The 72,089-nt window shown below is 41.9% G+C and overlaps 4 protein-coding genes and 1 pseudogene across 4 annotated transcripts; 1 reads left to right on the plus strand and 4 right to left on the minus strand.

The window, feature by feature from the left end:
* Positions 1-5,409: 5,409 nt before the first annotated feature.
* On the minus strand, positions 5,410-20,381 carry LOC139782806 (uncharacterized). The gene is made up of 4 exons (XM_071721887.1): positions 19,550-20,381; positions 6,597-6,674; positions 6,514-6,534; positions 5,410-5,442 (listed from the first exon to the last, which is right to left on the minus strand). The coding sequence occupies exons 1-4, from the start codon at positions 20,159-20,161 to the stop codon at positions 5,410-5,412; spliced, it is 744 nt and encodes a 247-aa protein (XP_071577988.1). The 5' UTR covers positions 20,162-20,381.
* Positions 20,382-23,840: 3,459 nt separating this feature from the next.
* Positions 23,841-34,801, plus strand: LOC139782807 (uncharacterized). Its single transcript, XM_071721889.1, has 3 exons — positions 23,841-24,059; positions 31,054-33,165; positions 34,505-34,801. The coding sequence occupies exons 1-3, from the start codon at positions 23,841-23,843 to the stop codon at positions 34,799-34,801; spliced, it is 2,628 nt and encodes an 875-aa protein (XP_071577990.1).
* A 13,707-nt stretch (positions 34,802-48,508) lies between these two features.
* On the minus strand, positions 48,509-49,384 carry LOC139782808 (uncharacterized). The gene is made up of 3 exons (XM_071721890.1): positions 49,295-49,384; positions 48,839-49,175; positions 48,509-48,759 (listed from the first exon to the last, which is right to left on the minus strand). Exons 1-3 carry the CDS (start codon positions 49,382-49,384, stop codon positions 48,509-48,511), a joined length of 678 nt encoding a protein of 225 aa, XP_071577991.1.
* Positions 49,385-56,398: 7,014 nt separating this feature from the next.
* LOC139782811 (uncharacterized) lies at positions 56,399-58,788 on the minus strand. The gene is made up of 5 exons (XM_071721891.1): positions 58,674-58,788; positions 58,424-58,591; positions 56,887-57,101; positions 56,636-56,798; positions 56,399-56,537 (listed from the first exon to the last, which is right to left on the minus strand). Exons 1-5 carry the CDS (start codon positions 58,786-58,788, stop codon positions 56,440-56,442), a joined length of 759 nt encoding a protein of 252 aa, XP_071577992.1. The 3' UTR covers positions 56,399-56,439.
* Positions 58,789-63,245: 4,457 nt separating this feature from the next.
* On the minus strand, positions 63,246-63,846 carry LOC139782802 (uncharacterized; annotated as a pseudogene).
* Positions 63,847-72,089: the final 8,243 nt, after the last annotated feature.

Raw genomic sequence — 72,089 nt, forward strand, 5'->3', positions numbered from 1 at the left:
GGAAGTTTGCGAACGGACTTGCCGCGGCAACCGCCTCGACGCGCCGAGCGGTGCCGACCGCGACCGAAGACCGCCGAACGCGATCGCGGCGTCGGGACGCCGTATTTTCCGACCGTTCCGCCGCACCATCCCGGCGCTCGCGATCGCCGTCGCTATCCCCGCCACTGCGTAACACCGCCGCGACGGGTATAAAAGACGAGCGTTTTTAATGCTAAATGCGATTTCCTGATCAACGTTCCGACCGACCGCACCGATCCTGAATTCCCGCATCTCTCTAGCAAGTCAGAACGAGGGTAGAGCGCCTCCGGCATTCTCTGTCTTCGCCGAGTGATTCTCGATAGACGACCAGCTTTCTTCCACCACGCGCCCGCTAGTCAAAACGAAGGTAGAGCGCCTCCGGCACTCTCTGTCTTCGCCGAGCGATTCTCGATAGACGACCAGCTTTCTTACACCACGCACCCGCTAGTCAGAACGAAGGTAGAGAGCCGCTGGCATACTCTATCTTCACCGAGCGCTTCTCGATACACGACCGGCTTCCCTGCACACGGAGTTATCCGAACGGGGGCAGAGCGCTTCTCTGCCTCCACCGAGCGCTTCTCACCGGATACCGCCCCGTCTCTAGACGCTTGTAGCCTGCCTCGGGGGTAGAGCCCCGTACTCTGCCTCCACCGAGTGCTTCTCGGTGGCCGGACCCGCGCCAGAATTATCCTGCCGCCTAACGCGCCGAATTACAGCGATCTCGTTGCCGCATCCGCGCCCGTGCGCACCGCGCTTTACCTCGCGCCGCCCGCCACAAGCCGATCGCCCGTCACGATCGCAACACACGTGCATTCTCGCGCGCACCGCGTGCGCCCTGACCCTGTGTCCTGCGCTCATCGCACCGTTGTACATACCGCGACTGTTAAACTGTATTCTCAACCCGTTGTAAATATCGCGCCCGTTCATTATAGAATAAACTCTGTTACGTTATTACTAACCACGATACACTTCATTTTGCCAAACCTCGCCTCGCGTCCGTTCCTCCGCACCTCCTTCGAACCCAGCCCAGCCGCGAGCTAGATCCGCGTTTCGAAGCAAGGTTGTTTTAACGTTAATGTTTTATTTACTGTTTTTTAGAATTAAGAAACTGTAACAATATCTCAGATGTAAAAGAGGCAATTTTATCAGCCCTGGAAGGAGAGTCTAGGAGAAATCCAAACGCCATCGATGGATTTTTTCTTCAAATAGGAGATAGAGTACGAGCCCTTCCAGCACGCGAGAGGGCTCAGTTTGAAATGAAAGTCCTATCGCTACTATTTGAGTTTGAACAAAAATTATCTCTTCTTTAAAGTCTTATTTTTTGTCAAGAAAATTCTTTTTTATTTACTATTATGTAGTATTATTATGTTTGCAAAAATAAAACGTAATTTTTTGGGTTATATGTAAGGTACATGTAAGGTATATATAAAGAAAATGTAATATTAAGTAGAAAATCCTTTTTTATTTACTATTATGTAGTACTATTATGCTTGCAAAAATGAAACGTCATTTTTTGGGTTATATGTAAGGTACATGTAAGGTATATATAAAGAAAATTTAATATCAAGTAGCACATTAAAAATCATTATTTATTGCCCTCTCCCACTGAAATGGTAATGCACCAGTACCTATAAAGAAATTTGAATAAGCATTTCGAATTTCGATGCCATTGTTCATTTGTCTGCCTCTAGTAACTGGCAACGAGCTAAATTCTTGAGAAATTATATTGCGATCTTCAGGAGTTATATGCACATATGTACTCTTGGAAAGTAATTTTTCCTCATTACTGATAATAAAGTTATGAAGTGCTACTGTTGCTTGAACAATTTTTTTCGGATTTGCAACACTTGCAATTATGGGTCTTCTATAAATCCTCCATCTTGCTGCTAGAATCCCGAAAGCGCTCTCTACAACACGTCTTGCTCGACTGAGCCTGTAATTAAAAACTTTCTTCCTGAGATCTAGCTTGCCACTTCGCGGATACGGTCTCATCATGTACGTTGTCAGTGGAAAAGCCTCATCCGCTAGCAACACATAAGGTAGTGCTGGTACCTTCTTCGAAACGTTTTCCCATTTCACCATTTTTAAAAACTCCTCCATCACTATGTCTACCTTCCGCACCGATATCGACCATAGCAAAGCGATATTTCGCATCGCTAATCGCTAACAGATTGATGCTGTGGTGTCCTTTGTAATTGAAATGTGTCGAGCCACTATTTGCCGGAGCCTGTAAGACAAATTACATATATTTTATTACTCGTCGAACATTAATAATAAGAGATAGTCCACAATAAGTACCCACATTCTTCGACTAACATTTGTTATGACAAATTGGTCATATGATAAATGTGTAGTATTGAAGTTTCTGTACCATAATTCATAATAAAAAAACATCTTTCTATGTACCTGCAATGTAACGTGCTTTCTATCAATACATCCTATACAGTTTGGATAGTTCCAAAGTCGCTGAAATTAGTTGGCAATTTCTTGCCAACTCTCTGGACTGTTATCAATAAAAACTGTCTCCTTCAAAGCATTCCATATTGCCTTGCAGGTCTCTGATATTATCTTTGATACAGTATTATGGCCAATTCGATAGGGATATGAGATCGATGTCATGCTGTCTCCTGATGCTAAATATCGAAGCGTAATATGCAGACGTGTTTCAGGAGGAATTGGCTCTCGAACAACATGTTGTTTAACAATGGATGGGCCGACTAATTTGAGTAATTCTTGAATTCTATAAGATAGGATCCATTCGGAAATAATTAACAAATTTTTTTTGTCTTCAGTCTCCATTTCTATTACGAGATTATCACTCGCTCCTTGTAATAATCGCCGTTGTACGGTAAATATAGGACGCACCCAATATTGTCGTTCTTTTTTATATTATTCGTTTACCGCAATTACGTACAGTGCATACTATAGAAATATTTTACGTCGCAATTCTTGTCGACGAAAACTACTGTAACTTTGTTTAAATTTATTTACAAAACAGAAAATGGCTAGTAACACTGTTTCGGAATCCATTTTTTCTGCAACAAAGAAAGAATAATCTTATTTTTATAATATTAATGTGATAACGTGGATAATTGAACCATAGGCAAGGATTGCTGGATAATAAAATATGTATTCTCCTCAAGTTACAATGAATGTTACCTCTCGTCCGTTATTACATAGACTGACTCGGCGGAAGTTTTCTACCGCCCTCTGCCTAACCGATACGCCCGTAGAGGGGAGGGACCGCGCTTAATTTAAAAGTAGTTACGATATTACAATACCCTCCTCCTAAGTCTTTGAAGTAAAAAGTAAGCTTAAACTACTCAGGGCAATAACGGTCAGGTTTCTTGCGCACCCTGCTACTCCTGATATTTCCGGAGGTTACCGTTGGCACCTCACTAGCATGTTCATTAGAACTACCAGGTGGCAGGTTGTCAAAGTTCTGCTTAGGTTTTTCAACATTATTTGATCTGGCAGGAGAGGCAGGTTGCGGCAGATTATCGTCCTTATAACTAATTACAGTAGGAATTCGTTTATCAACATTGTTGCTTATATCTAAATCATTATGCGAATTGTGAGTGCAATCATCATTGGGAGTAGCGGATATTAACTGATCCAAGTGCCCTTTCCATACCTCACCGGTTTTCAATTTGACCAGATATGTACGAGAGCCTAGTACTTCTGTGACCACCGCGGGAGCCCAGTTCTTCTTGTTGATGACTCGATAATCACGTGCCATCACAGGATCATCTTCCTTGAATACGATGTCGCGGGTTCCTCTATGCTGTTCTTGCTGACGTTCAAGTTGCTTCTTTTTAAAAGATGGCTTTATCAGGTCCATTAAGGTTCTGACATTGCGGTTGAACATTAGTTTGCCTGGCGTTTCTCCAGTCACACAATGAGGCGTTGTTCTATAGGCGAATAAGAATCTGTTGAGAAGAGTTCTCAAGGATGTTAGTCGATTCTTGGGATCCTTCATTGCCTTGGCTAAAGCAGTCTTGAACGTTCTGACAAAGTTTTCAGCAGCACCATTTGTCGACGGGTGAAATGGTGGCGAAGTGCTGTGCTTGATCTTATTTTTTGTGCAGAATGCTGAAAACTCTTTCGCGGTAAACTGCGCACCGTTATCAGTGACAATTTGGGATGGTAGTCCAAAGCGAGCGAACATTTCTCTGAGCGCTTCAATTGTGGAGGAAGCATCTGTGTTTTTCATAATGAAGACTTCAGGCCACTTACAAGGGAACGGTCGGAAGTGTCCCTACCCGATTTGGATGCGCTTTGGATATGTTGTTGAGCATCAAAAAATATTAGACTCGTATTTTTTTTTGCTGCTTATCTCGACGTTTATTGGTTGAAAAAACTCGATTTGGAACCTACCCGATTTGGATGCGCTTTGAATATGTTGTTGAGCATCAAAAAACATTAGACACGTGTTTTTTTTTGCGGCGTATCTCGACGTTTAGGGGTTGAAACAACCCCTCGAAACTAACGGATTTTATAGTTTTTTGCGAATATCTTCGAACATGTAAGGCGTAACGACAAAAAATTGGTACGAAATGTTTATGGCTTTTTGTGCTCTTTACAATGGCGTAATCAGATTTTTCAAATTTATCACATTTTTTAATTTAACTCCGCCCCCACCTATTATTTTTGCCAAATATAACAATTTTTCCAACGCAAATTTAATAGCGTTAAATGCCAAATACATCCATGTATATTTTTATCTCAACATCTCGTATACTCGCAACCCGTCGCGTCGCGTAAAAGAGTCACGGTCGGTCTCGCTCCGCGTATACTTGGCACGAGACACTACCGTGTCTCTTGATTATGATACCATTATTAGATTTTTGGCAAGACGAGATGATATGTGGTATAGGCGTCGCGCTGTAGGTAGGTGTTGCGTTATTTCTGTTCAGTTGCGCCGTACGCTTAAAAATTTCCATTTCAACTCCGGGACAACCGAAAGCGCTGATGCGAAGGTCAGCACTAGGCACTGACAGCGAGGAGTTAACGCTATTTCGATAGCGACGAAAATAAATAAGCAGGAAGTCCGGAAGGTTAAATGGAGTAGGGGAAAGCCTTCGCGCGTTCTGAAGAAAGGCACGGACGGCAGATAGATTTGAGTCGCTGAGCGAGAAGTACATAACGTAATTTGGAGAGAGAGAATCATAGGTGCGTGCGAGATATATAGATATAGAGAGATAGATCGGTCGAAAAGCCTTGCGGTAAAGTAACGAGGGAATGTTTCCGGACTATATGTATATTTATAAAAATAAAGGACTGTCGTTATATTGAATCACAAGATCGTACACATCTATATATCGAGTGCCATTTCTTATGGAATATCAAGGTGTCATGGAGTTCCTCGATGATCGATTGCAACTGTGAATATCAGAGTGCCGCGTCCGCGTTGCTTTTTTTTACCTGAAACACACAAATGCAATAAGATGATTAATATAAAGATTCAATATTTTTTTATTGGAAAAACGAATAACTTAAGTAGGTAAGCTAGGCTGATTCTAACCCACCGCGGGGGTATCGGGTTACACAAGGGTATCGGATTTCGCGGGGGGGGGGGTATACCGGGGGGGGTACCGCGTTTTCGGGCGCCGCGAGGAGGAGGAGGGGGAACCGCGTTTTCGGGCGCCGCGAGGAGGGGGAGGGGGAAACCGCGTTTCGGGCGCCGCGGGGGAGGGGTCCGCGGGGTGAGGGGACCCGCGTTCGCGTTTACGGGCGCCGCGGGAGAGGGGTCCGCGGGGTGAGGGGACCCGCGTTCGCGTTTTCGCCGCGCCGCGGGATGAGGGGCGACCGCGTTCGCGTTTTCGCCGCGCCGCGGGGAGGGGTGACCGCGTTTTCGCCGCGCCGCGGAGTCCGCGTGCAACGGCCGCGTCGGTCCGCGTGACGTCACACGGCACGCTCCCGCTCGCGTTATCTCCCCCTCGTAGATGTTCTCTCGCGCCCCCGTCCCCCGTTCGCGCGCGTCTTCACGGTTGCGTTATCTCTCACGCTCCAACTCGGGTGATCTCACTCATTCATTCTCCATTATATTTAAACTTATTTAATGTATAAATAATATTATATGTTAAGCTTTTTTAAACATATTTAAATTATAATGTTTATATGAATCATATATAATCTTTTTTTTTTTACTATTTTTATAAAATTATTTGCCCTATTTAAGCATCACTATTACTAGCTTATCTAAAGGGAATGGAATCGGCGAAATAACGGAAAACAGATTTTAAAAATTATTTTATATTTTATATTTTAAATTTTGAAGTTATACATTTCTTCAAATAATGTATTTGAAGTATTTTCGAAATAATTTTACCAAATTTCCGGCTCGTAGATACGCATTCCGAACAAAATTTGTAAATCGAATATGTCTTCCTCACCGCTCTGCTCTTATATTAGATCGTTGGCTTCACGATCAATCGATTTGAAATAGCGAGTCCACCTTTGATGCTCCAAATTCAAGAAGCCATCGATTCTCACCTCATCACGATATATCTGTTGCTAAAATCAGATTACATAAAATTAAAAAATGTTAAAAATATAAAGATACGAAGTATACATACCTGGCCACGTAGAATTCGAATTCTCACCATGTCTGTAACGCGCACCTCGACGATGGGTATGTTATCAACCCATACTATCTGTAAAAGTTATATACCAGTTAATATTTACAAATTTGCACTTTAATCGCGAATTGTTATACACCCCAGTCGTTGGATAAGATATTTGAATCACATCTTCAATATAAGCCATTATATAGCAGTTATGTAACAAAATGCATGTAATAAGCCGTATGTTTGCAAAGAGAGACTGTGCTCTGACCCAAGGCAGAGCTCAATTTATAGGGAACGAAAAATGTAGAGAGAGGGTTGTACGTGATTTATCTGCGGCATTGAAAAAAACTAGCTGTCATGAAAAATAATCTTCTACTTACCATTGCATCTTGCAATCGCGGGTGGATACTCTGAACCGCTATCGAATATAATGAGAAGCGAGGATGCGCGTGATTTATCTGTGGCATATTATGTTATGCGAAAATAATCCTCGCGAGAAAAAAGACAGCTATTGAACAGCTATCAAACAACTAAAACATCTTTAAAAACAACTAAAAACAACTAAAAACACCTATCAAACAACTAAAAACAGCTATCAAACAACTAAAACATCTTTAAAAACAGCTATCAAACAACTTTAAAAACAACTATCAAACAACTAAAACAGCTTTAAAAACAGCTATCAAACAACTATCAAACAACTAAAAACAGCTTTTGAACAGCTAAAACAGCTTTTGAATAGCTTTTAAACAACTAAAAACAGCTATCAAACAACTAAAAACAACTAAAAACAACTAAAACAGTTTTAAAAACAGCTATCAAACAACTATCAAACAACTAAAAACAGCTTTTGAACAGCTAAAACAGCTTTTGAATAGCTTTTAAACAACTAAAAACAGCTATCAAACAACTAAAAACAACTAAAAACAACTAAAACAGCTTTAAAAACAGCTATCAAACAACTATCAAACAACTAAAAACAGCTTTTGAACAGCTAAAACAGCTTTTGAATAGCTTTTAAACAACTAAAAACAGCTATCAAACAACTAAAAACAACTAAAAACAACTAAAACAGCTTTAAAAACAGCTATCAAACAACTATCAAACAACTAAAAACAGCTTTTGAACAGCTAAAACAGCTTTTGAATAGCTTTTGAGAACAGCTAAAACATCTATATTATACTACAAACTATGTGGGAAAAAGGAAATAAAACATTTTATATATACATATATAGTTTATTTAAAAAAATCATAATTTTTTCTGGTGTCGCGACCACCAGTTACATATTTTTAATACATTTTGTAATGCGCAATTCTTAACATGTTTTTCACATCTTATAGTATTAGTAACATCTAGATTATTTAAAGATTCGATATCTTCGTAATCGGCATCCAAAGTCTCAATGTTTAGATTTTTTCTAGCTTTATTCTCAAGTAGATCCACCAGCCATTCTCGTTTCTGGCATCCCTTGACGTACACAAGAGTCGACGTCTCGTCGCCCTCTCCAAGCACGGCCGATGTAATTAAATGTTTCGCCATGCTGTATGGCACGTTTCCATCCTCCCATCGTAGTCCATGGTGATTTGCAATCAACCAAGAAGCGCATGATTTGTCGGATTTCGTGAGGAGACTCCATGGCATGGGACATGTAAAAATGTAATGCGCCAAAACGGTCCCGTTTCTCAGAACCGCCACCTCCTTTACGACAAATTTCATCCCGACGGTGAAGCCTTGCAGATCGACAAACGTTGGTACGATCATGACGAAACGACGGAGCAATCTGTATCTTATCGCGGTACATCAGTGTATCTTATATCGCAATACCCGCTGATATTGCAATTTACATGATTTTGCGCACTACGTTCGACAATGGACAGTATTCGATTACGCGATCATGCAAAATGAGACAATAGGCGGTAGTATTTGCCGGTACATTCTCTTTGCAGTCAAATTCTATTCGCACATCCACGGTGGCGCTCTTGACAGATTCGTTTTGTCGCGAGCAATCGATGACAACAAAAGGTCCTTCCATCAGGAATGTATACAAGCTGCAAAGCGTATCACTGGAATCGTATCCGTAATAAGCTTTACGAAAACGCGCATACATATCGAAAAGGACGGCGTATTGATTTTTGCCAAAATCCAGATTCAAGTCGTCGTAAGGATAAAATTCAGAGTTTAGATAAAGTTTCACGTTGGTCAAGTTACAGTCATCAAATACGCTAACATTTTGAGACATGATATTCTTGCGCCCGGTCTGCAGCGCAAAGATAACGTATCGCGGCTTCTCCAGCTGAGTCGCCGTTTTGACGGCCCACGAATGCTTGGTCGTGCTCTGCAACATGGGGTACTCGTACAGATCCCACGAACGGAAACTAACACTAAGATATCGCCCGCTTTCCAAGGCCCGTAGCATGGATAGCTTATTGATCTCGTTTAATGTGACGTGAGGCATTCGCCACTGTACTTTAAACAATTCAATTTCCGGCTCCGTCGCCGGATTTCCCACAATGCAATTGTTGTCGCTGCGCGCTCGTATCAAAATTAATTCGTGACGAGCGTTAACAACCACGCGTTTGTAATCCTCGCAAAAGCCCAGCAACCTCTTGAGCGGTACGCAAAAGTTGAAGTATCCTTCCGGTATGCTCGATGAAACGTCCCATCCAGCATTCCGCATGAGTTGAGAATCATTATACGATAGCGATACATAGTTCTTGATGGTACTGGTTATTCCAACGTTTCTGTTGCGATCAATCTCCACACCGTTGAGCTCGTATCGAATCTCATCGAACATGAACGCTGCACAATTATTCGCAAGCGTTGCCTGAGACTCGTCATTCCTTTTCTTTATCGTCAATCTTCCTTCAACGTAGAGAAAGCTCTCGCACGGCAACGTGTATAAATCCTGTTGTTGTATGGGTATTCTTATCTCATCGTTATATCCAAACGTTGTGTTGGCGTACGGATTGTACATGTGTGTCTCAATCTTGACGACGCTGTCGTCAAAGATCGGTTCACCTCCAATGTTTAAGATATTAGCCATTTCGTACGACGAAACCCAATGATTTCAGAAATTCAACGTTCGACGCAGTGAGTTTCTTCTTTGGCGATCGGATTGTCTCTCTAATTTTGTTTCTCGTCTGTTGCACCTGCTCAGCTTCGTTCAGTACGAGCATCTCACGTTATCGCTGTCGTCTTCGTACATGCAGTCTAACGGTGATCTCCTCTCCACGAAAATCAATCAATCGGCCGTCCTGATCCACGACGCGAAGCGTCAAGTCCGAAATGCTCCGTACGATGATCGGAAGGTAAATGATCTGTGCCGGCGTTTCCGATATCTTATATCCTGGAGGCACACTCGGTGAAAACTCGTGTATCGTGTGCACGTACTTGTCGTTGCTGTACGCACCCGCGGTCACGTTACACTCTATGCGAATGATGTTTACGTTGATGATATTTATCGGAACATCCGATTCGTGCCATTGTCGCGACTCCAGCACGCGATTCGCTGAAAATCCCAGCAGCGATCCAATCCCGGGAAAAAATAGAAGAGATCTGAACAGACTTGAGCAGATCTCATCAGATCCAATCCACTCAGATCTGGTTTGATTAAAATATTGGCCCTATCTGATCAGATCCAATCAGACATGAGTAGATCTGATCCGATCCTAGCGGATAGAGTCAGATATGTAACGAGAATAATCTATTATATCTGCTCAGATCCAATCAGACATGAGTAGATCTGATCCGATCCGGTGTCCATCCACTGCAGAAAATTGTTGTTTTCAAATGTTATTTTTTAAATGTGCCACTTTATTATAAAAGTGGACTCCACGATACAAAAGTTGTGCCGTTCCACGATTTACATAACTTGGCGCAACTTAGCACGACACTGCTGTGTCTGATACCGTTCTTATACCACTGTTCATCAATTTTTAAATACGAGAATCAGATTCCGTCGGATGCCATCTATCGGATACTTTGAGATGCAACATTATGATCTGATCATATATAATCTTATATGACTATATAAGTTTATATGTGATTATATTATTTTATCAGTTTAAATTATAAGGTATGTTTACAAAATAATTTAAAAGATTTATGTTTTATATATACATATACACATTAATCTTTTATATTTACCTATTATTAATTAATTTTGCACGGTACTTTTTTAATGGAATATTTATGATAAATTCTAAATATGGTGTCGAAATTAACAATTATTATCAAATTGACAGAGACTATATTTATTATATATGTTAATGTTTCAAAATTGAGAAAACTGTTTTTAATATAAAAATTAATTGATTTTTTGACCAAAAATCATTTAAGCTTCCCCTTTACAGAGTTAATATTATATTTGATATAATGTCCAACATTGGGTGTAAAAATTAATAATGGACGATTTGAGAACGAAATTTTTATAAGTTCTATACTGGCGAGATCTGCTCAGATCCGGCAAGATCGGAAGAGATCTGATTGGATCAGCAACACAACTTTGTAAGCCAAGATTGGACTTATCTGGTGAGATCAAGATATGTCTGACTAGGTCTGCTCAGATCCGGCAAGATCGGAAGAGATCTGATTGAATCAGCAACACAACTTTGTAAGCCAAGATTGGTCTTATCTGGTGAGATCAAGATATGTCTGACTAGGTCTGCTCAGATCCAGCAAGATCGGAAGAGATCTGATTGGATCAGCAACACAACTTTGTAAGCCAAGATTGGTCTTATCTGGTGAGATCAAGATATGTCTGGCTAGGTCTGCTCAGATCCGACAAGATCTGAGGCATAATGTCTGCTCGTACTTCAGGAGACCTGAAGCAATCAGATAATGTCCGATTAGATCGGAAGAGATCCGATTGGATCTGCGATTTAATATCGAACGGCAGCAATGGTCAGATCTGGTGAGATCGGATTATAGTTCAGCATATCTGGCTGCATGTGATCAGATATGGCCATGCAGATCTGGCGAGATAAAATTGTATCCAATCAGATATGACTTTACTTGAATTTCAGATCTCGTTGTATCTCATTTTATCAAATCAGACATGGTCAGATCTCCTCCATTTTTTCCCGGGATGTTGTTCGGTTTGGTGAAATTTATCCGATAAGCGCACTTGATCTCGCTCTTCATCGTATTGTTATTAGCCCGAATAATAATCAATGGGTGCGGTTCATCTTCGTTTATCGAGACATTATAGGATTGATCCCATTAAAGAGCGCGTTTCAGATACATGTCTATATCACGCAGTTCGTACGATCCTTCGGGAATGGTAATCTCCTTGTCGTCGTCATAGTAGAATTTATTGTTCGACGAATTTACATTCGGTATCGTGTGATAGGTTTCAAAATCTGTCAGACCGAGCTCGTAATCGCCATCGCTCAAATCCACGGCGGGAAAGTAGCTTACCGCGAGGATGCTGCTCTTGCCGGTGAGCGTAAATATCAGTGACATGTTTGAATGAATACTGAGATTAAACAGCGTAACGCCGGTCTTTAAATTGATTGTCAGCCGACTGTAGAAAACGCAGACACAGTTGTCCACAATTGCTCTGATCGTATCGCTGATATGGCGTGCGATTGTACTCTATTACATTGTTCTTTAGATACTTCGCCAATTCTCTCGGTGGTCGAAGATTGCCAAAACTGTCGAAATATATGGCACGATCTCCCCTCTTCGCGTACGCCACCCAGTGAGTACCCGGTCCCTCAGTGTTATCCAAATTCACGATACCGCTCTCGTTTCGACGTACACCGCCGATCGGTAACGAGTCGCGCATGAAAATACCTCGAAAATATGGAATGCGCATACCTTTTGCCAATTGTTGCAGTTGTACGTTGGTAGTTACGCCCTGGGGAATTTTTAGCGTCTCTTCGACGTTTTTTTTTCTCGAGACTCCCCGTCCGCGTTTGTACGGAGCGAGATAAAGTCCGTGACCTTCCATGGCGCGATTGTGACGTTGCATCTCTTCCAGCTGACGTCGCGCGGCTTTGTTATCGTTCACGGCCTTTGCGACTCCCGCCGCTCCGCCGACCAACGAACCGAGAACCCCTAATAACGGCAGGATCGGTAGGATACCGCCGCGTTTCGCTACCGGAAGTATTCGCTTGTTCTTCTTCTTTTTCTTCGTTTTCAAACCCATACCGAGTTTCGTTTTAGCCTTCATGGCCGCCCAGACGGCTGTAGCTGCAGCTCTCTCTCCGAGAGTCGAATCGTTCGCGGTGACACGTTTTCGCGCTTTCGCGGCAAGTATATTGTCTGCCACGTGTCGTTCTGCGAGATCGCTGCTACGCGAGTAGGCTATGTCGTGCTCGCGACACGCTGCGTCCAATGGATTAATACCCCGATCACCTCTTGCCAATCGTGTTTCTAAATGAGTTCCCGGACCGCAAAATTGATAACCGGGAATGTGTAATTCGATCGGAAGCGCGTTTATCGCGCGATTCAACAGACCTCGACCTATCTTCGGCGGCATTCGCCGCAGTTTTTTATCAACGGCGGCGGACCGTCGATGTGCGTTTGCTGACACGGCAAATTATAATGTATTAAACAGCGACGGTATTGCTGAACCTCCGAATCTGCCTTGATATGTTCGGGAAGCTTATCCCACAAATAATCTATATGATTATAAAACTGCCGTAGTAGAATGACCTTTGGTATATACTTTAACTGCTCGGCGGTTAAATTGTAAATATCGCTGTTATCCGACACGAGCAAAAACATTTTAAAGACTGAGCATCTCAGCTCTACGCGCCTCTATAAATAGGTCAGCTTTCTCGATACCGTTTTTCATTCGTTGTGGAGGGGAGGTAAAATGCGGTTCGTACGACAATCGCGGACGATCAAAGTGACAAACTTTGACGATAGGATACAGTTAACGAAAGAGGTACGCAAACATGGAGACATGCTACCGATTTCTATACGCGGTATCATCTGCGGTCCGTCGAATTGCGGCAAGACAAACGTCTTGATAAGCTTGCTGGAAAGTCCGCACGGTGTACGTTTCGAGAACGTGGATGTGTACTCGAAATCGTTGCAACAGTCGAAATACCGATATTTGGAGAATATACTAACACCGATAGAAGAAATTGGCTACTTTACGTTCTCGAATAACAGTGACGTCATTCCACCGAGCGATGCGCTCCCGAATTCTATTTTTATCTTTGATGACGTGGCATGCGACAAGCAGGATACGATAAGAGAATACTTTGCAATGGGCCGGCACGCGAACGTTGACTCCTTCTATCTTTGTCAGACGTATGCAAAGATACCGAAGCATCTTATACGCGACAACGCGAATTTATTGATTCTGTTTAAACAGGATGGTACCAATCTGAAACACATATTCAACGATCACGTAAACACAGATATGTCATACGATGATTTCAGTAAATTGTGTCATACATGTTGGCAACAAAAGTATGGATTCGTGGTGATAGACAAGGACAGCGCGATTTCGAATCGTCGATACAGAAAAGGATTTAACGACTTTGCGATACCGAAACGTGGTTAGTTGTTGTCGACGCGCCGATTGAACAACGTTATCGCGACATGGACAGCGGCGAGGAGATTAGAGAGCGCGAGAGGATAGCAAATCAAATTGCGAAAACGAGCGATTCGATTCGCAAAAAGTATCACGCCTTGAAAACTGGTAAAATGGAGGAAGATATCGCGTTGGAGAGACACTTTAAGCCCATCATCGAGCCTCTAAGGCAGATTGCCGAAAACACTGTTGGCAAAGAATCTGACGTGTCAAAGATTGAGAATGAAACGGCGTGGGAAGACGAAGAGCCAAAGTTCAAACGAAAACGACCAAACGCCTCGTTTAACGACTCTGTAATGGCTTCAACTCCGGTTACGTTGAAACGATCGATAAATGTGCCATCTAATTTGAGCGAAATAACCAAAATTTTACAACCGCATAAATCGAAACGATCGACAGGTCCATTGAATGAACCACCGATAACCTCTGCGCCTTCCGTGCAACCCACAATGCTCGAATCACTCGCAAACGAAGATGTTTTCGAAACCACGGATGACTCACTCGTGACGTCCGTTCGACAGCAGTTGCAAACATCTGAAGGTCGAGAAACGTTGCGAGATCACTTTGGTCTATTGGGCCAAAAGTACGTCGGGGCAGTTCTGAGCGGCAATCAAGAAAGCGGTATAGACACCGTATACGGCGTTTATTTCAGCAACGATGGAATGATGCTCGGTAATAAACGTTTTGACGTGAACAACGCGGACAACATAATTATCGACGGCATACGATACGCTGGCACACGCATTCTTTACGAGTTGATCTTTAAGAAATTTCCCAATGACGATATCTACACGGTGGACGATATGCAAACATACAAGAGCATTCTGTTGACGACGAGTGCTCATAAACGCAATTATGATGCTCACGCTCGAATAAATGGCAACAGGGGATACAAGTACACACAAATAATCGCACCGTTGATTTCGGGTAAAAAAGCTGGAAAAGGTATACCGCGTGCCATGACATTAAACGGCAACAAGATCGACCATATAATTGCATCGTCGATTTCGGGTAAAAAAGCTGGAAAAGCTATACCGCGTGCCATGACATTAAACGACAACAAGATCGACTATGTTCATTGGGACGATCCCAACGAGCTTGTAGATCGTCTCCGATTGCTCGAAGCTTCGCGCCTAGCGGGTCACACCGGTCACGATAACAAGATTCTGTCGATTATCGAGGAACTTCGCGAGGCTGGACTTATTATAAATTAAACCGCGCGTCGGCGAGTCGTTCAATCAACATCGAAATGCCGATCAACAAGTTTGGTATATCGCTCGGAAGAGGCGGTGCGGAACCGTACTATCAATGGAGCGGATTAATCAGAAATTACGTGCGCGATAACGCTCTTTGCATGGTCGCCACCGACTTTGACGCGAAATCGCGCAAGATTCGACGGATAGCGCCGCCTGTAGATGATGGCGATGCAGCCAATAAACGTTACGTGCAGCAGAGCGTGCAAATTTTGAAAGATCAGCAGGATGAAATCGAGAGAAAGATGGCCGCATTCCAGAATAACGTGCAAATTACCCTAAACGAACTTCAAAAGATGATTCAAGATGTAATTGCGAATCATCGCGAATAGATAAGAACGTACATCTGATCTCTGCGTCAGTTGCGCGTCAGCGTCATGGCTAGTAAGAAGCAATCAACTGAGAAACGGAGGCTGGTGGAAGAACTACACGCTCCTACGAGAAGAAATTTTTCGCGAAGACGCGTCATAGTGCGCGGATACGATGACCTGTGGCAGGCGGATGTGGTCGAGATGCGTCCATACACGCGATTCAACAGAGGCTACTACTACATACTCACCGTTATCGACGTGCTGAGCAAGCACGCATGGGCCGTACCGCTCAAGGCCAAGAGCGGAACCGAGGTTACTACGGCGATAGCGAAAATAATTCGAGACGGCGGAAGATGTCCGAAAAATCTGCAGACTGACAAGGGCAAAGAATTTTACAACGCAAACGTGCAGAAACTCTTGAAGAAACATAATATCAATCACTATTCGACCTATTCCGTAATGAAGGCATCGGTCGTCGAACGATTCAATCGCACGCTCAAGAACGATATGTGGAAAATGTTTACGCTCAACGGAAATTACAAATGGATCGACTCGCTGCCGGGTCTCGTATCGGATTACAATGCGCGAAAGCATCGAACTATCGGCATGCGACCCATCGATGTTACCCCCGCGATCGCCGACAAGCTCCTAACAACGGTGTACAACCACGTAAAGATCGCTGCTCCCGCGCGATTCAAAGTGGGCGACTCGGTACGCGTGAGTAAATTCAAGACAATCTTCGAGAAAGGATACACGCCAAATTGGACCACGGAGGTGTTTAGAATCATCAAAGTGCAGAAAACTAATCCCGTGACGTATCTGTTGGAAGATTCCTGCGGAAAACCCGTCGCCGGCGGCTTCTACGAATACGAGTTACATCGCGTTGCCAATCCCGACGTGTATCTCGTTGAAAAAGTTTTGCGCAAAAGGGGGGATGAGGTTTATGTAAAGTGGTTAGGATTTGATAATTCACACAATTCATGGATACACAAGAATAATGTATTGTAAAAATTTATTACAATATAAAAACATATTATACATACAAATGAGTCATTTATTTTCATACATATCTAAATGTATTTACAATTGTATTTTACAATGGTATTTTATAATGCCCCCATGGCAGCGTCTCGGTAGAACCGGGTATAATGTATCGTTTATCATCGTACGGACTTAGAGCTATTTTCGTTTCGGACACGGTGTATACCTCGTGCTGTTTGGATCTTATGCAGGCTTGCTGTCGTGTCATTTCAATTTTGTCGCACAGACACCGCGTGTAATCGTCGAACGTTATCGACCTGGCTACGACGTTACTCTTAACACCTTTAGCCTTTTTCGTATCTTTCTTACCGTCTACTCGCAAGGCGTACATCTTTGCTCTAAGCCCGACAAATTCGGTCATTATCGCACCGTTATTTTCGTCTTTCATTAAGCCCGGAACTTTTTTATTGGCGAGTGGGATACCGTACGCATTATCGACCGCGTAATCGCTAGTGTCAAATCTAATAATGTGGCGCTTCATGGTGTCATACACATCGTCGCACTCGATGTGATAAATGAGACTGTCAGTATCGGTGTACGTGACTTTACACTTGTCGCGATACAACGGTAACATGTACTCGTGATGAAATTCGTACAAACATGTCTTGGATATATCGAGGATGCACATACCCACGTAGATTGGTTTGTCGAACTTCACCTCGAGTTTTCGCATTTCTATTGCTACTAAATTCTCCGAAAAGACGCTTCGGCTATGAAAATTTGGTTTCGCGATCAATGCCTCCGCGCCGTATCTACCCTCCCAATGAGTCACGAGTCGCACGTCAACGTGATTGCGCACATTCTCCATGGTTTTGCCAAACACAGCGTTGTTCATCAATTTGTATAAATTTTTCTCGAAATCATTCTTGGCCAATGTTCTAAATTTCGTATTTAGTTTTATATAATCGCGAAGCCATGGAGATTGCACGAATTTCAATATGCGGTGAATCTTTGCTACACGGAGACCGTGACGAGTGCACTGCTGCAGGTTGCGATAATGTATGACATAACGTTTCTTATCGTATAATGTTGCGAGGAGCTTGTCCTGTCGCTTACCGGGTGGTTTATCGCGCGTCGGACAGAATGGTAGGTCAGTGTGCGCGTCGTGAAGATGTTGCGGATACTCCAGATCGACTTCGAGAATGTAGCCTATCGTGGAATCCACCGCAACATCCATAACATTAAAATCGGTTACGTCGTCGACCCATTGAAAATCTGCGTAAGGCAATGGTTGACACATTGCCCAGCCGTATAGTTGTTTACGTCGAAATACATCAGATATGACGACGGTTTCGATGGATCGTACGACTGCATGTACTTGTTGTTGGCCAGCGCGTATCTGTTCGAACATTGACTCAAACCGCCGCGTATGCCGCGTTCGATAAACATGACCATGTCAATGTCAGTGAGCAATTCGAAGTTGATACGTGTATGCTTCAACATAGCATCCCACGTAAAACCTGGTAGAGTATAATAATACGCCGGATCGAGTCCATAACTCGCGACGCAACTATCGCGAAAATTTTCAAAGATATCGGCCAACAGCAAGACATCGGTTTTGAGATATAAATCGCTGTAGTCACCGAGCGTTCGAATGGAGAACCGCTGCCAGACGTTGACGGCGTGCGCGTAATCGCTCTCGGATACGGTGTCACCTGTCAATGAACTATGAAACGAGTCGCGCGGCGGTAAACACGAGTCCTCCAACTTTTCGACGCAGTCAATGTACTCATACGGAAATACGCCTTTTCGTGTCAGCAAATCAAAATTTTCTGCGGATATTTTACAAAATTCGCGTTGCAATATTCGCAGTTTATCCTTGCTGAGATAAGATGCCAATTTGTCGAGACTAGCGGTGAGAAACTTGTACGAATCAATAAATCGCAATTTGACGCAAGTTTTCTTATCTTTATCTTCGGTGCTTTTAACGTTTTTTGTAAACGAAATGTATTTCTCTTTTGTGATTGGGAGCAAGTCTACATGTCCTTCGTACGCTGTTGCTATTTCCGTTATAATAAAATGCGCGTCGTAGCCAGATAAATTATGAAAAACTATGGGAATGCAGTGTGAATCTTTGTAGTTCAGATTACAGTTTGAGTGCGCGGGACCTCTGTACTGACCGGTCAGATGACAATGATCGCGTACTCGCACGTCGTCTGGCTCGAACGGTTTTTCGCACACGTGACAGTGCGTTGCGCTGTTAAACTTTTCCCACTCGTCTCGCGTGAAATCCGCCATGGGTATATTAGTGGACAAGATTGTCTTTACGTCGTGAGCTAAACGTCTTAGCTCCTCGGCGAACCATGCGACGCAATCCTTATCGCGACGAAACCGATACATTGATAACGAATTGTCGTACGAGCAACGCACGTAGTACCCTATGCTAAACACGTGATGATGTTGATATGTGTACCTGGACGTTTCCGGATCCGCTTCCATCTTCTCCAGGGTACATTCCAGGTCGGCGTATACGATAAACGGAACTCGTTCCTTCCTGCCGTGATTCTTGAAAGCCAACCACTTGTCGTTATCGCTCGGTAACTTGATCGCGCAGTCGTTCATCTCCTGACAGTCGACGGTGTGGGCTTCCAATTTCTCGCTGGAGCCGAAGTAGTGCAAGCATCTGCAAAAAATAAACACAAATATTATAAATTTTTTTTTATACACAAAATATAAAATATTCTATATATTATTAAAAGAACTATTGGTACTTACCGATCACAAATGTACTTTGTGTGTCCATGTTTATTAATTTGTGAGCTCGCGAGGCGGGATAGGTTCTTGATCCACGCAAAATGTCCCACATTGTCGTCCTGCACGTACAGCAGATTTACATGCCTGCCCATCTTTCGACCAGTAACCCGTATTGGCAGGATTGCAAGTTCCTTGTTTTTTTTCTCGATACCGTACACATTGATGGAGATGTCGTTGTGATCTTCAAACCGTTTAATTTGATCCAACGTCATTGGAAACTTAATGTCTGTAAGATTTAGCACCAATGCGTAATGTGGATACGACGATTCTCGTTCTGCATGTCTCTCGGCTGGATTCAGAGCCGCCGTCACTGACCATGCGAAACATGCATTGTCCATTGATCGCACGTTTATCACCGCTCTCTTCATTTTAATTTTGCGCGGTATTTCCACAAGACACCCCGCGTGCAATGGATTGTATTTGTTTATGTTAACAGTTAAATTAAGTATACGCGACAACGCCCATCCGCTATCACGTTCCTGGAATTCCTCCAACGATGCTAGGGTAGGCTCGATGACGTGTCGCTTGTACCACTCACACAGATCGGACTCACGAAAGAGTTCATAGTTTCTCGTTGCGATACTTTTATTCGCGCGTTTGTCACCCGCAACAAATTCACCATTAAACATTGTGTTTATCTTTACATTGTCATGTCGTTGCATGACGTTCCGCACATGAATGAGTACAATGTCTCTCGCATCTTTGAGAAATTGATGAGGGTCGATGTGTTTGGAATTTATTACCACACCAGTCAGTATACGACTTTCAAAGGCCGTATCTATCTCGCGCCATCTGAGTCCTGTCTCACTCGCACTGTATCCGGCACCCACATGCACGAAACGTTGACGTACCGAGTCTTTCAGACCTTCGAGTCGTGCGATACAAGCGACCAACGACTGTTTAAGACCGATCGATAATCGTGGCCGTTTAATTCGGCTTTGTTCTTCCAACGATTCGATAATGTCGTCGCATCGTTGCTCCCACGCGGTAAAGTCTTCCCTCGAATGTAAAAGGGTGGATTGCTCCAACAACTCTTGCTCCATGTTATTACACGATCCTCTTTCTGACACAATTTGTTGTGCTCACGACTTCCAGTCCTCGACTGCTGAGCGTATCCCCCAGATTCGTCAATTTATATTCTACTAATGATGCATCGTTTGCTTTTTTATCATATCAAATTTCATCTCTGTATCCGTACATTTGCACCTTCCGAAAAAAATGCACGATTTGCAGTTTTGCACGTGTGCGATAAAATCATTGCGAGACATGTATGTTCTTGAAAACGATATCGCGCCATTGACTTTCGGTGATTTGATCTGTATCAATGCAGCAGCCGTACATCGGTGCTATTTGCAAAATTTGCAGTTTTGCACGTGTTCGATGAAATCATCGCGAGACACGTTGCGACATGTTCTTGAAAACAATAACGCGCCGTTGACTTATGCGAAATTGCAAAATTTGCACTTTTGCGTGTGTTCGATGAAATCATCGCGAGACACGTATGCTCTTGAAAAAAAAATCATATTTGATGCTATTGCCCGATGAGGTGATCTCATCACGAATGTTCTTGACAAAGATATCACATTTAACATATATGTGGTGGTGGTCACCATGCAGCAGCCGTACATTGGCGCTATTTGCAAGATTCGCATATGAGAAATAAATGTATATTAAAATGTATATCATTGTATCTAAAATTATCTTTCCTTCTGTCTACCGTTCCCTTGTCCACCGTCAGCGGTTTAGAATTACAGAGCGGTAACTCTCGATAAGAATGCGCGTGCCGCATTCGTCGCGCGATCATTAAACGTTTTCTCATCTGTCTCGTATAAATTATACGAATTAAATATTAAGATCTAAACGATTAAATATCGTTGGCGAAGAAAAGATATGCGATCGTGAGCGAGAACGCGAATGGGGGCCGGGAGCGCGAGAAACCGCGCGCGAGAGAGAGAGAGAGATAACGCGAACGGGGGAGAGGGATCGCGCGCGACCGTGAAGACGCGCGCGAACGGAGGACGGGGGCGCGAGAGAACATCTACGAGGGGGAGATAACGCGAGCGGGAGCGTGCCGTGTGACGTCACGCGGACCGACGCGGCCATTGCACGCGGACTCCGCGGCGCGGCGAAAACGCGAACGCGGTCGCCCCTCCCCGCGGCGCGGCGAAAACGCGAACGCGGTCGCCCCTCACCCCGCGGCGCGGCGAAAACGCGAACGCGGTCGCCCCTCACCCCGCGGCGCGGCGAAAACGCGAACGCGGGTCCCCTCACCCCGCGGACCCCTCTCCCGCGGCGCCCGAAAACGTGAACGCGGGTCCCCTCACCTCGCGGACCCCTCCACCGCGGCGCCGGAAACGCGGTTCCCCTCTCCCCCGCCCGCGGCGCAGCAAACAACGCGGTTCCCCCTCCCCCTCCTCGCGGCGCCCGAAAACGCGGTACCCCCCCGCGGTATACCCCCCGCCCCCCGCGGTATACCCCCGCCCCTCACCCCCCCTCCCCCGCGGTACACCCCCCCCCCGCAAAATCCGATACCCTTGTGTAACCCGATACTCCCGCGGTGGGTTAGAATCGGCCTAGCTTACCTACTCACATGGATGTATTTGGCATTTGACGCTCTTAAATTTGCGTTGGAAAAATTGTTATATTTGGCAAAAATAATAGGTGAAGGTGGGGTTAAATTAAAAAATGTGACAAATTTGAAAAATCTGATTACGCCATTGTAAAGAGCACAAAAAGCCATAAACATTTCGTACAAATTTTTTGTCGTTACGCCTTATATTTTCGAAGATATTCGCAAAAAAAATATAAAATCCGTTATTTTCGAGGGGTTGTTTCAACCCCTAAACGTCGAGATACGCCGCAAAAAAAAAATACGTGTCTAATGTTTTTTGATGCTCAACAACATATCCAAAGCGCATCCAAATCGGGTAGGGACACTTCCGACCGTTCCCTTGTAAGTGAAAATGTGTCGTGCTGATGATTTTCCGCAGTTCTAACGATTGTTTTTGATAGTTCTACAAGAGTTCTATGCTTTAGCATCATTTTAACAAACAGTTCCGACCACTTACCATTTTTTAAATAATTTTTAACAGTTACGCCCAGCACGACACTAAGTGAAAATGTGTCGTGCTGATGATTTTCCGCAGTTCTAACGATTGTTTTCGATAGTTTTGCAAGAGTTCTATGCTTTAGAATTAGTTTTAAAAAGAGTTCCGATAAATAACTATTTTTAAAACAATTTTTAACAGTGACGTCTAGCACGGCACTTAGATAAAATGTGTCGTGCTGATGATTTTTGGTAGTTCTAACGGTTGTTTTCGACAGTTGTATAAGAGTTCTATGCTTTAGCATTATTTTAACAAATAGTTCCGACCACTTACCATTTTTTAAATAATTTTTAACAGTTACGCCCAGCACGACAATAAAAGTGAAAATGTGTCGTGCTGATGATTTTCCGCAGTTCTAACGATTGTTTTCGATAGTTTTACAAGAGTTCTATGCTTTAGAATTAGTTTTAAAAAGAGTTCCGGTAAATAACTATTTTTTAAACAATTTTTAACAGTGACGTCCAGCACGGCACTTAGTTAAAATGTGTCGTGCTGATGATTTTTGGTAGTTCTAACGGTTGTTTTCGATAGTTCTACAAGAGTTCTATGCTTTAGGATCATTTTTACAAATAGTTCCGACCATTTATTATTTTTAAAATAATTTTTAACAGTTACGTCCAGCACGACACTTATTGTTAGTGAAAATGTGTCGTGCTGATTATTTTTCGCAGTTCTAACGGTTGTTTTCAACAATTATATAAAAGTTCTATGCTTTAGAATCAATTTTACAAATAGTTCTGACTGTTACGGGAAATATGAAAAATTGGGAATTATACATAATGGTAGACCAATATGCATGATTCTCAATTTGTTCGAACCTACTGCCTCCACGCATACACTTTCCACGCGAAACGAGGTGCCACATGGGTTTACAACTTTCCACGCGTGGACAGTCCACACATTTACTTTAAAGGCACACTATGTGTCTAGTTTAATAATAGTGGAGCCCCCTGCAGGGGGGCGGAACCTACTGCCTCCACGCCTACACTTTCCGCGCGAAATGAGGTGCCACATGGGTTTACAACTTTCCACGCGTGGACAGTCCACGTATGTACTTTAAAGGCACACTATGTGTCTATATTAATAATAGTGGAGCCCCCCGCAGGGGGGCGAAACCTACTGCCTCCACGCATACACTTTTCACGCGTGGAAAGTTGTAAACTTCGAAAATACCGAGACCATAGTGCAGTCATCGGATCCGTTCCAGCGACCTTTGGATCAAATCGATCCTAAGATGATAAAGGATTTCCTCGCGGACGAGAAAGATGTGCCATCGAAAAAGGACAAGGTCAAGAACATCATGAACGACGATTCATGGTACGTGGTGGAGAAGATGAACGTGAATCGGGAGCAGGTGAACGAACCCGAAATGCCGACGAAGCCGTTGCCTCCTAAAGTGACTTCTGAAGTGTACAATTCGGCGAGGTGTATGATAAAGATCATGAGTGAGAATGTAAGCAGTAGGAATAAACCTTATTTATGTGTTACATACATAAATAATTTTATAATACTTAAGAAATATCACATATACATATTACAGAAAAAAATATATGTTATCAATAACAATTATATATTTAATAATAAAATTTATATTTCGGCGCTAACATAAAAAATAAGATGTGGACTAATATTGGTTTTTGTGTTCACAGCATTTCTTTTCTTTTTGAGATTATCGTACTCATACCAGTGAGCTCCAGATCGCGCATACGTGACATAATACTCGTTATCAGCATTACCGCTAGAAGATTTTATGTAATGTACTATACCAACTAAAATGTATTTTTTCGAATTTAACACGATACTTGTAGCGACTGTTTCAAGACAATGTGTGATTATTTTGTCTTGTTTAACGTATCGCTCGTCCGTAAATATCGAAGTATCGATAAATAAATGTGGACCATACTCAACGTTTTCCACGACGGTATCTAAACATTTTCTACATTTTGTTGTAACCGCCAAAGCGTTGTCGATTGCTTCTTGCATATATTGTAATCCCTTGTAGAGAAGTATGTCTACATTTATGTTTAATTCCGCAATCTGTTTTGTTTGTGAGGAGCCACAGGAACATACGATGGTTTTTTGACAACTCGGTGTATCAGTAAATAAATAACTAATTAAATGTGCGACATTGCAATCGGCATTTAATTTAGAAATCCTACGTGTATAAATAGTTAAAGCGTCACTAAAAAGCGAAAGATCTAATAAGATTTTAGCTCTTTCTTTGTAGTGATTTGTCGTTATTTTTCCAGCATGTAATATTGACATGGCTAGATTTATAGTAGGATTTTCCGAAAACTTTATTTTATCCTCGTAGGACTTTATACTTGCAATGCCGCTTGCGACTAGATGAACTACCGCATCGAACGCACAAGTTTGGCAAATGGTTATGACTTTGCCATCCATAGTGACGGCTTTGCATACATTACCATTCCGTATGAGTGCTATGTTTTGGTTTCTCGCTAATTTGATGTAATCCCATTCCGAGCACTTATCTAACAAAAGTAAGATGGTTTACGTCGTTTTTTTGGAGTAGAATATTGCTCGTCCGGTGATTCGCGAACAAGGCCTCGCCAATTTTCGTTGATATTACAAGTTAATTGATCTTCATTATCGATAACGATGGTATCAGTCGTTGCACTATTTTTATCGTTTTCATTATTAATGATGGTATCAACCGTTACACTTATTTTATCGATGTCTTCTGTTATTACATTAATATTTTGTACCACGTCACAGTTAATTGTACTAGAATAAGAATAATCATCTATCGATCGATCTGTTTGCACTTCCGCGGAATTTGCAGAATAATTAAGCTCCACTTGATTCTGCTGTTCATCATTTACACTTAAAATATCTTTTTGATACGATGCCAATTTTATTCTTCCGTCAAGATAGTCAAGATGCTCGTGTACAAATTTGTCGGCTCTCATCGGCAATTGACCTTTAAATGCGCGATTTTTCAAATCCGCAAATGCCGCCTCAACGGAAGAAGAAGTGGCAATTTCATCGCCTATCTGAAAATGCGATCGCATTACGCCGCTCCAAAGTACTACATATGGAATTAAACGCGTTTTCATTATTTTTGCAAAATCGGGATTATAGCAAGCATTTATTGCTGTTCCCTCGGTACAATTAACTGCTAACCGGATGGCATTATTGTATATGTTGGAACTCCATTGAAACCAGTCGGAAGTATCCTGATTGATATATCTCATCGCGATCAGTATTCTCATTTATTTCATCCGATATTTCCGACATTTCAGGCGCGGGAACATTTTTAATTATGGTATTCAAATATTGTAAACGCAATTCAGACGGTAATTCCTAGCTCTCCGTTTTCATTGGAGCCAACATATTCGCTTAACGCTACTATAAGAATTGCTTCAAAAAATGTGCACAATTCTTCTAGAGAAGTCATTTTATACGCTTGACTTAGAGAACGTAAATAAAACTTACGGACGAGTAATTTATCTCTCTGTTTCAGACAATTCCATCTCGATATCATGGAAATAAAATGGCTTACATTCAATCTTATAAAACATGATGGAATCGTGTCATTAACACCGTGCAAAATATTAAAGCATTTCTTTAAATAATGTCGTAAATCAATGCATTTTGCAAATATTTCTGCAACAGCGATTAAAATCGCTTATCCAAAATCGCAAACGACCATGCGCGGAGCTTCGTTTCCTTTTGCTATTATCTTGCGTAAGAAATATGCAATATGCATTGATTTATGATCGGCTGATACCATCTGAAACACTGGAATACTTCCATCATTATCAACGTACATACAAATTGATATAAGAAAATAGGCGGTTCACAATTAGAGTATCGTTTTATAACACCTCCAGTAGCATCGATTGTCATAAAGCCTATTGAATTTTTTTTGCTTCTTGCTCTGTACAATAATTGCTGCTCGAGACTCCAATAAATAGAAAACAATTCTAATAATCCAATATTATGAATAGCGCCACAATATTTTCCCTGCTTCGAACTTTGTAATAGATTTAAGACAGGATTTGCGTATAAAAGTCCGTGCCGTTCTAATAACCTCTGCTCTTTTGCTTTTCGTAAAACAGCAGCGTTAGGAATAATTGATGGTTCGACGTCGCCAAAATTTTTTAGACGTTTAGCCTCCTGTCTACGAAATGTTATAGCATCCATTTTTCTTTCAATTAAAGTGCTAGTAACAATTTTACGACGTTTACCCCTTAATTGCCGTTTTGTTGTGTAAGAATGCTTTTCTTCTTCTATATTTAATACTACGAAATGTATCTTTACGTCGACATCATCGCGCGGTTTATGTATAATTTTACCTTTTATACTCGCGTTACATCCCATGTGCGAATTTCATAAAGGCTCAGTGCTGGCTTGGTACTGGTGCCAGAGTTACCAGTACTGGCTGACGATTCTGGGCCAGTACAAGCTAAGATCGGGGTCATTACTGGGGCAATGTCGGAATGATAACACGGGTCCCAGTCTTGGCGCCAACTTTGGCCCGACACAGAGTACTAGTACGGGGACAACACTGATTGCCAGTATTGGGCCAACTCTTGGCGCCAACTTTGGCCCGACACAGAGTACTAGTACGGGGATAACACTGATTGCCATATCATACTCGCGGCGTGTTGCTTTCGTGCCGCGGTCGTTACTTCCGGCGCCGCTCGAGCAAAAAGCTTTCTAAATCCCCTCGCGGCGTGTTGCTTTCGCGCGGTTGTTACCTCCGGCGCCGCTCGAGCGAGAATTTCTCCAAATCCAATTCGGTCTTTCGATACTCTTGGCAATGCTGTGTTCGTATAAGATACACGACGGTGGCGATCGACTACGAGCGCGAGCGAACGGGAAACGATGCTCCCCGCATCGACTTCGTCGTACGTGCCCCTTTCGTGTACGTATTCCACAAACGTTTTAAGCCCCTTGCACAATAGGCGATAGCGATAGCGATAGCGACATCGACAAAGTTGCCGACAAAGGTATAGCTTTGTCGGCAACCTTGTCGCTGTCGCTATCGCTATCGCTATCGCCTATTGTGCAAGGGGCTTTACACATTTGTACGGACCAAGCGAAAAGCGTTTGCACGTCCGTACGTATCGCTCGTGTCGCTCGGCTCGCCGAGCGCACCGCACCTCTTATAGTACCCAACCGGCCGGCCGAGCGATCGGCGACGCACGGTCTTACGCACGGTCGCTTACGGGCGCTGGAGGCGAAATATCGAGACCATCGGGACTTGACCGCTGAGAGCGACGACGACGGCATGAACGCGGTCGTTACCTCCGGCGTGGGCTCTAGCGAAAAGTCCCCTCGCGGCGTGTTGCTTTTGCGCGGTTGTTACCTCCGGCGCCGCCCGAGCGAAAAGTTTCTAAGTCGACCCAATACATGCCCAGTACTGAGCCGACTCTCGGCCGTAGATCAATATAATTTCTGGCCTTATACACGGTCAGTACTGAGACGAGACTCGGCTCAGAACAGAATATGGTTGCATGGGGGTACTGGCACAATACTGATCTAGCGGTTTATCCGTACTGGGGCAGCACCACCCATCAAGTCTTGGCAGCCAATATTGTGCCACTTCTGGGCCATGCGGACAACTCTGGCAGAAGTCCGACATTCGCACATGGGATTCTTTGCAAATGCCGTGAATACCGATATAATACTTCGCGGAGCTCGACTCGTGAACATCGTGTTTTTTAAATGCTATTGTACAACGAAATTTTTGTTGCTGCCACGCTTTTTCAGCTATAACATCAGTCTAACCGCTCTGCAGTACGTATTTATATCGTCTTCCGTAGAGCTTTCGAAGAGGCATAATCGTTTTCCACTGTTCGGCCGATATGATTAAATCGAATTCTTTTGAAAGCGCATTAATCGAGTCATTTTTGACAGTCTCAATCGAGCAGGAGGATATATTGTGGGAGACTTCTCCGTCATCTATCTTAATATTGAAAGCCTTAAGAATTTTATCCTTGTAGCCGTTCCTGTTTTCGTTAATCAGCACGTATATGTGTTTTGGTGTTATATAGGAATTAGATTGCTTCATTTTCTCCGAAATTATACGATATATTTCGGCCGATGGTGGATAAGGTCTACCACAATCTTTTATTGTTCGGCAATCCGTATCCAATAGAATCTCTAATAATTTTGCCTTATCGTACATCTTGCCGTTTAAATAGTAAGATAGAATTACGCTATAACAAAAAGATACAAAAGAATACAATAAAGAAATACAAAAATATATTTTATGAATTTTGCGAACACTGTTTTAATATCCTAACTGTTTCATTTCTTATTTCTTACTTCCTGGAAATATTTGAATAAAAAGTCATGTATATTTACATCTTAATAATTTGGCATCAATTTTATAATCAAAATCGTGGTTTGCCCAGGGATGGTCACAATTAATAGGCAGTCTCCTGAACCTTCGCACTGCAGTTATGATCTGTACTGTACCACTATCAATTTCCTTATTTTCTTCTTTCGTTATACTATGTGTCGCTGCGTTATTCACTAAACTCTTGTCTTCACGATTCAAACGACTCGTTAGAAATGACGATTCACTAGAACAGCTCGTCTTATATACCCCTCTCCGTAGAGACTTTTAGATTTCAATTTTTAGTTGCTAAATTTTGATAGGTGCGGTTTTGTCCTTTCATCGGTGTGCACGTGTATCCTCGCGTATATCGAAAAACACGGTGACAAAAGACTGTCGGCGTAGCGCGCTTATCTCACAGGACACCGCGCTACCCGAAAAACAACGCGCACTTGGAGTTACGTCGGCAAATCCTTTGTAATTTCAAGAAAGGGTACACCGCGTTTTTTTTTTAAAACCGCGAGTGTACATGTGCACACGAATGAAAATTTTCACTAAGGCTGGATTCCGTTTAGACGCTTACACGCTTTAAGCGCTTATGAGCATCGCTTCATCCTTGTTGTTCACTAAAAGTTAAACAAGGATGAAGCGATGTTCATAAACGCTTAAAGCGAGTAAGGGCTCAGACACAATGACAAAAATAAGGAATAAGATAAAGGAATAAGGAATAAGGGAATGTCGCATCTCACTTCAGTACACGTACATTAAAGTGAGATGCAACATGCCTTATTTCTTATTCCTTTATTTTATTCCTTATTTTTCTCATTGTGTCTGAGCCCTAAGCGTCTAAACCGAAACCAGCCTAAGTGTCGTCCTGGATGTAAATGTTAAAAATTGTTTTAAAAATATTTAATTACCGTAACTATTTGTAAAAATGGTCCTAAAGCATAAAACTCTTGTAGAACTGTCGAAAACAACCGTTAGAACTGCGGAAAATCATCAGCACGACACATTTTCACTAACAATAAGTGTCGTGCTGGACGTAAATGTTAAAAATTGTTTAAAAAATGGTAAATGGTCTGAACTATTTGTAAAAATGATGCTAAAGTATAGAACTCTTGTAGAACTGTCGAAAATAATCGCTAGAACTGCGGAAAATCATCAGCACATTTCACTAAGTGTCGTGCTGGACGTAACTGTTAAAAATTGTTTAAAAAATAGTTAATTACCGGAACTCTTTTTAAAACTAATTCTAAAGCATAGAACTCTTGTAAAACTATCGAAAACAATCGTTAGAACTGCGGAAAATCATCAGCACGACACATTTTCACTTTTAGTGTTGTGCTAGGCGTAACTGTTAAAAATTATTTAAAAAATAGTAAATGGTCGGAACTATTTGTAAAAATGATGCTAAAGCATAGAACTCTTGTAGAACTATCGAAAACAACCGTTAGAACTACCAAAAATCATCAGCACGACACATTTTAACTAACAAGTGTCGTGCTGGACGTAACTGTTAAAAATTGTTTAAAAAATAGTTAATTACCGGAACTCTTTTTAAAACTAATTCTAAAGCATAGAACTCTTGTAAAACTATCGAAAACAATCGTTAGAACTTCGGAAAATTATCAGCACGACACATTTTCACTTTTAGTGTCGTGCTGGGCGTAACTGTTAAAAATTATTTAAAAAATAGTAAATGGCCGGAACTATTTGTAAAAATGATCCTAAAGCATAGAACTCTTGTAGAACTATCGAAAACAACCGTTAGAACTGCGGAAAATCATCAGTACGACACATTTTCTAAGTGTCGTGCTGGGCGCGGATATAAAAAATTGTTAAAAATTGTTAATTGGTGGAATATCGATCTGAAATTGTATACATATGTGAAACTCGAACAGAACTTTCGGGAACTCTTGTCAAAACTGATAATATTCAACGCGTTTTGATACTTTAGAGGAGAGGGTGTCGTGCTAGATTCGCGAAATTAGCACGACATTTTTTCAATTTCGATTTTTTAATATAAGAAATGCGGAACTCTGTTTAATTTTTATCAGGAACTGTAGAACTATGAAAAGTGCTACTGGAACTTTTAGTATTTTTTTGAAATTTAAAGAATGTCGTGCCAACTTCACAGACACTCGCTACCGCTCGTATCCGCGTGCGCGATCGGTTCGGGGTAGAGCACATTGCGCGAGCGCTTGTCGACCAAGGCACCGAATCGTCCCTCGTCTCGGAATCGCTGGTACAGCGGCTGAAACTGCTCCGCTCGCCTACCTCGGTCGCGGTGTTCGGCGTCGGCGGGAAGCGTACGGGTCGCGCTCGAGGCCGCGTGGCCTTGGATATCTCGCCTCGAGACGGCGGGCCGTCCATTTTGGTGTTGGCCTTAATTCTACCTCGGCTCACTTTCTACGGCGGCGGGGTCTCTGCGACGTGGCCGCATCTCCACGGGCTAGAGCTTGCCGACCCTGACTTTTCAGCCTCGGATCCGGTGGAAATGCTTCTTGGAGCTGACGTCTTTGCCGCGATTCTCCAACCGGGATTGCTAAAGGACGAACCTCTCGAGCCTGTCGCCCAACAAACGACTCTGGGATGGATTATCTCGGGCGCCGCCGGGACGGAGGCCCGCGCTCCGAGATCGACGACTCTGCAATGCCACATCAAGGAAGATCTCTCCACCATCGTGAAGAGATTCTGGCAGCAGGAGGAGCTGCCGGCCGGCGCACCCGCGCTTACGCCGGAAGACCGTGAGTGCGAGCGTTTCTTCTGCCTCACACATTCCCGGACCGCGGACGGTCGTTACATGGTGAGACTCCCGGTCGTGGACCCGTTGCCCGATCTTCGGGGAACGCGCAGCGCGGCTTTACGAGCACTGGCCCACATGGAGAAACGATTCGCCCGAGATGACAAATTGAAGCAGCTGTACGTCGAGTTCATGCGGCAGTACGAGGAGCTTGGACATATGACTCCGGTGGCTCCGGAGGACAAAACGAAGAGTCGTGTGAGCTACCTTCCACACCACGGCGTGATGCGCGAGGCGAGCACCTCGACGAAGCTGCGCGTCGTGTTCAACGGCTCGACGTCATTACCCTCTGGCGACTCGCTCAATAAGTGCTTGCGTGTGGGACCAAACCTCCTGCCTAATCTCGCCGATGTGCTGTTGCGCTGGCGCCGCTGGCGCTACGTCCTGGCAACAGACATGGAAAAAATGTACCGCCAGATCCTAGTCGATCCCGAGGACCGCGACCTGCAGCGAATTTTTTGGCGGTATAAGATAGAAGACGAGATACTGGAGTATCTCCTCAACACGGTGACTTACGGTCTGACGTGTGCACCGTTCTTAGCGATGCGTTCCGTGAAACAGCTTGCCGAGGACGAGAAGGAACGCTTCCCCCTGGCAGCGATCGCCCTACTGGTTGACCGCTACATGGACGATGTACTCTCGGGCGCAAATATTTTGGAAAAGGCTCTGGCTCTCCGGCAGCAACTCTCGGAGCTCTGCATGGCGGGCGGCTTTCCCCTCCGCAAATGGTCTGCCAACGAGGAGGCTTTGCTGACGGACGTTACCGCCGAGCACAGGATGCAGCGCGAGCTCCGCTCTTGGCGACCTCAGGAGTCGCATGCCACTCTCGGACTTCAGTGGCATCCCTGCGTCGACAGCTTCTCATTTTCTACGAAGACGAGCCTCGTTACGTCCTTCACAAAGAGGTCGGTGCTGTCTCTCACCGCCCGGGTTTTCGACCCGCTCGGTTGGCTGGCGCCGGTGGTGGTGAGTGCTAAGATCTTGTTTCAGGCTACTTGGCTAAGGGGACTGGACTGGGATGATCCCTTGAGCGAGACGGACGCCCAGTATTGGAGGACCTACCAGGCGGAGCTCCCTTTGCTGGAGGAATTTCGCGTCCCTCGTAGAATCTATCCAGACGCCAGGGGACTCGGCGTCGAGCTTCATGGCTTTGCCGATGCCTCCGAGAAAGCCTATGCCGCCGTGATTTACTTGCGAGCCCAGGCGCAGGACGGATCCTGGCTTGTTACCTTGCTCGCGGCGAAGACCAAGGTCGCTCCTCTCAAAATCGTGGCTCTACCTCGACTTGAGCTCGACGCAGCGGCGCTGCTCGCTCGGCTTGCTGCCCACACGAAGGTCACGCTCGAACTGCCCGAGGCGCCTCTTAATCTCTGGTCGGACGCCATGGTGGCCCTGGGCTGGATCCGAGGTCACCCTACGCGATGGAAGACCTATGTGGCCAATAGAGTATCAGCAATTTAAACGGCGGTACCGGAAGCGCTGTGGCATCATGTGCCTGGTCGGGACAATCCAGCGGACTGTGCCTCGCGAGGTATCTCTCCTGGCGAGTTAGTGAATCATCCTCTCTGGTGGAACGGCCCGCCTTGGCTCAAGGAGGACTCTGCAGCGTGGCCCGCTACCGGAGCCGTGTCGGAGACGGAGGAGCTGCCCGAAGAGCGAGTGCGAGTCCACGCGGTGATGCCGGCCGAAACTCCCGTCGAGGAGCCCGAGGAACTGCTCCGATTCTCCTCGCTTCAACGCCTGTTACGAGTGACAGCGTGGTGTCGCCGTTGGCTACGGTGGAGGGGCGGCCCGGGGACCGTACCAGCCGTCCCCGTACAGTACCGAGCTGACGTCCGAGGAGCTGGAGGAGGCTCGCCTTTCCTGGATCAGGCTTACGCAAGCGAACCACTTCGCCCGCGACTTAGCCACGTTCCGTCGGGGCTGCTCGCGATCGTTATCTAACTGCCTTGTCAAACTCAATCCTTTTTTAAACGCTCAAGGTCTCCTGCGCGTGGGCGCCAGGATAAAACACGCCGTCCTCTCCTACGATGAACGTCACCCAGTTATCCTGCCGGGTGCCTCGCACTTTACTCGACTGAGTGGAAGCTTGCCATCGAAGGACGATGCACGGAGGTGTCCAACTGACATTAGGCATGTGTCGGCAGCGCTACTGGATCCCACGAGGCCGAGCCCTGGTGAAACGCCTGATCCTCCGCTGCGTTACTTGCGCGCGTTGGCGGGCGGCAACTCCGCAGCAGCTAATGGGCAGTCTTCCACGCGAGAGAGTAAGCCCTGCCAGGCCCTTTCTACACACTGGCGTCGACTACGTCGGGCCAATTCTCCTAAGGACTTCTAAAGGTCGAGGGCAGCGAGCCTGCAAGGCCTTCGTCTCGGTGTTTGTCTGCCTCGTCACGCGTGCCGTGCATCTGGAAGTCGTATCCGACTACACCGCGGCAGCCTTCCTGGCGGCGCTGCGCCGATTCACGTCCCGTCGCGGACTGTGCAGCAGCCTCCACAGTGATTGCGGGACGAACTTTGTAGGAGCCGACAAGCAGCTACGCGCCCTTTTCGCTGCCAGCAACCCTGAAGGACGACAGATCGCTAGCCATCTAGCGGGCGACGGAATCAGGTGGCGATTCAACCCGCCATCCGCTCCTCATTTTGGGGGTCTCTGGGGGAGGCCGCCGTAAAATCTCTCAAGCCCCACCTTCGGCGGGTGCTGGGCGAGGCTACGTTGACTTACGAGGAGATGAGCACTCTCCTCGCTCAAATCGAAGCTTGTCTTAACTCTCGTCTTTTGCAGGCATTTTCCGACGATCCAGACGACCTGGCCGTGCTCACTCCAGGGCACTTTTTAGTAGGGTCCGCCCTGATTGCCGTGCCTGAACCGTCGCTGCTGGACGTGCCCGTTAACCGCCTCATCCGTTGGCAGCTGCTGCAGCAGATGCGGGATCATTTTTGGAAGCGATGGTCCCAGGAATACGGGCATTCGCTGGTGCACCGCCCCAAGTGGCAGAGCAAGGAACTTGACATTCAGCTCGGACGCCTCTGCCTCCTGCGGAACGAGACCACCCCGCCGACGAAGTGGCCATTGGCTTGAGTGGTCAAGGTCCATCCTGGAGAGGACGGCCGGGTGCGCGTGGTCACCGTCCGCACCGCGATAGGCAAGCTTACAAGGCCGATCGTTAAGCTCGTCCTTCTGCCTGCGAGCGACAGCGATCCACGGGAGAAAACAGAAGGATGACTTGGCATCTTTCTTACGAACGAATGCTGGGGCTCGAGGTCCCCCAGCATCTCCTAAACCTGTGCGCTAGATCTAGCGCCTTCTAATCGAGGCCTCCACTGCGAATTTTTTTTGCTCTCTTTGCGTCTAGAAATAATAAATTTGTACGCGATCGAAGATTGTCAACCCTATCTTACTCGCCGCTATAAATAAAATCAAATAAAATTGCGCTTTCTTGCGATCGCGGATTTCTTAAAGCAGCGCTACATATCTATTGCTCACGTAAATTCACTTCTCGGGATTTAATATTCGTAATAGACATATTCCCTTGAAGTTCTGAGAACGTTAAATCCTCGCACGCCTAATGTTGTGATCGCGATGTAAATACCCGCGCGCGCGATACTGGGTCAACGACCCGCTTGTACGGAATTCGCTCGCTGGGTACCGCAACCTTTTCGTCAGCTGCTCTGACGAGGCGGGCGGTATGTTTAAGATGGTCAAACGTTCCGATCCATATCGGAGTCGAAATAAGAACAGTATTTTGGCAGCGCCGGGAGACAAAAGTGTTTTCATCGCCGCGACTTTCAACGTGACGACCGAACGTACAAACAGTGGAGACAAAGCATTGCCGAGTTAATTGTTCGCACGCGTTCGCTTTGTCTCCACTGTTTATAACTTGACGACAACGAACATCTCGGGGACTTCTCCGGTAACACGAGCTAAGAGTCTCGAATTTGCGAGAAGCCATCGAGAGTTTAAAAGGACGCGCGCCCTCGGCGACGGGGCCAGTCGCTCTCTGCTTTCGAGTTGCTACTGTAAATAGTTAGAGTCGCTCGCTCTTTTTGTTCGTTGCTGCTACCGCGCGAACCGATACCCTGGCGAAAATTAAGAAGCTTTATAAAGCGTTGACAACCGTTCAATGAGGGTTTTTTGAGAGTTTATACGCTTTCAAACTTTATAAGAACGCTTACACAACGCCGTTGGATTTTGAACGCTTTCAGAACGCTTATAAAACGCTGTATATAACGTTTCATGAAAGTTCTGAAATGCTGAGGCAACGCTTTTCAGAGAACGCTCAGTAAACGCTGCGTGCAGAGAGTTTGCTGTCAGATTTTTCAAACGTTTAGCAAACGCTTTTCCCAACGCCGTAAGACAAGCGTTTTCAATCCGTTCAGCAAACGCTCTTCCGATGGCGAATTGTAGAGGCGCAGTGAACGATTTGTAAGGCGTTAACGCAAACGGCTTGGAGACGCCCAAGAAACGCTTTTCCCGACTCCGTAACACAAGCGTTTTCCCTCCGTTCAGCAAACGTTCTTCTAACAATACCGCTAGGCGGCGTATCTTTCTCGCATTTAAAATACATCCAGCCGCGTATATAAGCAGACCCCCTGCGAGGCGAAAAGCAGATTTTAACATTTAACGCTCTTTACGCCGTTTCTTCTAACGACAAGAGTAAACGCCCGTTAAGCTCAATAGAGGCTGCACGCAGTTTTCAATGATGAAAGCAAACGCTTTCGACTTATCAGGGCTGCGTTCGAAAACGTCACCCGAGTGCACACGAGTATACTCCCTTTTCTTTCTATCTCAGCGAGTTAGGAGAAGGGAGTATACCCGTGTGTACCCGGGTGACGTTTCCGAACGCAGCCTAAACGCTTAACAGAGGATCTCTAAATGTTTTAAAGAACTTTCAGCAAACGTCATACGTCATGTAAACACTGTGCAAACTCTCAAAAACGCTATATTCAAACGCCTTTCAAACGCTGCAGCGTTGCAATTTCCGCTCTACGAACTCTCTACTGACCGTTTCTAAACTCTCAAAGAACTTCCGCAAACGCTCATGTAAACATCAAACAAACGTTTATGAAACTTCTCATTTTCGCCAGGGTATCTCTTAGCGTTGCTTGCCTTTTCGATAGTCGATTTCTTATCATCTTGTAAATAGTTGTAATTAGTGAATAAACGTTTGTCCGTGAACTTTCTGCTTGTCTCATTGCAATTCGCGGTCGAGCCTTCTCTCGCATTCTCGGTTCGCTTACGAACATAGTACAACATTATTTTTTGAGGCAATATATATGTTCTCTCTGCAATTGGCGCTGTAATTTAAAGAGATATCATTTCTTTTTTGTAATTGTAATAATAGATCACTTGAAGCGCGACTCTTCTTTGATAAGGTAATGTAATTTTGTGATGGGTATCACTTGGGTTATAATTTTTTGGAAATAAAGATACTACTGCTTAGATTTTTTGAGATACAAAGATTACGTCTACCATTTGTTACTTAGGTTTTTTCGAGGTATAATACTACCACTTTGTTTTTTTCGAGGTAACATATACACAAAACAACATATACACTACTATACGTGTACTTGGCGCCTTTCTTTACCTTTTTTTAAAGATATTACTTACTCTAATAAATATACTTGGAATAATACTTTGATTTCACTTTTTTTTCATGCCATTATATTGATTTTTTTTGTGTTTTTTAAGTAAATATTTTTTTTATTTTTCTAATATTATTTATAAAATTATATTGCGTGAAATATACTTGGCGTTTTTTTACATTTTTAATGTCTTTTTTTGGTGGATTTTACGAATTTTTGTTAAGTATTTTTGTCACAGTAATAATATATACTTTGTAATTAATGTAATTATATTTGAAAACACATATATATAATGATATTGTACTAATAATATTGCAAAATAATTAGAAGAAAGTCCCCTATTATGAGATAGGGATCCTAATATGAGATGGCGGGGTTTTTTCATGGGATCAACAGATGGGGCCTATAAAGGGCCTTTTAGCTTAACATATCTCATATTAGGATCCTGTCTCATAATAGGGGACTTTCCTCTATATATATGTTTACTTTTCAATATTACTTTGTAATTATATGTGAAAGCACATATAATAATATCGTATTGATAATATAGCAAAATAATTAAAGAGGCTACGATACTTTTCCAAGTGTAATATTTAATTTCATATGCAGCGTGCTTATCATTGCGCGCGCTTTCGCTCTTTTTCATCTATAGAGTGTGAGGCTGATATTTTATGTGTTGTACGACAAATTTTTTAAGCATCGCTCTTTTACTTCCTCTTTATTGGTAATTTGTACAATAACGCGGGAAACTACAACGTCTTGTGGGTGGTATATATATATATATATATATATATATAAATCTCTTAAGTGAAATAAAAAATACTCACATTCAGAATAACTATTTTCGGGATTTTTTACAAGCGACAGCAGAAACGTCGATCTGCATATTGCACGTAGCAAGACGCATAAGACGCGGTAAAGAATTGTCGCTTAAACAAGAACGTTTTTCATTTTTGATAAGTTTCATTTTTGAGAAAGAAGTCTCACACAAATATGTAGATCCGAACATAGAATAAATTCGGAGTCCAAAATCTCGAAGCTTGGGGTAGGATGATTTCGATAAAATTTTATAAAAATCTGCACCGGTTTCTTTAACCGTTTTAAAAGAAATATTATTTTGCAGATCACATAATTCATCCTGTAAATTAAGATGCTGTTCTTCGATTGGCGCTGTAAGAGGATTCTCAAAAAGAATTAATTCTGTTCGAAGTTTTTCGAAGCAGGTGAAACGCGTATCGAATTCTTCTATAACAGAATCTACGAAATGGATGTTTTCCTTGAAATTACAGCTACTGCCATGTTCTTCGAGAAGAATCTGGCAAGAAGGAAAGAAATGGAAAATGTTATTATTTAAATGAGATTTGAATAACTGTAATTTCCTTCGGAAAGAATCAACATGACTAACTAATTGGGAAATATTTTGATTTGGTTTTTGCAGCTTTAAATTGAGAAGCCTAAGTTGATTAGTCATGTCAGTAATAAAGGCAAGTTCGGAAAGAAATGTTATATCTTCTAAAACAGATATATATTCCTGAAATTTTGGATTGTTTATTTCTTGCAAGAAAAGGAGGATCTCTTTTCTTATTGCAAAAAATATTTCCAAACATTTTGCAGCACTAAGCCAACGTACTGAACAATAAAGTGGGACATCTGTGTGGACAGCATTATGTTCTTGGAGAAATAATTGAAATTTTCGATGACTGAGGAACATGTGTCCACCTTTAATTATATTAATGATTTTAGTAACAGTCTCCATAGCTGTTGACAATTTGATAACTTTGCCGCTTAGTGCTTCCTGATGAATTATACAATGTATAATAGGGATATTAAAATTTCGCTGCTTTAATTGGCCGGCGAATCCTATTTTTGAACCTACCATAGCTTTTGCGCCGTCAGTCGTAATCGAAAAACATTTATTGAAGTCTACGTCAAACTTTTTAAGCGAGTCTTCGACTGCTAAACAAATATCAAGTCCGGTTGTTGTATCATGTAACGAGACAAAATCTAAGAGCTCCTCGACACATGAGAAATCGTCTTGCACGATTCGAATAAAAATACTCAACTGACTCGTATGTCGGATATCGGTGCTCTCATCCAAACACAAAGAAAAATACATACAGGACTTTAAAAGATTTTTTAATTTTTCTTCTATAGAATTACTGAAATCAGTAATTCTCGAAGTAATAGTTTTTGCACTGAGGGGAATACGCATTGCTTCGTCAAGCGTCAAGGAATTACCGAAAGCTTTCACTGCTTCGATGATACAGTTTTTCACGAAAGTACCTTCGGTAAATGGCTTCGAATTTTGTGCTATAAGCAAAGAAATAGCATAAGAGGCTAGTAGGGATTTTTGAGAGGAAGATTTAGAAGAAGATATTGCACCTTCTTCAAAAAATAACCATTCTTGATAAACTAATTTCAATCCTTCAATAATACTTAACTTTTCTGAATGTGAGTAATTCGAGTAATCGACTGAATGACTATTTATGAAATGCCTCTCTACTGTAAATTGATGACGGTGACTGTTACGTGTGCGCGAGAGAGTTTAATCCAACGCAACCGGCGCGATCACGCATTCAGAAAAGTTAAGTATTATTGAAGGATTGAAATTAGTTTATCAAGAATGGTTATTTTTTGAAGAAGGTGCAATATCTTCTTCTAAATCTTCCTCTCAAAAATCCCTACTAGCCTCTTATGCTATTTCTTTGCTTATAGCACAAAATTCGAAGCCATTTACCGAAGGTACTTTCGTGAAAAACTGTATCATCGAAGCAGTGAAAGCTTTCGGTAATTCCTTGACGCTTGACGAAGCAATGCGTATTCCCCTCAGTGCAAAAACTATTACTTTGAGAATTACTGATTTCAGTAATTCTATAGAAGAAAAATTAAAAAATCTTTTAAAGTCCTGTATGTATTTTTCTTTGTGTTTGGATGAGAGCACCGATATCCGACATACGAGTCAGTTGAGTATTTTTATTCGAATCGTGCAAGACGATTTCTCATGTGTCGAGGAGCTCTTAGATTTTGTCTCGTTACATGATACAACAACCGGACTTGATATTTGTTTAGCAGTCGAAGACTCGCTTAAAAAGTTTGACGTAGACTTCAATAAATGTTTTTCGATTACGACTGACGGCGCAAAAGCTATGGTAGGTTCAAAAATAGGATTCGCCGGCCAATTAAAGCAGCGAAATTTTAATATCCCTATTATACATTGTATAATTCATCAGGAAGCACTAAGCGGCAAAGTTATCAAATTGTCAACAGCTATGGAGACTGTTACTAAAATCATTAATATAATTAAAGGTGGACACATGTTCCTCAGTCATCAAAAATTTCAATTATTTCTCCAAGAACATAATGCTGTCCACACAGATGTCCCACTTTATTGTTCAGTACGTTGGCTTAGTGCTGCAAAATGTTTGGAAATATTTTTTGCAATAAGAAAAGAGATCCTCCTTTTCTTGCAAGAAATAAACAATCCAAAATTTCAGGAATATATATCTGTTTTAGAAGATATAACATTTCTTTCCGAACTTGCCTTTATTACTGACATGACTAATCAACTTAGGCTTCTCAATTTAAAGCTGCAAAAACCAAATCAAAATATTTCCCAATTAGTTAGTCATGTTGATTCTTTCCGAAGGAAATTACAGTTATTCAAATCTCATTTAAATAATAACATTTTCCATTTCTTTCCTTCTTGCCAGATTCTTCTCGAAGAACATGGCAGTAGCTGTAATTTCAAGGAAAACATCCATTTCGTAGATTCTGTTATAGAAGAATTCGATACGCGTTTCACCTGCTTCGAAAAACTTCGAACAGAATTAATTCTTTTTGAGAATCCTCTTACAGCGCCAATCGAAGAACAGCATCTTAATTTACAGGATGAATTATGTGATCTGCAAAATAATATTTCTTTTAAAACGGTTAAAGAAACCGGTGCAGATTTTTATAAAATTTTATCGAAATCATCCTACCCCAAGCTTCGAGATTTTGGACTCCGAATTTATTCTATGTTCGGATCTACATATTTGTGTGAGACTTCTTTCTCAAAAATGAAACTTATCAAAAATGAAAAACGTTCTTGTTTAAGCGACAATTCTTTACCGCGTCTTATGCGTCTTGCTACGTGCAATATGCAGATCGACGTTTCTGCTGTCGCTTGTAAAAAATCCCGAAAATAGTTATTCTGAATGTGAGTATTTTTTATTTCACTTAAGAGATTTATATATAAATATATATATATATAAATATATATATATATAATAAATATATATATATATATATATATATATATATATATACACATATAATTCTGCTTCTTCATTAATTAAAGTTCCAATTAATTAAATTTATGAAAGGGTTGTCTGTCTTCAGTGGATTAGGCCTACAGGGGATACCACTTAAAAAAAACGCGTCAATAATAGTACCCCATGGGTGATGCGGAAAACTATTCGCGGGGTGCCGGTACGGTGATGCGGTCGCGAAACGGCACGGTCCTGAGCCTCGCGAAGCTCGTAGGCTGCGCGCGGGACGTCGCGGTAAGAGGAGAGCGGGAGGCGGAGTCAAATGAAAATCGGCCGAAATGTGCATTTCTTGCCGAGCTCTGATTTATACCTTCCTCTGTTCCGTTCTTTCGTGGTAATTCCCTAACAATTTGTTCAAGATCGCTTGCACTAATTGGCTCAAAATTTTCCATAATTCCTTTATTCTCAATTACATAAATAGATCCCCTACTTGTGCTTTTTATCTCCTTATTACTAATAGATTTCACAATATTATTAATACTTTTTACGTAATATATATTAAATTTATCAGCTATATTGCATTCTTCTATGTCTTCTAATATTTCAAAATCTACATTATCAATGTTCTCTGAACCCCTTTGCTCACCCTTAATTAATTCTTTTAAAGTTTTCCACATCTTTGTAGGATTACTCCTATTATTATCATCTATCATATTCTCATAAAATTCCTTCTTTTTTGCCCGGATAAGTTTAACTACTGCATTTCTTTCATTCTTGAAAAATTCCCAGTCCTGCTCCTTACCTGAGCTTATTGCTCTACTGTGAGCCTCACCCCTTCTAACTGATGCCATTCTTATTTCATCTGAATACCACTTTTTCCCTTCCCATACTTTTGGAATTTTAAACTTTTTCTTAGGTACTATAGTATCCAATACACTTACTAAACTGTTAACAAATCTTTCAGCCCTAATACTTATATCTAGCCCTTGACCTTGCTCAGTTCTTTCTTCCATTATTCTAAGAAAATCATCTACATTTTTACTATAGTCCCTGCCTCTAAATTCTTTATATTTATTACTCTTTTTATTCATATTAAATTCTACTTTTAGCCATGCATGGTCCGTTATTTTAGGTTTCTCATTTACTTGCACCTTTACTTCCTTATTCGAAAAAATTAAATCTATCATTGTTCGACTATCTTTTGTAACTCTCGTTGGACAATCAACGTATTGCCTCATCCCTAGGTTTTGCATTACCGTTAATAATTTCTTTATATAAAATGAATCTACCATTATATCTATATTAAAGTCCTCTATCACTATACAGTCATACTTTATTATTAAATCTTCAACCGTATCTTCCAAAAATCTCACGAAATCGCCATTTGACGCACTCGGCGAATGATACACTACTGCTATCATACCTTTATACAAATTCTCTCTCATTTCTACCACCACGCACCAACAGTTTGACACTATCTTTTTCTTATCAACTATTCTAAATTTAATATCATCCCTAACATATAACAGTACTCTTCCTGTGTTTCTATTTTCAGCATCACATCTAACTATACTATACCCCGGTAGGGCGGCAGTGTGGTCTAGTGGTAGAGCGCCAGACTCGTAATCTGAGGAACCAGGTTCGAGTCCACTAGAGCCATGTAGTATGGAAAAAGTTTTTTTCCGAAGAAACTGCGCCCTTCGTGCAAGATAGGATCTTGTGCGGAAAAACTGGGCTCCGTCTTTCGGAAGAGACGTTAAACCGTTGGTCCAAAGGAAAGGTATGAGTGGGATAAGGTTGGGTACGTCCCTTCAAAAACGCCGTAAGATACTAGACTGTGAACCCTACGGGGATATACAGTAAATAATAGTTTTACTATACCCCGGTACATTAACCTCACTATCCTTAATTTCTACAGTCAATCTAGTCTCGGATAACGCTAGAATCGCAGGATTCACTCTCTTCATAATCTGATGTTGAATTTCATCCTTATGCGCCAAGAAGCTTTGTGCATTCGTATACCAGAGTAATTCCGCTTCTTCCCGTTGCTATTTTGCATCTTCCCAGCCGGCTCTTTTTTTCTCTTCCTCCAATACTTTCTTAAATGTCGGACATTCCGAATCCAGCGCCTCGTGTTCAACATTTATCTTCAAGTTGTACGTCTGATTCTTATAGGTACAGTTTACACACCTCTTCTTTGCCGTCGTACATTCATTCGCCTTATGATTTCCTGCACATTTATAGCATGTTTCCTGTCTCGTGCAATTCTTGGCAATATGGTAATAGCCCCAGCATTTAAAACATCTTCTAACACTAATATAATTAAATATAGGACACTTTTGCCATCCTAAATTTATTTTTTCTCTGTTTATTAGTGATTTATGAGTGCTTTTATCCACTTCAATTATTACGGATCCTTGCTCAATATCCTTATTTTTTCCTTTTAATATTTTCTTCACTAAGTGCATACAGAATTCTTCGCCAATTCTATTCTGCTTCTTGATTGTATCTATTAATTCATCATCTTCCATTTTCATTTCCTCTCCACCAACATTAATTATTTTAATCTTAGGTTTCCTCTTCTGTGGCTCAGAGACCTTGACCTCCTCACCCATTGTCGCTTGTACCATCGCCTTTAGCTTTTCCTTCTCTTCTTCCGTCTCACATCCTAAGATCACTGTCCCTTTACCTCCTTTTCTTAATTTAGTAATTCCTATTTCCATCTTGGTTATATCAATTTTATATTTAATTATTTTCTTCGTAATTTCACTCCTTTTGGTTTTATAATTAAGATATTTTCCTCCTTCCTCTCTTTAATCACATCGCTATATTTTCTTGTCGCTCCACCTGATGGTCCATATGCCCCTTGCATCAACATTTTTCTCAATTCTTCTATTTCCTGTTTAATGCCTCCCATCTCCTCACGGACTATTTCTTTTATCATTGACTTGATCTCCTTTTTACATGCTGTCTCATCTTTTAATTCTTTCACTGTTCTTACAAGCCAATCTATTTTTCTATCAATATCCCCTGCTCCACTGCTACTTTATTCCCGCTGCTTGTCGCCGGACTCATTTTTGCAGGTCCCGTCGTTTCCGTTGTTCTTCCTGTCGATGCCGCTGCTTTATTTATATCAGCTACTTTATCACCATCACTAATAACGAACTTCTCGAATGGAAAAGCTTAGCACAGGACTTGCATGCGATCACCTCAGTTTTTATAGACTTCTTACATGCCGAGCATTGGTACTCGGCGTATTCCTCGTTCATTCTGCTAATATTGGCAGAGACAGTTAATTGACTCGTCACTTTCACACGTCACTTTTACACGTCAGCGTTTTGTGTTCGCCGCCGATGTCTACCTGTCGTACGAGGCTTTGATGACCTCTATACAAAATGCAATTCTCGTGCCTATGTATCAGCATATTCCGGCTAGATAACACTCATGGCTAACCCCGGTCTATGCAGATATTCTTCACACAACTTTTTAACACTCTCCCTCACTTCTAAACCAATCAAAAATTAACACTTTTACGGTGCGATGTTTCACACGTCTGCTTCTGCTGAGAGAGAGAGAGAGAGAGAGAGAGAGAGAGAGGGGGGGGGAGAGGGAGAGGGAGAGGGAGAGGGAGAGGGAGAGGGAGAGGGAGAGGGAGAGGGAGAGGGATATATATATAGAGAGAGAGAGAGAGCGCTATGATATATGATATGATATGATTTATTATGCACGAGCGTGGCTAAAGGGCAAATATACATAATTACACAGTGTATTGCACTAGCAACAGACTAGAGATGCAGTGAAACAAAACAAAACTGCAATATTGAATAGTACAAATAGTACAAATAGTATAAACTACAGTATAAAATAACGCACTTAAAACTAATACAACAAGTACGGAAATAAAACTAAGAACTAACGCACTTAAAACTAATAATAAAAAACGAAATTGAGGAAAAACAATACATCACCAATACCAATACATCACAGTTCACTAGCAAGCAGAAACTCCTTAAGAAGATTCTTGAAGGAAGGGAATGAAGAAGCCGAAGTGATATTACAAGGAAGAGAATGCCAGAAATAGATCGAGGAAAGATGAAAAGAGTTTCTGTAGGTAGTTGTTCTATGGGAAGGAACATGAAAAGTTTGTGATGCAAGGCGGTCAGATCTCCTCAACGATGGATCAAGTAAAGTGAAATGCTCACTCAGATAAGATGGAGAAGACATATGAAGTATACGAAACGTTTGGCAGCCGAGAAAATACAATCTTCTATTTTCAACTGGACTTCCGTTTCCGGTGCGATAGAGTGTGTCACGTAGCGGTTAGGCGAGTCATTTTCGGCAGTGAGTGAGAACGTGGGAGAGTGTTGGTGGAGGTGTGAGAGTGAGAGGGAGAGAGTGGAGGAGCGAAAGTGTGTGTGGAAGTGGAGGGAAGGTGCGAGTGAAAAGAATAGAGGCGAAAAAGGGTCGGAAAGCGTGCGGGAGAGCGGAGCGGATCGGGCAGGGAGCACGCGAAACACTAAGAGGGGAAGCGTCGAGTGGGAGGCGGACGTGGGCGAGGAGTGCGTGAAGTATAGACGGCGCGCTGGCCGGAGAGGGAGACGGGCCAGGGGTATAATATACAAAGAAGGGAATCGGCCTAGATAGAATGATCGGGAGGATAGGGTACGATGAAAAGGGGGGGGGAGACGCAGACGCAGAGAGCAAGAAGTGGGAGTGTTAGCAGCATCAACAGCGTCGGGAGTGTCGGGAAAGAGGACGCAAAGAGGAAAAGAGAAAAGGCGGAAATGCGAGAGGGAGGGGGGGGGGAGAAGGATGATTTACTAGGGATAGTAAGAAGCCTCCCAAGACCTTGGGATGGGGAGAAAAAGAGAAAAGTGAGTGGAGGGAGGAGATGAGGAGGTGGAGGGAAGAAGTGAAGGAGGTGATGAACGATTTGAGAGAGGTGAAAGGGTGGAGGGGGGATATGAGGCAGATGATGGAAGAGATGAAGGAGGGGATCAGAGAGTAGGGGAGGCTGATGAGGGGGGAGGTGGAGGAGTTGAGAAGAGAATGTAGAGAGCGAGAGGAGAAATAAAACGAAGAGAAGGAGAAGTTGGTGAGTTGCATAAAAGGGTTGGAAAGGAAGGTAGAGGAGCTGGAAAGAAATAGAGAGGGGGGAGGAAAGGGGGGTAGGGTAGTGGGGGAGGGAGAAGGAGGGGAGGTGGGGGACAAAATAAGAGAGTTGGAGAGGAGGATGGAAAGGAAGGAGCGTGAAGAGAGAAGAAAAAATGGGTAATTATTTAGTTTAGGGGCCTCACCTCAAATATCGATGTAATTATGCTCAATCGACGCGTTTTTGCACGAAACGAAAGAATATGGCAGAAAAAAGTGTCGCTCTGCCTCGCGACGCGAGATATTAAACGTTAAAGTTGACAGGAATCAGGTTATGATTCCCGTCATACCGACGAGATGTAGCAACACTGAACATGCCCTGCGGCCACATACGCATGCTCAGTGGCCGCACGCGCATGCTCAGTGGCCGCACGCGCATGCAAAAGTGCGCCAATTTTAAATATGATGACTATTGACTGGTCAATCGTGCGGAATAACCAAGCGTCTTGATTCAAGCAGTTAGGTATCACGCTGGAAGTTTGTTTAGTTTTATTATGCGGGGGAAGGGGTTCCGCCGCAGGCTACTTCTATGTAAAAATCACAACTTCTATAAAGCAGGGCATATACACACGTGTGTATGCCCTGCTTTAACGAAAATCACAACTTTTATAAAGCAGGGCATACACACGTGTGTGTGTGTGTGTGTGTGTGTGTGCCCAGTACATGCGTGGGCGGGGAAATTTTGCTCCCCTGCACCCCCCTCCCCATGCATGTACTTTATAATTTCGCTTTACAACTTAGCATGTACTTTAAGTTGTAAAGCGAGTTCCACGCTTTCAACCACGGGGGGGTGCGGGGGGGCCGAAGGCCCCCCCCTTGCACCGCCTCGTCTGTGTGTGTGTGTGTGTGTGTCCACGCGAAACGAGGTGCCACATGGGTTCGTGACGCGCTTTACAACTTAAAGTACATGCTAAGTTGTAAAGCGAAATTATAAAGTACATGCATGGAAAGGGGGGTGCAGGGGAGCAAAATCCCTTCGCCCACGCATGTACTTAAACGAGCTTGTAAAGCGCGTCATGAACCCATGTGGCACCTCGTTTCGCGTGGACACACACACACACACAGACGAGGCGGTGCGAGGGGGGGGCCTTCGGCCCCCCCGCACCCCGCCGTGGTTGAAAGCGTGGAACTCGCTTTACAACTTAAAGTACATGCTAAGTTGTAAAGCGAAATTATAAAGTACATGCATGGGGAGGGAAGTGCAGGGGAGCAAAATTTAAAAAATACATAGGTTAGATGACGCGCTTTAAAAGTATTTAAGTGTTTAAAGCGCGTCATCTAACCTATGTAGGTTAGTGAAGATGTAGAAAAGTGTATGTGTGAACTATTTCGACATATTTATTAGTCATTTATACCTTTCAATACTCAAAATAGCTGCTATATTTTCCAAACTTTTTTTTGTTAATAACTTTTTAACGAATAACGAGCGCGGGCTGAAACCTTCTGAAGGTCACTCAGGAGGGTGACCTTGACAACATACTAAAATATCAAGGTCATCCAAGGTGTTCCCCCCATCTATACAATTACCAACATATCAAAGTACACGCGTGGGCGGGGGGGCTCCACCCCCCTGCACCCCCCAAGACAACGCACGCCACGCAATAATGTTAGGTATAATAAAGTTTAGATATGTAACATATTGTCAGGAAAAGTTAATAGATTTATTAATCCAGTATGATGTTCTAACAGCTACAATTAAATGTAGTGAATGTGGTAGTGACATTGATATTGATGAAGAAACATTAATGTACCGATGTGTAGAAAACGGTACTATGTAAAAAGTGAGCACAAGAAACGTATCTCTAAGCAGTGCTGGTACTTGGTTGGTCGGATATTTCTAACTCAAGTTCTGGCTGGTCCTCAAAAGTGGATATCGGAGGATATAATTCTGCGATGACATCAAAGAAGTTTTCGATACGCTCCAAGCGGCTATAGGCGCGTTTGAAGAGATATTCGCTCAAATATCCAAGGACGTGATCCTCCCTGGTTCCATACCTTGGGATATTTCCGCGAACTTCTCTCCAAACACGCTCTATATGCTGCGTATGCGCGCCTGTAGATTTAAAAAATGTATTAGAACAATATACAAATAAACAGTAATAATATAGTTAACTATGGTAAAAAGTTATCACCAGTTTCAGGATCGACGAAATTGTATGAGTGGTTTACCGTCAGATGTTGGAAGCCTTCATTGTTTAAACAATTATAGGACTTCCAACAATCTGACATGATGGTGGTGCCTGGCAATATCCACTCTTTGATACACGCCAGAAGTGTCTCTTCAGTTCGATCCTGTACTGGCACGATGAAAATCTTTGTGCCTCGCTCATATCCTCCGAAAATCCATTGACCTTTTACGAGCCGACCACGATTGTATTTTCTTTTTCCAATTTTTGCTTCATCGATTTCTACTGTGCATCCTGGGCCACCAAGTTTCTCACTATGTTTTTCAGCCCAGAACACACAGACCTGTAAGAAGAAATAATATTATTAATATTTTGGTTTATACATTTTACATGTATGTGCGTGCGTGCGTGCGTGCGTGCGTGCGTGTGTGTATTTATGAAGATATGTTAAAATATAATTACCTCTTGGCAAAAATTGAACCAGTCAACAATCGTGGCCGACGAAACGCCAGTTTCATCTTGCGTGTCATCTTGACGTGGATGTTTCAACATTAAGAAGCAGGCAACAATTTTACATATTGTTGCCACGTCAAGATGACTTTTTCCGAACCAAGTACCAGCTTTGCCACTTTTCTTAAAATTGCACTGCTTCGAGACACGTTTCTTGTGCTCATTTTTTACGTAGTACCGTTTTCTACATCGGTACATTAAAGTTTCTTTATCAAGATCAATATCACTACCACATTCACTACATTTAATTGTAGATGTTAGAACACCATGCTGGATTAAAAATTCTATTAGCTTATCCTGACATTATGTCAGATGCCCGAATTCTATTAAGCCTAACATTATTGCGTGGCAAGGTGGTGTGCAATTTCGCGTCTAACAATAATGCCATTGTCGTGCTTCATTTGTTTTATATAGTTTCTTTTAAATACATATTTAAAACTAGCGCAGTTTTGCATGCGTGTGCGGTCACTGAGCATGCGCATGTGGCCGCAGGGCATGTTCAGTGTTGCGATATCTCGTCGGTATGACGGAAATCATAACCTGATTCCTGTCAACTTTAACGTTTAATATCTCGCGTCGCGAGGCAGAGCGACACTTTTTTCTGCCAGATTCTTTCGTTTCGTGCAAAAACGCGTCGATTGAGCATAATTACATCGATATTTGAGGTGAGGCCCCTAAACTAAATAATTACCAAAAAATGTGATAATCAGAGCACTAGAGGTTAAGGGAGGAAGGAGGAGGGAGGCGGTGGAGGAGGTGTTAAAAGTCATTGGGGTGAGGGGAAATATAGAGGAGGTCAAGAGAGTGGGGGGGGATAGAGAGAAGGACAGAGAGATGGTACTTGTAAGGATGAAGAGTGAGGAGCAGAGAGAAGAAATCATGAAGAGAAAGAGAGAGCTGAGAGGAAGGAAAGAGAGGATTTTGGAAAACTGGACGTGGAAAGAGAGAAAGATGAGGTGGAGGTTAGAGGAAATTGCGAGAAAGGAGGAGAGAAGAGGAAGAAGGGTGAGAACAGGATATGGAAGGTTATGGATAGATGAGCAATGCTGGAAATGGGACGAGGAAGAGGAGGTTTTGAGGGATGGGAGAGGAGAGCAAAGAAGAGAGGAGGAGGGGGAGAGAAAAGCGGGGGAACAGAATAGTCCCACCGCGATGGTTGATGTTCCCCGGGTGGAAGACCAGCCCGAGGAAGAAGTGTGCGTCGTCGATGGCAAACAGTGCAATCTGGAGAAGTTTAAGTCCAATATCAATGCGGAGAATAGGTACAGTCAGAACAAGCGAATGGAGGGAGGGGAGGGAAGAGGGAGGAAGGGGGAGAGAGAGAAAAGGAGAAAATGGAGCGTGGCTTTTTGGAACGTGGCTGGGCTAGAGAACAAGGATAAGGAGTTCTGGACAGGGTTGAGGAGGTGGGATGTGATGGTGATGATGGAAACATGGTTGGATGACAGAGGGTGGAAAAGAGTGAAGGAGAGACTACCGGGAGGGTATGAATGGGGAATGCAAGCAGCGAGGAGAGAAAATAAGAAGGGAAGAGCGATGGGGGGAATGGTCATGGGTATAAAGAAGGAGTTGGAGGAGAAGGGGGAAGGGATAGCGGGGGCGGGAGAGGGGATTATGACGGGAAGGTTGAGGGTGGGGGAGGAGAGATGGAGGATAGTGGGAGTCTACGCAGGAGAGGGCGTGGAGAAGGCGCTGAGGGGGCTGGAACGATGGGTGGAGGACAGGGAGACAGGAGTCAGAGTGTTGATAGAAGGGGACTTCAACGCGAGGACAGGGGAGGAAGGGGGAGAATTGTGAGGGGTAGGAGAAGGAAGAAGGGAGTGGGGGGCAAGGAAAGAGACGGTCAAAGGACCGGTAAATAGGGAGGGAAGGATGATGTTGGAGTTCCTGAGGGAAAGAGGGTGGTGCATCTTCAACGGGAACACAAGGGGGGACGAAGAGGGAGAGTTTACATAATCGGGGGAAGGGAATGCACAGTGATAGATTATGTAATTGGGGAGGGAGGGGTAAAGGATAAAGTGGAAAGGATGGAGATCGGGGACAGGGTGGACTCTGACCATCAACCGGTGGAGGTATGGTTAAAAGGGGAGTGGGTGGGAGGGAAGGGGAACAAGGGAGGTGAAAAGAATTAGAGGGGTGTATGGAGTGAAGAAGGGAGAAATAGGTTCAGGCAGAAGCTGGGAGGTGTAGAGTTGGGGGAGAGGGGGCTGGAAGAGGAATGGAAGGAGATGGAGGGGAGGTTGAAGGGGGCAATGAAAGAGACGAAGGAGGAGCTAAATAAGGAAAAAAAGAGGAAAATAGGCTGGTGGGATGAGGAGTGTTTAGAGAAAAAGAGGGAGGCAAGAAGAGAATTAAGGAGGTGGAGAGGGGCGGGAGGGATGGGTGAGGAATATAAAAGGAGGAAGCAAGAGTTCAGAGAGATGTGTAAGAGGAAAAAGAAAGAGGAGAATGACAGATGAGAAAAAAGGCGGCGGAAGTAAGCAGAGAAAGTGATGTATGGGAAATAGTTAACAAGGAGAGGAAAAAAGGAGGAAAGTGACGGAAGGGATAGAGATGGCGGAGTGGAAAGAGCATGTTATGAGGCTACTTGGGGGGGGGGTGGAAGGAAGAGTCGTCAAAGGAGGGGGAGAAAAGAGGCGAGAGGGAGAGGGAGGTGAAGAGGAAATAAGTAAGGAGGAAGTGAGAAGGGTCCTAAGGAAAATAAAGGAGGGAAAGGCGGCGGGGATAGCCGGTATCTCGAGCGAGGTGTGGAAGCACGGAGGAGAAGAGTTGGAGGATTGGGTGAGAGGGTTTTGCAACAAAGTCTGGAGGGAAGGAGGGTGGCCGGAGAGCTGGAAGGAGGGGATGATTGTGCCCATAGTGAAGAAGGGGGAAGGAGAGAGGGTAGAAGACTATAGGAGGGTTACCCTGGTATCCACCTTATACAAGTTGTACGTGGCGGTGTTGGCAGAAAGGTTGAGGGAGGAGGTGGAGCACAAGGGGATCATCCCGCCGAATCAAACGGGATTCAGGAAGGGGATGGGAACAGTGGACAACATCTATGTGCTTAACTATCTAGTGAATAGATAATTGGGAAGGAAGAGAGGAAAGGTGGTGGCGTTGTTTGTGGATTTAAAGGCGGCGTTTGACTCGGTGGATAGGGAGGTGTTGATTGAGGCGCTGAGGGATAGGGGGGTTAGGGAGGGTCTGGTGGAGAGGATAGAGGAAGTGTTGAGAGAGACGAGAAGTAGAGTTAGAGTGGGAAAGGAGCTGGGAGAGAGTTTCTGGACGGTAAGAGGGGTGAGGCAGGGGTGTCCGCTGAGCCCGCTGCTATTCATCATACTGTTGGCTGACTTGGAGGAGGAGATGAAGAAAGTTAAGTGAGGTGGAATTAAGCTGGGAGAAGAGAGGGTGTATGACCTGGAGTTTGCGGACGACATGGTGCTGCTAGCGGAGGGGGAGGATGAAATGAGAAGTATGATGGAGAGGCTGGAGAGGTACCTGGACAAGAAGAGGTTGGAATTAAACGCGGAGAAGACCAAGATTATGAGATTTAGAAGAGAAGGAGGAAGGATGGTGAAAAAGGTTTGGTGGTGGAAAGGAAGAAAAGTGGAGGAGGTGAAGGAGTTCCGATACCTGGGGTATACGCTACAAAGGAACGGAGGACAAGAGGCGCATGTGAAAGAAAGGGTTAAGAAGGCGGCGGCGGTAATGGGGCAAGTGTGGGGGATAGGGAAAAGGAGATTTGGGAAGGACTGGGGGAGAAGGCTCTGGCTATTCGACCAGCTGATTTGGACGGTAATGGGGTGTGGAGTGGAAATATGGGGGTGGGAAGAGAGAGAGGAAATGGAAAGGTTGGAGGAAAGATATTTGAGATGGGTTGTTGGGAGTGGATAGGAGGACGCCGGGATATTTGGTGAGGGAGGAGTTGCAGAGAGAAAAATTAAGAAGTAGGGCGGGCAGGAGGGCGTGGGGTTACGAAAGAAGGCTGGAGGAGGGAGGAGGAAGCGAGCTGGCGAAAAGGTGTTGGGAAGAGGTAAAGGAAAGAACGGGGAAGAGAGGGGAAATCTCGAGTTGGGAAAAAGGCAAGAGGAAGATCCTGAATGATAAAGGCTTGTGGGAGGAGGGAGAGGGGGAGAGAAGGGGGAGGAAGAGACAAGTCTAGAGGAGATGGTGAGGTGGGAAAGGGAGGTACAAAGAACAGAGAGATGGGAGAAAATAAATGAGTCCAAATACAACAAATGGTATAAGGAAGTAAAAGAGGAGGGGATACCGGAGTACCTAAAGAAAGGGTGGGGGGAAAGCAGGTGGAGAAGGGTAGCGAGATTTACGCTGGGGAACGAAATGAGGGAGGGCAGATATTGGGAGGAGGAGGTGAGAAATTTATGCAGACTATGCGAGGGGGAGGAGGAGACGTGGGAGCTTACGTGGGAGCGTTGTAGGAATTGGGACGAAGGGGAGGGGAGTTGGCAGGAGGCGAGAAGATGGGTGCTGGGTGAGGGGGGGAGGGGGAAGAGTGGATGAAGGAGATCGAGAAGAAAAGGGACAAGAAGGGATACGTGGAAGGGCTGGGAGGAGGAGAGGAGGGAGGTATGATTGAGGAGAGAGTGAGAGAAAATGAGTGGTATGCCGAAGAGAGGGGGGTTAGAAGTGGCGAGAATAGAGATTTGGAAGCAAGAGGAAACGGAAGTCCCTTTTGCGGAGAGGTGTGTGCGGCGGGTGTGGGTGCGGGCGGATGCGGAGGCAGAAGCTCACAACCACGCCATTAGGTTAAGTAAGTTAAGTTAGAATAAGTAGGCTAAGAGGATAAAATCTGTATGAGGTGGAGCGAGGCGTGATTGTAAGAGGTTTGGGACCGTTCCTCGTGAAAAACGCCTTGTAAACCCTGCGGGGACAAGCAATAAAGTACATACATACATACATATTTTCAACTGAAAGCCACCTCAGTTGGCGTCTAAACGGAGTGATATGTTCATCACGCTTAAGATAAAAAATGAAACGAATACAACAGTTGACAAGTCTCTGCAATACATTGTTCAACTCTCCACTCAAGCCATGATAAACCAGACGGCAGTAGTCGATATAAGGCATAATTAGAGACAATATTAGCTTTATTCTTAACCCGATAAAAAGAGAATTTTTATTAAACTTAAGCTTGTACAAAGCATGATGAACCTTCTGAGAGACATGTAAGATATGTTTTTTTTATGATAAATTAGACATGAATGTCACACCCAGATTCCTCACTTCTCTTACAAAGGGTAAAGGCGTCTGGTTTACAATAATAGGTGGCAAGCAGTCGAGGTCAATATCATTGGTATAAGATATTGCCGACTAGCAAATACAATTACTTTTGATTTAGCCGGATTAAGTTTAAGACCATTTAAGTTGGCATAGTTGAACAACGCATTTGCATCTCTTGAAATAAGCTCCAGAGCATGACGAATGTTAGCCAAAGAACATTGCAGATATATTTGTATATCATCAGCAAATAGCATAAACAAAAGACAGGATTCCACCAATATCATTTATGTAAAGCGCGAATAAAAGTGGGCCAAGTACAGAGCCCTGAGGAACACCCGAAGACGAGTATAACCACTCAGAAAAATTACCCTCATCATCCACTACAGCTTGATAACGGCCAGTGAAATAAGAGAAAATCCACGCAAGAACCGCATCAGAAAAACCGATTTCTTTCAGCTTGATGAGCAATCGTAGATGTGGGACAGTATCGAATGCCTTACTAAAATCAAATAGAATCATTAATGTAATCAGTCTGTTGTCAATTCCGCTCCTAATATCACCACAGACACGCAGAAGTGCAGATTGAGTGTTATGACCCACACGATACGCAGACTGTCTAGGATTCAAGAGGTTATATTTATTTAGGTAATCTGTGATTTGTGAGGCTACAATTCTTTCGAGGATTTTAGACATTTCCGGCAAATTAGCAATGGGTCTCGTAGCGGACGGAGACAGTGGAGTACGATTTTTCGAGAGAGGACGGATCAGCGCGCGTTTCTACATTGAAGGAAAGAAGGAAGACTCTAGTGAGCGATTAAGCAGCGGTAAGAGCCATTGAGAAATAACGGGCCAAGCAATACGAAGAATATGAAGCGGAATGCCATCAAAGCCAGACGCACAAGAGTGAAGCGGTCCACTGGTTATGATCTTGTACACCAAGTCAGGCGAAATAGTAGAAAAGACAAATTCTGGGCGATGAGAAGGTCGAGAAACTGAAGACATGGCAGAAGTGAAGTCTGCATACAAACAGGGAGGTTCAGAATTAGAGACTGAGGCATAATATGAGTTTAGCTGATTTGATGTAAAAAAGCGGAGAGGAGAAACTAAATTTGACTTAAGTAGTCCAAGACGAGCCAACTCCCTCCACATTTTAGCAGGATCGGTGATATTCTTAACGGGTAATATCACCTTGTGTTCACTATCTTTTTCTGAATTTATTATAAAAAAATAAAAAGATTTATTAATATTCGGGTTTTTACATGTAAAAGTACAAGTCTTAAGGTACATAAAAAATTTTTTTTAGATTTTTAAAAACAAAATGGCAGCTCTCGCAAAACAATTCTTTTTTCCCTTACCGTACTGCTACAGGTCGCAATTTTGCACCTAGAACAACAAACCAAAAATTTTCTGAAAATATGGCCCAAAATCTAGTGAACATCGTAGAATTTTTCCGAAAAATTTATTTAAAAAAAAATAGCGTCGATTTGAATTTTTTCTTTTTTCTTTTGGAAAAAATCGCTTGAAAATCGGCCATAGAATCAGCAAATTTTAATTTATCGAAAAAATCCTACGTACTTCACTAGATTTTGGGCCATATTTTCAGAAAATTTTTGGTTTGTTGTTCTACCCCACCAGCTCACGCACGCCGGTACAACGTTTAAATAACGTTCGAACTTGACCCGTTCGGAAACAGTTCGGAAGTGCCACCACAAAAACGTTCGTCTGACGTTTGCATGGAACGTTTGTTTTTAACGTTCAGAGAACGTGCTAAGAAACGTTCAGAGAACGTGCGAATAAACGCTCACGAAACATTAGAAAGAAAAAAAGCTAGTATTTCAAAGAAAAGCTATTTATTTCACAAAATTTATTTTACACTATTTTTTTCTAAAACATCTTTCTTTCAACCATTCCTTTATCCCATCTTCTGCCTTTCCTGTGTCTAGTTTGTCTCCTCTCAATTTTTTAACTGCCGCTAAAATAACACAAAATTTATGAAGTGTCAAAATTCCAACAAAAAGTGTCAGGAAAGAAAGTGATGTAAAAGAACATAAATTTCACAATTTCACTTACTGATCACTATTTCTTTTAAATGCCAGCTCCCAAATGGCTGCTTTCCTTTTCCGCCTTTCCAGTTAAAGAATGTTCCTGTGTGATTTGTCATAAGAAGAGCCATAACTTTCTTTGAGCAATCCTTCTCACACTTCCCAGAGCTTGCAAACATTAATTTTTTTACCTAAGATTGAAGAAAATAATGAAAAAAGCTTCAAGTTACAAAATATACAATTTTAAGTTAGATATATAATTTATATCTTTCAATTTACAATATAATCCTTTATGGAAGGGTTTCCATTTGTGAGATCTTCAGCAGTTTCAGCATCCTCGAATGTTGGGAAGGGGAGGCTTGGGAGGCCCTTTGGATGGTGGAGCACTTCTGTTCTATTCAATAAAAGTTGGCGTATTTCTTCAACAGTCCTTTGGAGCGTTATGTATGACTTTTTAAGTCTACTGAGTTTCTCGTACTGCAGTTTCATGACCTCTGCAAAGTGACAAAATAAATTTAAACAAGTAGAAACCTGCACATTGCTTCCTTATAGTTTTTAAGTGTGCAAGTAGAAACTTGCACATTGCTTCCTCATAGTTCTTAAGTGTGCAAGTAGAAGTAATTATTAGTATTTTTTTTTGGCTTCCTCATAGAGGAAGCTTTGTGAACGAAGGTTTCTACTTGCACATTTAAATAGTATAAGGAAGCAATGTGTAGGTTTCTACTTGCACACTTAAAAACTATAAGGAAGCAATGTGCAGGTTTCTACTTGCACACCTAAAAATAATTTGCATACTTAAAAATTGAGACAAACCAATGTGCAAGTTTCTACTTGCACACCTAAAAACTATATGAAAGCAATGTGTAAGTTTCTACTTGTACACTTGAAAATTATGAAGAAGCAATGTGCAAGTTTCTACTTGCACACCATGATGAAGCAATGTGCAAGTTTCTACTTGCACACTATGAGGAAGCAATGTGCAAGTTTCTACTTGCACACTATGAGGAAGCAATGTGCAAGTTTCTACTTGCACACTTAAGAACTATGAGGAAGCAATGTGCAAGTTTCTACTTGCACACTTTTTTATTATCCTAAAACATCATTTTTTGATGTCTTATTTATTGAGACTTGAGATGTTCTAACTGTTCTCCTTAATCAGTAACCCCTTTATTATTAACAATTTATATAAAAATTTCAGTAAACTTGGTTGTTTCTTTTTTTAACAAAAATCGGTAATCCCTTTATTATTAACAATTTTTAATAATTATATTATATTTTTCAGTCTTTTCTACCCCTATTTCATATATAATTTTTTAAAATTTGGTTGATTAGTTCTTGAGTTATAGAAATTTCAGTAAACTTGGTTGTTTTTTTTAACAAAAATTGGTAACCCCTTTATTATTAACAATTTTTAATAATTCTATTATATTCTTCAGTCTTTTCTACCCCTATTTCATATATATCTAGTTAAGATTTGGTTGATTAGTTCTGGAGTTATAGAAATTTCGGTAAATTTGGCACAGACATACACACACACATACATACATACCGACATTTTTTTTTAGGCGATATTTCGACGTTTTACAACAATATGAACATATTGGCAGAAAAAACTAAAAAACCAATCTTTTCTTTGGTTTCTTCTACCCCTATTTCATATATAATTTTTTTAAATTTGGTTGACTAGATCCAACTTTATACGCAATCAAAGGTTCATATACGAATTTACGAAAACAAAGCTTCCTCCATGAGGAAGCAAAATGGTGTTTAATACTTGAAAGAATTGCATATTTGGAAAGAAGAAAATGTTATTTACGAATAGCTGAAAATTTATCAATCTGGTTGGCAGAGTTGCTAACAGCCGTTTTGTTAGTGGTTTCATTTATTGCCTCGATCTCGTGCCCACTTAAATTTGAATCAGTCATTGGCGATTGGCTGATTCGCATCTCATCAACACTATCAGAACTTTTGCGGCTAATTGAATCTGCAATTAAAAATAAATCGATGAGTTTACAGAACATTCGTTTATAAAATGCCAAATAGTTATTAACAAAACAGTATCTCACCATCATTTGAATGTGGTTCATAAGAATTATCTGAATCATCTTTAGCGTCATCCTCACAGAAAGTGTCAGAGGCAGGGTCATGTCCTCGTAGGGAGCTTGTTGCTTGAGGGTCCATCTCCTCAAAATCAGTGTGAATGTCATCTCCTGGAAACAAGCCATATTATCAAAAGAAATGTATCCAAAACTATCACGACATTTTGTGGTTTCTGCATTGTTGCTAACGGCTGGTTCATTCAACTGCGAAAATGCAATCATTAACTTACCATCTTTTTCATTTGTTAAAAGGGCATTTGAAATAGAATTTGAGGGGCTTTTACCACTTTCCTGTAAAATAATTAATAAAAAATAATTGATAATAACATAAAAGAAAAAACAACATTGTCAGACACTCTTATTTTTATCAATACCTTTTTTCATTCTCTCTTTATTTTCTTTTTTATTTTTATGTTTACTAACATTGGAATGTTTTTTTGCAAACTTTTGAACCTTTCCTACAGCTCCTGCAATGAATTAAATTCATTTTACGTTGTATAACTCATATTGGTGACAATAAAAGTACCCAGTGAAAACAACCTAGTCAAAATGATATTAAAGTGACATCAAATTGATGAGGAGGATAATGTCAAAATGAGTGATCAAAATGATGGCAATGTGACTGCATAACGTCTCATAAATAATACCGAATTTTACTTGTATTCCGGAGGGTCGATTGTATTACAAAATTTAGTAAAAATTTCAAAAGTAAAAATTACAAAAAATTAGGTTTTGACGTCATATTGTCATCATTTTGACTATTTTCACTAGGTACTATTGCAAAAAATAATCATAATTCCCATTACCTTTATCACTTCTGTCCTTGCTCTGGCTGAATTGTTTTTTTTTAGTGTTAATATTGGACTTGGAAACATTGACAGACGTTTTGCTGCCCCGATTTAATTGCTTCTTGCTATTACTGGAGTCCGGTTGGCTAACATTAAGTGATAGCCTGTTAGGTAAAGCTAGATAAAAAAAAGAAGAAAAATAATTACTTAAATTCTCAAATAATATCTATATTTGAGAGTTTCAAGACAAACTAAGGATACATTTTTGGACATACCAGTCATTGTCTTTAATGCGCCACGAGGAGAAGGTGTTAATGAGACTGTAGAGCTCATCTGGGACTTAGTAATGTCACTTGTGCTTGGAGCAAAATCCAAGCCCTTATCTTTGGTCTGGGCATTATTGGTGCTTTGTGATTCAGTTGAAGGTAGATTATAGCCTTTACTAACTGTGGCAGCCAGACAGGGTGTTGAACCATCATTGGTTTTCCTGGAATCCTCTACCAGAACAAAAATAATAATAGTAATTCTTTTAGTGCAGTCTCGAAGTAAAATTAATTGTAAGTCAAACAGCAATGGAAAATTTTTCATTATGTTTCAAAAAACAAAGAAAAGATTTATAATTTAAAATCTTTCAAAGTTTTCCTTAGGATAGAAATCTTAAATTATAAATAAAAAAGGTAAAGATATTTACCTGTTTCTCCAGGCGAGAAATTAAATGTTGGCAAAGCAAGACTAATGCCCTTCTGTGAAGCAGGTTGAGACTTCCCCACTTTTGTCGGATTTTCATCACCTTCATCTTCGGACCATGACAAATCTGTTAAGGGTTTTCTCTTGCGAAAACCTCGATTTGCCTTGTCTCTATCTGCATCAGATTCTAGGTCAGTTTTCTCAACAGCCCGTTCCAGCTTTCTCCTTGCTTCCTCATATGTCACTAGAAATAAGAATAAAATTAAGGTGTCGGTATAGTGATCAAAATTAAGAAAGTAAATGATCAAAGCATGAGACAGGACTTACAAAAATGAGCGAGAAAAGTACATTATCTTGTCATTTTTAATTTTAACACAAGTAAAAAAGAACAATGAGAGAATTTATCTTACCAAACCAAGCACGAATAGTAGCCGGATAGGTGTTGAATTTTGCAGTGGGCTCCATGCATTTCTTGGCCGCAATGCCTTGTTTTTTAGGTGCTAAATAAGTAGGATAAAGGCAATTTTCTCCGTCTTCACTCATCCAATTGTGCGCTATTACGCACACATCCAAATGTTTATCGTCACCAAGAGTAACCTCAAGGTCCGCAATTGCATACTTCTTTTCTAGAAAAATATAAACATTAAGAGGGAATCATCACCTCAAGGAGGAGCACACATCAACTCACTATAGTAACCCCAACAGTATCAAATATTTTTCTCAACATTTGCATGCCAGTTTTATAAATAAGAAACAGCAAGCAAACTTCATTATTAACATTATTAATAAAAATATTAAGTGTGTGCATGACTTAATTAAAAATAAAATAGCACCATACACCAAAAAGAGCAGAAAAAATTATACAAAACGAAATCAACTAAAATATTAATCGATGCAGTGGTAATCTAATATTATTATCTCGTTGAAAAATAATTTTAATATGAGATACCTTGATCTCCGTACCAATGACAATAATTTCAAGCATTTCAATCACCTTCAAAATGTAAAACTGAGATAGAAGTTAAAACCATATAACCACAGATAGCACAGGTAAAGTAATAAAAAAAAAAAGATTTTAATTAGTGCAAGTAGTACAGTTACTCCTGGTCTGCAAAGCCAATGATTTTGTCTGTTACAACAAACAAGGTTAATCATATGACAAGGTATCATTCTTCTGCGTGCCGATTTTCATAAAATGAAGCATTCTAATGGGAAGATACGATTGCTCAGCAAATCATTGGATTTTTTAGGCAGCGCATACAAGGTACAAAATCAGTTAAGAGAATTGTTATTAAGACCAAATATTCTGAAAAAAGATACAACTAAAAAATTTGAATGTTATTTCTAATCATGTCCATCACTATTTGAATAATATTTTTTCTTAGCTCATTCTATTTTCTGTAGAAATCTATCAGTTTGAACCGAGCCAAAATAGCAATACTTGTTTCATAGATAGAGAAATAGAGAGACACATAAACTGATAGAAAGAAAAATAGATATATAACATAATCTGTGAGTTTGTTTAAAATAAATGCAGTAAAGGGATAGCAATATTGTCATTCTTGTAAGGCAGAACAACATACTTGGTTGTTACTGCATCAACTGGGATGACAACATTTCTTTGAGTTCACTTCATATCACCCAGATTATAAATTCCGAAGTAACTAGACTTACATGGATAGTCAAAAAAGTTTCTGTTTGTATCACAAATATTGGCAACTATCACAACATCACCGCTTTCCAACTTCTGGATAGAGCACACAGAGGCAACACCTCCTTTGTACTGGAAATAGCTATCTCGCCTGTGAACTGAACTTAAAGTAAACAGAGATGATGTCAATGTCTTATAATTATTGGTGCCATGCACAGCATTCTTAGGTGTCAAATAAGACTGGAAATCAGCTGCCCTCTCAGGAAAATCATTTAAAAAATCTCTCTCAGCTAGTCTACGCAATAGTTGTTGGGTTGGCTTGGTTGGAGATCTTAGCATCTGTTTGAATATTCCCAAATAGCTTTCAAACGGAAACGCACTTATATTTGAGATTTCTCCATACCTTTTTACATCTTCATGGAGATGCAACAACCCATGAACATTGTAAACACAAAATTTTTCTTCAAATACCCCTTTATTAGAGGATAAGATGACAAATTGAGTTATAAGATCTTTAGCAAATGAAAAAAAAAATTCATCATCGATAAATTTCTGTACAGAAAATATCGTAATTGCTATTTGGAGCATTAGAAATAATTTGTAGAGGGTTTCAGCCACAATATCTTTCAGTACTACACACCCCTCCATAGAGCAGGAAAAACCTCAACTGGGTTCCCTTCCATTTTCCCAATTGCTCCAGTCCAACTGGTTTGCGAGCAAATTCCCGTGGAATGTGTTTACGCAACTCTACCAATCTCCGAGAGAGCTCAAGAATGCTTTCACCTCTCAATCGCATTCCTGATTTCGTGCCCTTTAAAATAAATTGCAAGTACCTTTTTACTACACCTTCAAGAACTAAATGAAATGGATCAAGAACAAACTGAGAAACCATTTTTAAATTTAATCTTAATAAAGGTGAAATCCCAACATGATGGTCTGGATCGGATTGATGAATAAAGTCCTCGTCTGATCTCAGCCCAATTATTTTGGTAGCATAGCACATTCTGTTAAAAATGTAATCCCCTGATTGCCTACACCTTTCACAAGCGTTATAAGATGCATGCCCCACAATACGTTTCAAATATTGCCTAGCAGGTGCATCACATATGAAACATCTAATATAAATCCCATATTTATTCTCATCAACAGTCAAGCCATCATTTAATAACTGCAAATACTCTATTATAAATGCATGCAGATAGTCCTCAAGAGGGTTTGGTTTGCCAGTGCCAACAAAAAACCCTACCACAAATGGCCTGTTATCCTTTAAGTCCAAAGAACGACATAATATTGGCCAGACATCCGTAATTGTACTCTTTGTCATATTTATTCCATCGATATTTGTGTCTATTCCTATATGCATACTGCCAATTTTTACGCCACTTTTCTTTATACGTTTCTGTAACCCATCTATCAAACCAACATGGACATATGAACCATTTCTTAGATTTTGAACTACTGTCTCCCTGGGAGTACGATTAAGTGTTCTTGGATCTAAAGGCAATTCGGGATGTGAAGGTTTAAGGATTTTCAGTAATGCTCTACATGCATCTAATGTTATATTGTACTGCACGTTCCATAAGCGCAGTTTCTGAGACATAGTATCGGCTTGAACCTCTGCATCACTCGCCTCACTTGTGCTAGAACTGGAAGTTTCAGAACTGCTGCTTCTATTGAACAAGTCGTGTCTGACACGAATCACGTCTTCTTCAATAATATGATCTATTTCCATATCGTCATTATTTTCAGCATTGCTTAGCTCGTCACAATTTGAATTATTATCCTGTTGGTTAGAAATATTTAGAAGGTTATCTTGTTGGTTCTCTTTATCATTATTTGAACTTCCTGAAATTAAGTCATCTTCTGGAAAATGAAAAGAAGTTGATAAATCTACTTCTTCATCTAAAAACTGCAAGTCATTCTCAGTGATTTCAGCAAATACTGCTAAAGCTTCAGATTTAGCTCGTCGTCTAATCTGCTTCAAACCTACAAATCCCCTTTGTAAATTGCTCATATTGTAACCAGAAAACTCAATTTAATCACATTAGTTCTACAATCGAATTAGTTTTATACGTAGGTCACGGGTTTAACTCCAGATAAGAAATATACAAACTAAGAAAGCTGAAAGAAAATAATTAAACAAACTTAAAGTACAATAGAACTGTAGTATATTTTATAACGTTTACAGTAACGTTTACAGTATGATGAGATAATCACCTAAAATATGGAAAAATTATAATTGTAAACTCAACGGCAAGAGACAAAATAAGATTGTAATAGTAGGAAAAGTAGAAAAAGGAAATCTGGATTGTAATAGTTAGGAAAAGTAGAAAAATAAAATATGAACATTGATCTCAAAAACAGCAGTACCTCTCATAAAGGAGCAAAAGATTCAAATCAAACACCTTAATCTAAAGAAAATTAGTTTACTCTTAAAATGTATGAGAGCATATTAAGTAACATTATTTAATTCCAAGAGTTACATTATATTTGATTCCAGACAGCTATAATTTTCTTTAAAAAGAAATAATATTTATACCTTCCATAGTGCAGCAATCTAATTCAAAATTCTCATTTAAATTTTCACCTGCAGAGAAATAACGCAAGCTGAAACAAAAATAACAAAAATTCTTACATATAATGGAGTTTGGGAACAATGTATTATCATCAAGTCATTAATTAGACCCTGTTTTACGCAGAAAATTGACATTTTCTAATTGCCACAGAGGGGTTAATTAGGCACATAAAATAATACTGATTAATTCCATATCAAAAGAGATCAAAATTTTAGATCCATATGTGAAAGAAAAGAATAGGCTTTCAAATAAAAAATTAAAGAAAAATTAAAAATTGTTGCATTAAAATAATGTTATTGCATGTGCACTATGATCAAAATATATATTTAGAAAAAAATATAAACATAAAAATGCTCAGTAAAGTACTATACATGTAGATACTATTTTAGATACCGAAGAAAAAGTTGCGACCGAAGAAATTTTCAGTATAATTGAAAGAAAATAGTTCTTACTAAAGATTCTCCTTATTATTACAAATTATGAGAATTCTTCACTGTCCTTCACTGTCCTTTACTGTCCTTTACTGTCCTTCACTCGATTTGATTACAACTTCGCAATAACCTGCAAATAAAACATAAAAATTAAAAACAATCAGAAGAAGAGTACTGAAAAGACACTCTGAAATTCGAAAAGATTATGTGCATACGAAATAAAAACCAAACTTTCTCATCCGCCTTTGCGCATGCATCAGGTTAGCACGCGCCGACCGTCACACATTTAATGAAATTCCAGCGATTCAAGACATCTGATCTTTCTTTTTATTGTTCAAACAGTAATACTTACATTGACAACGGTTTTGAAGAAAAACAGAAAGTTTCAATCGAAGTTCCGTAAATTCGGTGACACACAACCACTGAGAGCACTAGACTGAGTAAAGAGAAACGGTAGGGACGGAATACACGGAAGACGGAAGCGCGCCAAATTGGCATCCTAGTGCTGCCAGACAGTGGTGCCGCGTGCCGCGCCTCTTCGGGACAATGTCGATGGGCAGCACTGATTGGCGTCCGTGAGCGGCGTCCATCTTATTATTCAAGAGTTTATTGTGTCAAGAAGCTTAAGTATTAATACGAAAAAGACCGCTGCATGATTTTTGATCATGCATGCTTACTTTTGTTGAAAGCAGCAATTTTATTATTCATTATATGTAGTTGATAAACGATTGGCTGGGCTCGCAACGGCCAAAGATTTTCAAGTCATAACAAACGACCTCGCAACGTTCCAACGGCGTGCGAGACGACCCAGCATCGCCCATTTTCGCGGCTCGGCGATTTTCGTTTGATTGGTTCGGAGGGCGGACGATTACGCGCGCGCCGAACGAAAATTCGTTCTCCAAACGTTCGCAAGTCGTACGTGTGCTGGTGGGGTAGGTGCAAAATTGCGACCTGTAGCGGTACGGTAAGGGAAAAAAGGATTATTTTGCGAGAGCTGCCATTTTGTTTTTAAAAATCTAAAAAAAATTTTTTTATGTACCTTAAGACTTGTACTTTCACATGTAAAGACCCGAATATTAATAAATCTTTTCATTTTTTTATAATAAATTCAGAAAAAGATAGTGAACACAAGGTGATATTACCCCTTAAGTGAAGCATATTGACATTGAAACTCTCCTTTGGCACGTTTAATGTCATTGTTAAGCTGATTACGAAAAAGTCTGTATCTAGCATAGCCCAATAGACTCCGTGAACGCTTTGCCTGTTTATACATTTGGTTACGAGTACGGAGCCTGGACTGAAGTTCGTCAGAAAGCCATTGCACAGGAGGCTTCCTGAACACAGATATGCGAGCAGGAGCGTAAACATCAAGTGCCTCAAGTAAGGTACGTGATAGTAAAGTACAAAACTCGTCAACATTAGACTCGTCCAAGAGAACATCAATCTCCGTTTGAACCGCAGCAGCGACAGATTGAAGATGTTCAAGGAACTCAGAAGTGTCAATACTCTTATAACTACGTCGCAACATTGACTGCTTAATATCGAGCTTACGATTAAGTGAAAACGAAAGTTCCAAGAGATCATGTCCAGCAATGAATGGACTCCGGGATTTGGAAAACTCTTGAACCTTGTCGTAGTCATCCACAATCAAAACATCCAGCCACGAGTCAGAAGTAGCAGTGTGATACGTAGGATCCGAGCTGACAACATACATAGATAAGCTTAATAAAAGTTCACGCAAGTAATTCGCTTCAAAACTGCTCGCCAAGAGATTACAGTTTAAATCGCCGCCAATAATAATGTGTTTGTAAAGGTGAGAAACGCCAGTCAGTGATTCGACGAAGTCATTAAAAAGAAGGCCCTTAGGTCTCCTGTATACTGATGCAAACAATATCACTTCGTCACTTGGCAAATGAATCTTTATTATAAGATATTCAGGAGCATTAACATCTACCCCAGCGGAGATTGCAATTAATTTGACTTTTAATAAGTTATGCACAAAGAAAGCAACACCCCCTCCTGCACGTCCCACCCGATCATGACGAACCAGAAAATAGCCGTCCAGAGCCACAAGATCGTCCGACACCCCCTCATGAAGCCACGTTTCAGATACTGAGATAACATGATAAAAGTTAGTACTAAAGTATAGACGAATGAAGTCAATATGACCACGTAGGGAATTGGCATTGAATTGAGCAACGCGGAACAAAGAATTACGTGTTGGGTTATGCCGAACGACCGATGACAAGGAACAAGCCGGTCAGATCCGTCAGACGAGCTTGGCGAGATCAATTTCAGAATTAATGCAAATAATAGGTTCCCCATCAGAACGTCTAGCGCATATCTGGCCATTTCTCACTCAGACAAACCTATACGCTCTCTCCTTAGCAACACGTTTGACCTGCTGTAGCAAATCGTAAGTGCATTTAGGAAGCAGTTCGTTCACGTAAATATTATTACGATCAGAACCACCGCCACACACATCCGTCTGCTTAAGCGCAGCCTTTTCGCGTTTCCTTGCAACAATCGCATCGCGAACAGCACTCGAGGTCACAGTGACGATCATCGAACTCGATGATGCAGTCGCCACGGAACTGCCCTGAGCAGTCGTCGACAGTGCTCTCTTTACCACTCTAGCACCGAGAACGTGACACGATAGGTTCGGCACATTCAATGCTGTTAGTAAATTCTCAGCAAGCTTGGACGGAGCAATAGAGGTCGTCGATGGCAGACCCGAAACGATTAACTCGTTTCCACCGCAGGCCCCCTGAGTCGACTGAGCAGACTTTAACGTGATGGGCTGAGCAGTCTTTAGCGCTTGGATATCGCGCGCCAAAGAAGAACTCTCCTGCTCCAGCTTGGTGATACGCAGAGTGTTTTAAGCCACCGTTTCCGCAATACAATTGAGCTTATTCAGTTTGTCGTTGATCTCCCTATTTGTTCTCCGCTGTTCCTCTATAAAAGCAGCGTGTCTCGCATCCGAATCTCTCATTTGTTCATATAATCTAAGCAACAACTCATTAGTTGTGGTACCGGTTTGCGATTGAGATTGAGTGCCAGTGCAGTGCTTACAGGAGTAGACATGCTTGCAAAATCAAATGATCGCGCAGTATCTTCCACCTCTGGAGTAAAAGGTGTATTTAATGAGGCGGATAAAGATTTGCAACAAGAGTCCGCGTATTTAGTTACAGAATATGATTTGATACAGCCTGGATGAAACACTCTACTGCACTCGCACTCAACCGATGTAGTCGCAATTGACTTTTTGCACCTGGTGCCAGTGATGGAAAGTTGGATAGGCTGGACGCGCATGCGCGGCCAGCGCGGCTCCCTCCACTAGGCACACAGAGTGACGCTCGGTCTATCGGTGTGTCGGCAGCGCTCGGCAGTGCCGAGCGAGAGGCAGAATATTACTCCCTCCTTGTCGCTCTCACTTAGCTCGCGCGATCGACGACGTTTTTACGCTGGAAATGCTTTCTCGGTATCTCGGCGTGAATCTGAGTTGCCGTTGCACGATAATCAAAGAGCGATCTTTGGAATAATGTAGAGATGTACAATAAAAATAATTAATAAACATAAAAAATTGTAGTAAAAAATTATGTTGATCACTCTTGCAGAAATTTTCATGCTTTGACCTATACTCCTATTATTTTGACAATTCCTTTGCGAAAAAAATTCAGTAGAAGAGAAGACACGTATTTTTTTGTTTGGCCTATAATTAATATTTCCGAGTGTAATATTTGTAAGAAATTGAATTTGTCGGTAACTGTTATTGTTTCGAAACGGCAGGGAATTTAGAGGAGGGAAGTCTAGGCTCAATCAATCATGAATCTTGTAGAGTGTAACTTGTAATGTGAATAGAGCTTTATTGCATTTCAGGTACAGTGTGAGATTGTCTTTAGGTTTTTTTAATGCCTGTGCACACAGGCACAGGACTTCTCAAAAATATGCTAGAACAAGAGCTTTAACTTGGCTGCTTGTCTAGCGTTAAGAGGCCGACCAGGAAGGTCTTCGTCGTAAAAGACCGTTTGGTTGTTGTTGGGATCGGTCTTTGCCTCCTTTCCCGGAGTTGTAGGGGCCCGATCGAGGGGTAACTCCGGGATCACTGGGGAGGGAAGGGCCGGCTTGATGGTCTTCTGGTCCTTGCTCCTCTTCTTCTCCTTACTCCGTTTCGTCTTCGGCTCAGTTTGAGTGCCGATCGTTCTCCATGCGCCCGGAGGTAACGGCCTCAGAGCCCGAGGGTCACCCGGAGCTAGGCTCTGCCCTGGTGGACGGGTGAGTCTCCGGTGTGACTCGGGGAGACTCACTGGCATGAGCAGCCACCTCGGCTCAGGTGGAGGCGCCGGTTGCCATGCCACCTGCGGTCTCCTGGTTAGGGAGGGCCTCCTGGCTCGCCTCCTTGGTCGTGGTCTTCGTCTTCCTCCGTTGAAGCCTCGTATAGAGGGGCCCTTAGCTTCTACCACCGCGTGGCGAACTTGTGATGTTCGACGGGTGGGAGGGGCGGACTCTACCAGGTCTAACAGTTGCCTCAAGTCAACCCTCTTTCTTCGCTCTGAAGAGCCGTGGCGGTGCTTTGCTCTCTCCAGAATGGAGCTGGGTTCGCAAAACTGCTCTCGATCGCTGCTTTATCCACACCCGGCTTGTTTAATGTCACGGGGAAGTATTCACTGCGAGAGAGAATATTTCCTTGTGGGCAGGCTTGCCCTTATATTCCTTTACGTCGATATTATTGTAATCGCGAAAGTCAGCCGCCCCGCGGCGACGTATGTTACCCGCTCTCGCGGCGCGGGGTGTTGTTGTGCTCGGCGAGGTCGCGCAGAACGGGCTGCCGCGATCGCAGGCGTGCCGTTCGGACTACGGATCCGAACAGTTATACTTTTAAGTTAATTAATATCTTGGAAATATTCAATTCTATATATACGTATGAGATATTTTCTTTAACAAATATATTTATATAAATACTATATTTTATATATTTATTTATGTCGAATAACCTGATATATATGTATATATATATATATATAATATAATATCAACAAACTTCCTTGATTATAACTGGCAAATTTATTAATAGATAAAACAACGTTTCGGTCCAAATTCGGACCCTCTTCAGGTGAATAAAGCTCTTACAAATACATTCAACAGGCAATTCATGACACTGTGCCCGCAAGTCAGAAACTGAAGACTATAGGCAGAAGAAGAATTCCCCTTTTGTATTGTGATAACTTAAATAAAATAAAGGAAATATAAAATTAGAGTATCTAAGTAACTTATATGATTTGTGCGTTGTCAGTGTAAATATGGTATAATAATGTAAGATATAAAATTAAAATAGTATAAAATTAAATTCGTGCTATTTTAAGCAGTCGCGGCTTCGACGTCGCTTATACTGTTCCTAAAAAACTTAATAACATCATTAGAAAGGGTAAGGATAGGCTGGATTACATGAAACAAATTGAATTGGTTTATAAAATTGACTGCCTAGACTGTAATGCTACATATATAGGACAAACAAAAAGACACCCCGAAACTGGAATCAAAGAACATAAAACTGATATTAGGAAGCACGTTAGTAATCATTCGGTAATAAGCAAACATCGGCTTGAATTTAATCACGAGTTTGATTGGGCGGGAACGAAAATATTACATAGAGAGTAAAATGTCAAAAAGAGAGAGATCGCGGAGATGTTTTTTTAATTAAAAAACACACACAGACAATAAACCTCCAGAAGGACACGGAGAATTTAACAACAATTTATGATAGAATAATAGATACTTCTTACTTAACCTTTACTGGTTATAAATTATTTATGTCTGTACTCATTGTGTTCTCCTCAATCGTGGCATACGGACGTGCTTCCTAACACGCTCTACGTAGGGTTGTGTGGGGTGATGTGCAACATGGGGTGATGTGCAACGTTTCCGATTCCTGGTCTGCATGTCGACATTTGACAGAACCGCATACTGCCATCTGTTTGTGTTGACAGTACCTTGTTTTAGATAAATAACTCGCGAGATAGCACGCACCCTGGTTTGCTGTACGAAAAGCGAGTTAAATTTCTCGAGCTGAATGTAATTTTTGCTTTTCACATTTATAGTGATTTCGTGAATTGGTTTTAGTCATCTTATAGGTAAATATTTTTATATTGTTAGTTTTTCAAGTACTTTTGATAATCCAAAGCGATTTTGTGATTTTCTTACATTGTGTTGGTGTCACGCCAGTCCGCGCAAAATAGCGTGTTTGGGGTGATGTGCAACATGATGTGAAATGTGTCGACATGCAAGGTCGCAATTATTTTACTTGTGACAACTGCGATTCAGATAATGAAAAATAAAGTTTTTGGCGTTTTTCCTTTCATTATATTAATTTTTAAGCGATAAATAAATAAGAAATCAAATAAAAAATGATTTTTTTTTTTCAGGTCAATTACAACACAGTGAAATTTTTTGTTCACCAGATTTCGATTAATTTGTATTTAAGAAGCCCAAATTTAACATTTAAGTCGATTGATGTCGATATTCATGCATTTTTTACCTTAATTTTACCTGTGTTGCACATCACCCCAAGAAAATTTGAAAATGCTAAAACAGACGTTTTTGAAAACTCGAAAAATTTTTAGGAAAAATTTAAAATTTTGAAAATCTATAATCACGCAGAATTTTAGTATTTTCCTTCCTCTACATTATACAGCCATGATATATTCAAGAATTTGATTTTTGGATATGTTTTCCGAGCAACGCGTGAAAGTGTTGCACATCACCCCACATAACCCTACATTATTTAATTTTATACTATTTTAATTTTATATCTTACATTATTATACCATATTCACACTGACAATGCACAAATCATGTAAGTTACTTAGATACTCTAATTTTATATTCCCTTTATTTTATTTAAGTTATCACAATACAAAAGGGAAATTCTTCTTCTGCCTATAGTCTTCAGTTTCTGACTTGCAAGCACAGTGTCATGAATTGCCTGTTGAATGTATTTGTAAGAGCTTTATTCACCTGAAGAGGGTCCGAATTTGGACCGAAACGTTGTTTTATCTATTAATAAATTTGCCAGTTATAATCAAGGAAGTTTGTTGATATTATATTATATATATATACATATATATCAGGTTATTCGACATAAATAAATATTGTTACACCCGTGCTGTACGCCCGGGCCGTGCGCTCACGCGGGTCGCCCCGTTTCAGAAGTTGCGAATCGCCCTTGACGACAACTATGTTTGTTTACTTAC

This window comes from Temnothorax nylanderi, unplaced genomic scaffold (genome assembly GCF_030848795.1).
Source record: "Temnothorax nylanderi isolate EJ_2023f unplaced genomic scaffold, tnyl_v1.0 TNYL_tig0441_pilon, whole genome shotgun sequence".
NCBI lineage: Eukaryota > Metazoa > Arthropoda > Insecta > Hymenoptera > Formicidae > Temnothorax > Temnothorax nylanderi.

Coding starts and splice junctions, on each gene's coding strand:
- LOC139782806 (XM_071721887.1), bottom strand. CDS start 20,161: ATGCAACGACATGACAATGTAAAGATAAACACAATGTTTAATGGTGAA. Junction 6,535..6,596: donor TTCGAATTCTACGTGGCCAG/GTATGTATACTT, acceptor ATCTGATTTTAG/CAACAGATATATCGTGATGA. Junction 5,443..6,513: donor AACAGATATATCGTGATGAG/GTGAGAATCGAT, acceptor TGTGTGTTTCAG/GTAAAAAAAAGCAACGCGGA.
- LOC139782807 (XM_071721889.1), top strand. CDS start 23,841: ATGATAAAGGATTTCCTCGCGGACGAGAAAGATGTGCCATCGAAAAAG. Junction 24,060..31,053: donor TAAAGATCATGAGTGAGAAT/GTAAGCAGTAGG, acceptor CCAACTTCACAG/ACACTCGCTACCGCTCGTAT. Junction 33,166..34,504: donor AGACCTATGTGGCCAATAGA/GTATCAGCAATT, acceptor CGTCTTTTGCAG/GCATTTTCCGACGATCCAGA.
- LOC139782808 (XM_071721890.1), bottom strand. CDS start 49,384: ATGTTGAAACATCCACGTCAAGATGACACGCAAGATGAAACTGGCGTT. Junction 49,176..49,294: donor GGTTCAATTTTTGCCAAGAG/GTAATTATATTT, acceptor TTCTTCTTACAG/GTCTGTGTGTTCTGGGCTGA. Junction 48,760..48,838: donor TTTCGTCGATCCTGAAACTG/GTGATAACTTTT, acceptor TTAAATCTACAG/GCGCGCATACGCAGCATATA.
- LOC139782811 (XM_071721891.1), bottom strand. CDS start 58,788: ATGGACCCTCAAGCAACAAGCTCCCTACGAGGACATGACCCTGCCTCT. Junction 56,799..56,886: donor CTTCCATAAAGGATTATATT/GTAAATTGAAAG, acceptor CTTCAATCTTAG/GTAAAAAAATTAATGTTTGC. Junction 56,538..56,635: donor TTTAAAAGAAATAGTGATCA/GTAAGTGAAATT, acceptor GTGTTATTTTAG/CGGCAGTTAAAAAATTGAGA.